Source organism: Caloenas nicobarica, chromosome 11, assembly GCF_036013445.1.
Source record: "Caloenas nicobarica isolate bCalNic1 chromosome 11, bCalNic1.hap1, whole genome shotgun sequence".
In the NCBI taxonomy this organism is placed as follows: Eukaryota; Metazoa; Chordata; class Aves; order Columbiformes; family Columbidae; genus Caloenas; species Caloenas nicobarica.
Window position 1 is genome coordinate 4,496,622 of NC_088255.1, and position 67,994 is coordinate 4,564,615.

The following is a 67,994-nucleotide window of genomic DNA, read 5'->3' on the forward strand; positions in this document are numbered from 1 at the left end:
TACTTTTACTTCCAGTCAGTTTGACACAGCGCACACTGAAAACCGCACACAGCTCTGTACAGACTATTCAGTTCTACTCAGACACAGCCAGCAAGATTTACTGAAACTGAGCTTTTTGTGGAGATCTGAAATAAAGATTAGTGTTCAGAGCTTCACTTTTCTAACTGTGAAGCTACCTATGATTATTAGAAATGGCTAGAGTAAACTTTGAGAGCAATGTAAAAAGCCCAAAGAAGAAAAAAAAAACAAAACACACACCAACAAGTCCAAAGCAGTTTGAGCAAGTCTTTATTGTTTTACACCCCTAACTAGAAATAAGACAAACTAATTCTCCAATTATTTTTGTTAAAATGTTGGGGCATGATGGAATCCAGCCCTCAAGTAAATGCATGCTTTGAAAAAGAAAAAATAAGAGTTATTTTTGTGATCTGTGCCTCACAGCCAAACTTGAATGACCCTGAGAGAAGTCTGTGCAGACAAATCACTGGCAAGATTGATGTGCAGCCTGTTAGATCTGGTTCTCACGCCCCTTTGTGTTATTGCTGTGCAAATTGAGGAATGTTTTCGCAAGTGTTAATCTTGACTAAAATCCATCATAAAGAGTGCTACAGTATTGCTTTTTATTACAAATTGCCAAAACTTCTTTGAAAATATATGTGTATAACAATCATCTGACTGTACAGTGCATTTACAGTACACAATCCACAGAGTAACGTGCAGTGTAAAGAACTCCTTTATACATTAGCCCTTGGTCACAAAAAACATGGCAGCACTACAACTTTAATGACTATACGGTGAAAAAAATAATTAAAATCAAAAAGTCTCAGTTACATCTACGTTCACCATGAGATTGAGATACACACATCACTGTACAAGGAATGGCGATTTTTAGCTAGAAACTGTCATCACGTTGTAATTCTTGGAAGGGCTGGATCTCCCAATTCCCCACTCCTCCTTACAGCTGCTTCTACTCTCCAGCGGTTTGCTCGTCTTCCCACCGGGCTGTGGACTTTCGTACAGGACACAGATAGACCCATCTTCACCTATGCGATAGGACACTTCGAAAGGGTCGACCCAGAGAGTTAATTCGCTGGGTAAGAGCTGGAAGAGTCTCTCGTGGCTCAGTCCAATCATCCCCGCTGCCTTTCCTATCAAGGGGTCCATCTTATGGTTGATCCTAATGCACCGGTACCCGGAGCCCTTGGAGGGCACCAGGGGGAACCAGTGGTGCTTGTAGTGCTCTGCGGGAGGGAACAAAGAGCAGCTTTACCGCAGCCCCCGAGCCCCACCGCCCGCCGGACCCCGCGCGGGGCAGAGGCGGCGGCAGCGGCGACCGGCCGAGCCGGGAGGCCCCCCCGCCCCGCTCACCGCGCAGCGCCTCCTGCAGGCACTCCCGGAAGCACCGCAGCTGCTCCTCGCCGATACCGCCGGCGGCCCGCAGGAGGCGGGCGACGAACGCCGCCGCCGTGGAGATCTCGGTCCTCATGGCCGCCCCGGCCGGCGCGCACCTCCCCGGCGCGCACCTCCCCGCCGCTGCCACCGCCGCCCCGGCCCCCGCGCCTCCGGCCAACGGCGGCGCCGCGCAACGGCCGCATCACACGGCGCGCCCCGCCTCGGCCCGCGCGTACACACACAGGCTGAGCTCCCATTGGCGGCGGCGGGCGCGGGGCGGGGCGAGCTCGGCGACTGCGGGTGGCCATTGGTCCGCCGCAGGGGCCGGGCCGTGTTTGTTTTGTTGGCGAAGGGGCGGGGCCTGCCCGCCGCGGTCCAGCTGCCACCTCCGCCCGCCCCGCGGAACCACCACCAGAGCCGCTCCGACCGGCGAGACGCGACTGTAGCATCAGAGCACCACGCGTGGGCTTCTCGCAGCCACGCCGCGAGTCTCCACCAGGCCGGCGGCCGACCCTGCTCCGCGTCCCGCCGCACCCGTTGAACACCGCCCGCACCCCAGAGTTATGCCCGCTCCCCTCGCCTCCAGTTCTTGTTCACAGCTCGACAGAAGGAGCAGGTTAAACACACGTTCGTGTGTTGAGCGCACTACACTCCGCCGAGAGGCACACCGGGCTCCTGCCGCCACTCCTCCCGTCACCGTCTCGACCGCCCCAGGCCGCCCGCTCCATCACTAACGGGCAGACATGCCTGTTCTCTTGCCCTGTGGCCTTTTCACTCTCATTTCTCAAGACCCACTATGAGAAAAACCTAAAAATACCCTGCCGTCTCTTTTTTGACATACAACTCCAAAGCCAAGATGCTCTCACATGACAAAACAATGTAGTTTTGAAGATATCCCCTCCTTATTTAGTTAAGCACAAAACCAGTTTTCATTAAGAGCGATGTAAGAACCTATAGGTTATTTTCAAAAAAACAGGTGGTCCAGAATGCATCAAGTTTTCTTTGGAAAGCCTGCCTGCCTGCAAATGGTTGGGAACTTGGCACACTTGAAAAATACATCCAAGAGTTAAGTAAACTGAGTTCTGTTTAGTGCGTGAACAACACAAATTTGTTGTCAAAGGTATTACAGCGGGAAGGTACATCTTTGGCCTGTATTTAGAGCACTGTATTGCACTGTTTGTGATACTTGCCAGTCTGGAAAGATTTAGATTGTTATAAATACAAGCCTAACACTTATTTGAGCATAAAAAGAGCTGTGCGTACCTTGCATGAGTATCAAGCTTCTCTCAGCTGGCCCTGCAGGTCACATCACAGATGCCACCAAGAGGAACACAAACAGCTGGACCCTGAGCAGCATTTTTGCAGGGCAAAAAGGAAAGAGCTGCAGAAACATTTGGTTGAACAGTTTGTGTTGGCACAAACTTTGTATTATTCTGGTGAATAAAGTACATGGCTTGTTTGAGACAAGGAACTTTGCTAATTTATCGTCATCACTGCTGAGCCTCTGAGTCTGAAGAATAACAACAATTCATCTCCTTATGATAAAAGTTTTCTCCTGACAACAGTTGTCCTTGCAAGTCAGTTTGGCCAAGAGCTCCAAACCAGCAATTCTGCCCATAACCCAACAGAGACTCTTCCTCCACACAACTGCCAAGTGTCAGCCAAGTTTCACAACAGTTTCGGTGATGTGGACGCTGCCTCAGCTGTGACCTTCCCACCCTCAGTGCAGTAAGAGCGACAATACTCTTCAGCTATTTTAAAGCTTTTAAAAGGTGGCTGCGTTAGGTATACTCAAGATTCCCTGAGTTTACAAAAAGCTTTCTCTGTAGTTCAAAGACTAAACACAAACTTTTTTTTTTGTCAACCCTGAAGTTCCGTTCACAAGCAATTCCTCTAATCGCTTTTTTCAAGAACAGTAACTGAGGTCAGGACTTTATCACCAGCACTGGCAGTCATATTTTTGAAAGTTCATGCAATGCTCCAACCTTTTTTTTTCCCCCCACCTCCTCCTCACTTTATTTAAATACAGCATCTGCCTTCACTGGTTTGCATCTTAAACCCACTTTAGGAAAGAAAAAATAAACCAAAACAAAAAAGTATGTTGCATTCTTTACAGCGTTGGCTCAGTTTTAAGACTTCATAGCTCTCTTTTAACAAAAGAGAATAACTGCTCCTTTATTCTTCTCCAAGGCCTGCCACATGCCACAGAGAGCCAGAGGAGCCCTTCTTCAGAGGGATCTCACCTTTGAGGAAACTAAATAATACCCTGTTTCTGAACATCTTAATCCTTTTCACCTTCCTTGCCTCTTGGCTCTAAGAACCTGACACCACCTCTAATTCACCAGCTGCAAAGGCCGTACCCAGGGAGTCAAGGGGAGAAAAGAGCCTTGTCCACAGACGTTTAAAAATTAGATCCAGTTTTACTGCTGTTTAGAGATTAGCAGATAAGTCCAGTTGCATTTCAGTACCTCGAACTTCAGAAATCAAGCTAAAAAAAACACTCTCTGCTGATACGTGGACATATCAGTCATCCAATCACTTCCATCTTATTTCATTCAGTGTTTTGAGAATCAGAACACAAAACACAATTCTTCAGCTTTGGAGGCTTCACTCGTAAAGCTACCCAGGTACACATGGAGCATATCGCCCTACCTTTGAGCAGATACAATCATCACTTGCTCTTTAAGGTATGTGAAAGAAATACAAAATAAAAAGAACAAGCACACATTATTTGTTACTCAGTCTAGACCATTATTCTCGCACAACAACATTTTACCACAAGCTTTGGGTTTATTCTGCATGTTCTGTCCAGCACTTATCTCCAACACTTTCCCACTTATTCACACTCATTCTCTTTCATTTGTGAAATACAGACTTCTCCTACCATATTTACGCTACACGCCTTCAAAGCTTCTAACAACCTGGCAGCACTATCACAGAAACAGAAAGACAGCTACTCGCTGCCAGATTCATTAAAACAATGGACAAAGAAACAATGCTTGCATTGAAGTTATTGAATTCTCACTAGCATTCAGAATAAGCATCACAATACTGTTAACAGCACTAAGAACAGTACAAATCCAGACATAAGTTATTAAACTTCATGTTTAATTATGCTAAAGATCTTCCCACTTCCAAGCTGCATGTGCCCATATTAATATACACACAAATTCCCAATTACATACAGTCTGATTTTACTATAAGTCAGTCATATAAAAAGGGATCTGGTTTTAACTCGCTTGTGAGAAACTTTAAGTAAAGATCAGAATAGAAAAGCTTTCTAAGCAAGCAAATGAAAGGTAGTTAAAAATACTGCTCTGCACATCAACCAAATAAACGACTTATTAATTGAGTGGATTAGCAACTCATCTTCTTTGAGCAGGAATCCAGGGCCAAGCCCTGTTGAGGTAGCATCTGCATAATTCCTAACATGAACTAGGTAGCAGCTGCATAATTCCCGCAACTACCACCATACATATAACCATCTTTCACAGAGGATTTTTTTAGCTCATTAACTCAGACTTACTTTGTTATTATTCCATTCATCTGCAAGTTGTTTCTCTTTAGCAGGAACACCTGGGGTAGAGGAAACAAGAGTCAGTGTCTTGGTTTATCTTGCTAAAAAGAAAGTGTGTGCACATATTCTATAATTCCATTTTTCCTCAACTTCAGCCAAAGGAAAAGAAGAAAGTAAAACTAAAGCTATATCACTTCTAAAGTATCTTGTTATTTAAAAGTAGTAATTATTATTACCATTTTTTAATTATGATAGCACAAGCCTATTCATTTAGCAAAAAAGGGCAGTATTAAGACCATATAAAGTCTAAATAAAGTTACTTTTAGATTACTTAATTTAAGCTCTCAATACATGTGTCTACAAACATGGACAGTTGAAACAGAGCACAAGAACCTGCAAGAGGTTTTAAAGCAAAAACACTGTTAAAAGCAGGAGCTACCTTTTCTTTATTGCTAGACTACAAAGACAAGCATTACATTACTACTCCCACTACAGAAAAAAAATATTTCCAAACACAAATGTTACCTTTAATGATTTAAGCATCAAACGCATCCATAACTTCCTCAATTTGGTACACTAAATAATAAAACACAACTCCTTCAAAAAACAAAAAGAAAATCTTAAGCCAACACCTCAAAACCAGAATAATAAGAGTTGTGTCCCTCTGAGACTGCCCCTTTTATGAGCCTCTGTGCTGACCAGCTGCAGCTGCCCTGTCTGCTGGAGTTCAGAGAGATCACCTGCACTCACCTTAGCAGAGAAGCTGGGATGGGACAGCACAGCTGACAGCAATAACCCTCAGGGTTTGCTTTTGGGTGCTGATTACAGGCTACTGCTGCTTATGTCAGAGCAGCGCATAGATAAACTACAGTCTAGTGATAATTGAAGTTAGAAAGAGAGAAACAGATACATAGAAGTAGAGAAACGAATGAGAGAAAACAGAATTCTCCATCAGAATTGGAAATATGTCATACTAACACCACAGTGTTTTCCACTTAAGGATGACTAAGGGATTTGCAAACTGATTTTTAGCACTGAAAATTGTTACTAACCCTGTCTTAAAAATGTGCTGCAAGGCTATTGCCTAGTCTACACTTCAAAAGTTTATCAACATAGCTATGACCTAAAGCCCACCACCTAAGTTATACAGAGCTTACATGTGCTGGAAAGTATATTTTTCAATCCACTTTATACAGCTTTTAAAAACCGAGTAAGATATGATTACAAAAGCACGTTAATGCCAGTAAATTAATAGCAGAGGTTTAGTACAGAATTTTTTCAAATATTGCACTTGCCTGACACTATTATCTCTTATTGGTCCTACTTCATTGGAAAAAAAACCCACTAAAATGACCTATTTAAGATCCCATTTTCTTTCCTAAAACAACTAAACATTTAACCAGTAAACAGCATGGTTGCTAGTGATTTCTCAGAGCAAGTGAAAAATCACTTTGATTACTGCCCTTGCAGCAGTACTAATGAGGGTGGTAGGAACAGCTGTCCCATGTCTTTGCAAAATGGAGAGCAACAGACTGACAATCAAAGGAGAGAAGCTGGCTTTAACCAAACAGCTAACAGGGACTGTTGGTTGGGAGACATACAGGGGGTGTTGCTGGAGAAATCAATAAAAAAGAAATTAAAAATTTTAAAAAAAAATATTTTTTTTTAAAGGGGGATCAGAAAGCTGGTACCCCCCGAGTACCTCAGCTAAAGTAGGTCGAGACAGGTTCTCCTTCCCCTCTACTCTGCCCTGGTGAGACCTCATCTGGAATATTGTGTCCAGTTCTGGGCCCCTCAGTTCAAGAAGGACAGGGAACTGCTGGAGAGAGTCCAGCGCAGGGCCACAAAGATGATTAAGGGAGTGGAGCATCTCCCTTATGAGGAAAGGCTGAGGGAGCTGGGTCTCTTTAGCTTGGAGGAGACTGAGGGGTGACCTCATCAATGTTTATAAATATATAAAGGGTGGGTGTCACGAGGATGGAGCCAGGCTCTTCTTGGTGACAACCAACAGTAAGACAAGGGGTAGTGGGTTCAAGCTGGAACACAAGAGGTTCCACTTAAATTTGAGAAGAAACTTCTTCTCAGTGAGGGTGACAGAACACTGGAACAGGCTGCCCAGGAAGGTTGTGGAGTCTCCTTCTCTGGAGACATTCAAAACCCGCCTGGACGCCTTCCTGTGTAACCTCACCTAGGTGTTCCTGCTCTGGCAGGGGGATTGGACTAGATGATCTTTCGAGGTCCCTTCCAATCCCTAACATTCTGTGATTCTGTGTAAAGGGGAAAGGAGGAGGGATCACCTGCAGCTGGGGAATTAGGATAAATAGGGGGCTGTGTCCTCCAGCACTTTTGGAACAGACACCACAGGGATATGTCTGGTGGACTCCTCCCCTTTATTCGAATAAAGCTTTTTTTGTTGTTTCTGTGTCCTTTCTTTCTCTGTCTCCTTTTCTGGACATTTACCTCCAGTGAAGCTAACTTCTGTACAAGGGTAAATATTACAGGGCAAGTTGTCCTTTTTGTAATGGGGTGCCCTATAGCCAAGTATTAGATTAGGACTGCAATTCTTAAAAAAAGAGGAAAAAAAAAAAAGAATTTGAGTCTGCAACAGAAAATCAGAGTAAGTGCTTTCTGGTCTTCACAAGCATTGTGAGCTGGTTGAGCAAAAGTAATTTCCTTTCCTTACAGTCTTGTGTCTTATGTTGCCGTGGGGTACAAGCAAAACCACCACGGCATATTTGCAGCGTCATGTTCTTCCACAACTACCACAGGCTGTCCTCACAAAGAATCAGGAATACAAACGGCCTGCAGGGACAGCAGCCAGGGCCCGTGTGTGCCCAGTACCTGTGTGGCTCCTCCATGACCCCGCGCTAGAGAGGGAAGAGCCCGGTCTCTGAGTCCCCCAGAGCGGTGCAGGCGGCCCAGCCGCCCGTGTGCCCGCCCCGCAGCCTGGGCCGGGCGTCAATGACGCAGGCCCTCGCCATGACGTAGTGTGACGTCACCTGTCAACGCTCTGACGTCAGCAGCCGGCCCCTCACACCGCTGACAGGACGAACCTTCCCGCCGCCTCCAACCGCCCCACTCACGCCCCGCCGCGCGCCACCCGGCCAATCAGCGAGGCGCTTGCAGCGCCTGTCGCCGCGCCAATGGCGGGGGCGCTTACAACCAGCTGCCGCGCGCGCCGGCGCCGGGTTTGACCCCCGGGGGCCGCCGTAGGTGCGGCGGCTGCCCCATTGGTCTGCGGGAAGCCCTGCCCGCCGGCGATTGGTGGGCGGCGCGGCGCGCGCAGTGCAGCGCGTGGGGGGGCGGGGCCGCGCCGGGGCCCGGTCAGCGGCCCGTGCCCCGGTCCCGGCGGCAGCAGCGCCCCGGCCATGGCGGCGCAGCCCCCGCTCTGGCCGCGGAAGCGGAGCGGCCCGGCGCTGTGCGGGGCGGGCTGGGCCGGGGCCGCCCCTCCGGCCGCGCGGGGCCGCGGCGGGGCCCTGGAGAACGGCTTCCCGCCCCACAAGCGCCCCAAGAGCGCGGGGCCCGGCGAGGGGCCGGGAGATCCCTTCGGGGACAGCGACGACTTCACGGCGGATGACCTGGAGGAGATCGACATCCTGGCCTCGCAGGCGCTGTCGCAGGAGCCCGCCGCGCCGCGGGCCGCCCCCCCGGCACACGCGTGGGGCGGCGGAGCCGAGCGGGCGGCGGGGCTGCCCCGGGGCGGAGCCCCCGCTGCGGCGGGGAGGGGGAAAGGTCGGTGCCGCGGGGCAGCGGGGCCCGGCGGTGGGGCCCGCCGCGGCGGGGGCTGCGGGCCGGACAGCCCGGCCCCGGGGCGGCCGCGCTGTCACCGGGGCTCCGGAACCCGCCCCGCTCGGGAGGAATGTTTGTTATCCCTGCGGGAATTGCTTTGCTTATCCCGTCTGGCTCGCAGAGCTTCGCGGTGGTTTGCCGGGTGTTGGAAGAGCCAGCTCGGATTCGGAGGGATAACCCCCAACCAGTCCCATAAATAAATAACCCCCAGGCAGCCACGTAGCGTTAAAATAACAGCACCAGGAAGCTCTAGCACTTGCCTGTAATGTTGATTCTGTATGCTAAATGTGTTAAATGAATCAAAAGAGTTTCATAAATTTATAATATGCTTTAAGTATCATTTATAGTGTCACGCATGTTGGCTAGCAGACTGTTACTTTAACTTGTAAATGCATAATATGTCTTACATTAACAGTTGATTTTCAAATTTACTTTGGCAAAGCATACAGGATACAGGGGTTTGCTCATAATTAAAGTACAGAGGGCTTAAATCCTCTGTTTTAGCAATGCTAACATTTGTAATCTCTCCAGGTCAGAAAGTTTTCTGTTAACCCTTATTTACACAATGTGTTAAATTATCTTGGAGGAAATACTTGCGCTTAGTGTGGCTCATCTTACTGTTTTAAGATATTATAATAGAAATGTTTGAGGGGACAGTTTTCTTCTCTGTTTTAAGGACTGATGCACAAGCTTTAGAAAAGTGACTGTGGAGACTAGATGTGTGTAATTTACCTCTTTGTAGCGACAGGATAAACATTAAGGTATTCAGATACATGTAATGGCAAATAACAAAATCTTGATGTTATTGGTGATGTACATACATAATCTGTGCTTCAGAACAGATCTTGTGTTTTTTCTGCAACAGGAGGCGGTACAGAAGACAGTCTGATGAGAGATGCGTTCCAGTTTGAAGTACTGCAAACACAGCATGAAGAAATTAAACAGAAGGTTAGTGATATCTTCCCCTCCCCTCTAAATACCAGGTTTTTTGATAGGGCTAACTGAAAGGTGGGATAAGTTCAGTTCCAAGTATTTCCTTCTAATCAAGTTGATTAGTAATCTGTGAAATCCATGGATCTATTAAAAGTGTCATGCTAGAAACAGCTGTAGTAATATTAAGAGTAAGAGCAATATTTTATTTCTTGGTCATTTCAGATTAGCAAATGCTAATTTGTTGGTTTTACTTGTTTCCTATCAAATCCATTCTTCTCTGTCCTGTCAGCTCGTCAGCAAGAGTGGGTTTGTGCAACTTAAAGATTTCAGAAAGTGACTTTTAAGTTGCGTTTTGTTATTTTACGTTCTGATGATCCCTTACAGAAAGATACTATGGGGAAGAAATAGATGCAGAACAATAAGAAGGTACAAACGCTTGTACCAAGTCCATCTTTTCTTTGGCAGATAGCTAAGGAGGAATACAGGACCTGAGCAAGTTTATGATAATATTTTAACAGAATAGTCTTTTAGCCTCTGGTAAAATTTTGTGTAGGTACTTCCTGATCCAGAAATACTATATGTGCATTTAATATTTTATAGTGTATTTTTTTAAATGCTTGTGTATTTGGTTTTGGATACCTTTTAGTGTGAAAGGCATCCGCAGCTTAACAACACATTGCGTCAGGAAGTTTCTTCTTTGATTTTATTTTGAACTTTGCACGTAGTGATGATTTTCAGTGGCCGTGTCTTGGCTGTTACGAGAGGCAGTAAAGGAATAATGTGCACAGCACTCACACCTCGACAGAACTTTGTTTCCTCACAGTTGTGCTTTTTCCCAGATGGGAGGGTCCAACCTGATTTACTTTTTGTCACCCTTCTGTTCTCTGAATCTTTTCCAGTTCAATTATATCCTTCTTTACTGGGGAAGCTCCTACCTATACACTGTGTTCAACATGGGGGTAAACTATAATTTTACATAGTGGTACAGAGGTGTCTTTCTGCTTTTTTCTCCATGTTTTTCTGAATAACTCATTCTATTATCTCTCAAAAGTCTTGTCTCTGGGGATGGTTGTTCAGAGAGTATTTGCAAAGACACTGAATAAATAATTGATATGTGACTATAATACTTTTCAAAGAGAGAACATGATTGCAGAGAAAGGGAAAGAGAAGACTGATCCCTGACAGACACCAGGATGCGATATGAAGATGTGTCTTTGCTGTCATTTTATAATTCTGTTAGAGAAAACAGATGAGCCTGATATAATCAGAAAAATATTAGAAGCAATATTGCAGAATTTCTGAACTGGGTTACAGAAGCGTTTTTCTCCCTAGAGAGTATAAATATACCTAATTTTCAACCACATAATGATATGAATACTTACTTCTGGTTATATACATCCCTTATGGAATTAATCTGTTTGCAGCTGAAAGAAATGCGGGATGAAATTCTTACTAAAAATGGAGAAATTAAAATTTTGCGTGACTCACTGCAGCAGATGGAGTGTGCTATGGAGGAACAGAAAAGATCATACATGCTGTTGGAGCAGGAAAAATCTCAGACCCTCAGTGAGAAAGAAAAAGAGTTCTCCAAAAAGGTTTGTAACTGTATCACAATTACCTGTGCATCACGTGCAGAAGCTGAATCTATGACTTAATGATGTCACGGTCCATCTAGTCAAAGAAAGAACATTTGTGTGAAATTTCCTAACTATGTATGCTTTTATTTTCTTATCCAGAAGAAAGCGTTTGTAAGCACTTGCTGAGGCTTTTATTCTGCCAAAATAAGAGAGTAAAATTCAAGTATCTTAACAAGTCACGTGCTTCTTGCCTGAACTTTTGGCACTTGGTTCTAAGACAGTATTAATTGGATGGGCATACATAAAAATGGAGATCTTATGCAGAGCTCACAGTAAGCAGGTGGTAATATTGAAATCTTATGGTAATTCTAGTCGTTCTGCAGTTATAACACCACTGAATTACTCAGTAAAACTGTCCTTGTAATTCCTCTTTCAGTTACTGTCATTACAGACAGAGTTGCAGTTCAAAGATGCAGAAATGAATGAATTAAGAACACGACTCCAGAACTGTGAAAGAAATAAACAAGTTGCTCAGACGGTTTTAACGCCAAGGTATGAGTTTTCCAAAATGAATTTGTGTTCCTTTTTTCAATATGCGTGCTTAAACTATCGAAGAGGTTGTCTTTCTACATATAACTTGTAGCTCTGTTTTCTCGAAGAATTACAACCAAAAAAGGTCTGTTGACCTCTGTGGAATTTGCTCAAAAAGAGCCTTGCTTGTATCTGTGACAGAAATGCAAAGAGTTTATAGTGAAGTACCTTTAAAACATCAATATTACATAAGCTATTAAATAGATCATTGTTTATTGTTTAATAAAATGACAAAAGAAATACTGATTCATCTAAATGTTTGATTTTTATTTTAGCCCTAAGAAGAATTTTGCAATACAAGTGAAATCAGAAGGATGTTCTCCACAGCGTGGAAAAAGATCTTTTCCTACAAAGGAATCCTTCAATGCGGAGATGTCTACGAGACGATCACGTTCTTCAGGAAATTTGATTCCCCCAACTACTTCGATCAAAGAAGGTAAACCCCTATACAACAAGGCACGTTTTCAGCTGCATACGTACATTCCGCCTTCGAGAAGGGTTTTTGTGCCATGTGGCTGAACAGTTTCAGTAAGTTCACTGTAGAGAAAAACAGGTATTTGTTTTATTTTGTTTTTGCTTAAAGTTCACTTTGTTTTATACCAATTGGCGTTAAACAGCTATGACAGAAATTTGCATCAATCTCATTTTAATTCACCCCTTGGTGCTGCCTGTCTGCCAGGTGCCCAGATGTCAACGATGAAGTGGCTGTTGGCCATAATGAAAAACTTCCATTTATGATGTGATGAACTAAAATATCCAAATTGTTATCTGCCTTTCTCATTGAAGAAAGAAGAACAGGAAATAATTTGCCTATTTCTTGAATCGCTCTGCTAGTCAGCTGGTGCATTTTTTGTATTCCTGTGGTTTTGGCTATAAAGCTGACCTTTTTTGAGATTTATTTTAGATGGTACATATTTAGCCATATTAAGTTTACCCATTTCCTCTTTTATGTGTAGGGCAGGAATTCTCACAAAATTGTGTCTTGAAATCCACTGAGTAAGGCTTAGGAGCTGAATATATGCATATATGTGGAGATTGCAATAATATGAAACAAAAATGGTGGGTTTTTTATAGCAGTTGAGTGCCATGTTTCCATAGGAAATAATAAATGGGAGAAATTTGGATATCATGAACTAATTTTTACAGGAAGAGTCATGAAATGCCTGAGATGTTACTGTCAGTTACAGTATTATATCTGAAACTATATGGGCAGTATGAACTCCATCAAAAAGAAAAATACAGTAGTCTTAAAGCATTAGTATTGCTATTTTTTCAGCTCCCTGAATGTTTGTTATAGTAACAACACTCAAGATGCCTATTTGTTTGAAAAACACATTTAATTATTTGTATTCTGAACCCTGCAAGGCTTTTGGCTTTGGTTCGGGTAGTAATTGTGACATATATAGCTGATTGAAAGCTCATGAATTGCTCAATTTTTTAAAATTTCTTTTTAATTTTATGTTGATTTTTAACTAACATAGTCATGTAAATCTCTGCTTAAGGTACAGGTTTGGGTTTTTTTAAAGAAAAGTTGAGAGCAATAGCACTGAACAATCTATGGAACATCTGACAATAAAGGTGAAATTTTATTCACTTCTCTATTTTGCAGAGCAAATTCCACTTGCATCACAGCTCTTAACTATTGTTTAACATATTTGAGTTAAACATGACAAATGCTTTTTCCTTGTCTACTGTCTGTTTAATTCCTGTATAACAGCTGTGGCTAACTGAACGTGTGTAAAGCGTAGGGACGGAGATATAAGCAATGTAGTTCTCATAGACTCATAATCACTGTTTGTTTTAGACAGTAAGAAAACCCATCCTGAAGTTTTATCTGTGAAGCCTGAAGCAATGGGAAGAAACGGTTCCTTCAAGTCTGTACATAAGCGAAACGCACAAGGTAACTTAATTCTGTTACTAGAGAAATAGTGAGCATTTTGAGGAGCAGGCCAGGTGCCTTTTCCAAGCAACGTCATGCTGAGGAGGCTGCTACACACAGTCCCCCTGCGCAGAACAGTCGTGTTCAGCCACTTGCTTTTTGCTTTGAATATTGCGATTTTTGCAGTAAAATATTTCAGATTGTATTATTATCTTGTATCCTAACAACATTCTCACATTGTCATTCTATTTAAGAAAAAAGTTTGCCTGAATTTTGCTTTGGGGAAGGGTATGGATCAAGAGGCATCTTATTACAAGGCTGGCTCTTTCAGTATTCATTTATGCTTTTTATTGTAAACAGATGTAAAAACAGGACAAATTTACTTTTTTTTAATGAGGGTAAAAACAACACAGCAACATTTACAACAGTTGACACTGGGAAGTCTTCAGGGTACTATTTTATTTCCAGTTCAGAATAGAATTGTACCACATAATTCTAATGTTTGGACTGGAGCATGGAGGGCAAGTCATCAGGACGGTTGGGATATATGATCATTTGGTTCAAGATACTTTGCTAACAGCAGATCGTAATTAAAATATCTCTGATTTTAATTTGGTTAATATTTAAGTTGTCTTAAATTCATGTTTCTGAAAATAATTTCTAGAGAATGATTCTCTACAAGAATTCTCTCTTGTGGAGCAAGAAGATTTGTTATGAAAAAAATATTTTGAGGTCGAGAGTGCTATGAATAAGGCTGACCTTTTGAAATATTATTTGGTGGTGGTGGTGGTGGAGTTGATGGTAAAGCTACTCCAAAGACAATTATATATCCTTCCAGGTTCTATCTTACTAAACGCCCTGATGAAGCAGCCCCTTGTCCCTGGGTCGTTACTGGGGCTCTGCCATCTCCTCAGCAGCAGCTCTGAGCCCCTACCTGGAGCTGTACTGCAGCCTAACTGTTTGGATACGTAAGTTTTACTATTTTGTTAAACTGTATCTGATATGGTCTTAGTATAGTGGCATTCCCTATGCTAAAAAATGCTTCCTTGTGTTAAATGCTGTTTTGCTTAGGCCGTTTAATGAAAAACTTGGAACATCATGCTGCATCTTTGATTATTAATCTTTGATTATCGTAGATACTAAACAATGGAACAACACTAAGAGCTAAACTAGGTTACCTATATATTAGGGGAAGGCACAGAAACATGTTTGTAAAACCTGGGATGAGTGTTAGCAGCCTCTGTTGTTACTCACTTAAGGACATAAAACTTTCATTGCAATGAGGGAAGTATATACACAATCCTGAGTTAAGTGGGAAGAAAATGTTGAAATATGATCAAAAGAACAGTCAGCTTTATGTCTTCAAATACTAAACTATGTCCAATTTGTAATGTACAATTTATGTGCAATTTTCCAAGTTACACTTATAGTGACCTACAAAGCATTTTAAATATGAATATTGGATATCACTTATAATTGGTATTCACTTTAAGGAATTAGACTGTACCTCCTGAAATACCTCTGCTTTTCTGATGGTGTTTTATTAATCATTCTTGTGGGTTCATTGCAAGGCTCATATCTCATTGTCCTTGTCATTTACGGAAGCAGAGGTGGTGTGTTTGGCTTTTGTAGCTGCAGGTTGACTAGTTAATAGCTGAAGTCTCTCATCTCTGGCCAAGAAAATAATTTTTTGTTGTTTTTGTAGTCCTTTAAAGGCTCCTACATATTACAGATCAGTAATGTACAGATATTCCTTCTTCCAGAAGCTATCAGATAACATCAGGGGAAGACAAGAATATATGAAAAGACATCAAAAGCATGAAACCGAGAACCAATGTTTGAAATGTAGTTTCAGACAATGGCTTGCAGTGAGCTGCTGAGTGACTCAGCTGTCAGCTCCAACTACTTTCACAAGGCCTAGGAAAGCTTGGAAATTGCTCTTCCATGCGGGTATCAAGGAGTAGGATTTTTTTTCCAATTTACATTTTATTTTGGGAACAGACATCTTTATTACTCTAGACTTTCGATTATTTGATTCAGAATATGGATCACTCAAATTTCAACTATGTTCGCTGCCTTTTCTTTTGAAATATTTCCCTTCTTTTAATTTTATTTGGATAGGAAGCCCACAGAACTAGCCAGCAGCAGGACAACTCAGGAAGAAATTGCTCCTCCTCTTGTATCCCTGCAAGAAGCTCAAAAACTTGCAATAACAGGCTTGAACTTGATTGCCATGGACGAAGGATTATCCGAAGGAAGCCCAATGGAAAGCCGGAGGGAATTCTTGCACTTCACACACTGCAAGATCCGAGGCGCCGTGCACCTCTTGCCCTTGGTAGAACACCATATCAGTGCTTACTGTCAAGCGGTACAGTCGGCGGACAAGTCAGTAAATGGTTCATGTGGAAACCATTCAGCTGTTTCTTCCAGAACCAACACAGATATGGTGTCGAGTAAGGACGACTTCAGGTTGTCTCTTGAAGAAACTACAGTTATATCTCTGGGTATTCTTTATTATTTGGCATTTTATAGCTGGGATGTTGTCCACACGTTGCTGTCTCCTGACGTGGAAGAAAGTTCTGCTGTTGGGGATGAACAGGTTTCAAAGATGGACAAAAATGTGTTGTGTGACAGTCAGTGTGGTAACCAAGAAGATACCAGGATGCAGGGAGGGCTGCCTGTAGCTCCACAGGATGCTCCCAATCAGGATCAAGCTCAACATTCTTTGTTTAAAAAGCTGCTCCAGGTTTTAGCTTTTTCTGCTGCAAGAGGCTCCCAGACTGACAGTATACTGAACCAAAGCCTAAAAGTTTTGGTGAAATTAGCTGAAAACTCAACAATGGACTTGCTAATAAAGTAAGTCATTAGTAGCTTTTGAATTATTTGAGACTCTGTTGTTTAGCAATTTTCATTCTCTGTTGAAACTAATTTGTGCAGATGACAGTAGAAGTTTCAACATGTATGGGAGAGTACCGCATTTTTCGAGTCACCTTTGAGAAGCAGTTGAAGATCTTTCTACTGCCTTTGCTGCTAATGAATGTGATAATTACCCCCTGTCAGTGACCAGATTTGTGTGTGATGTTCAAATGAAGCAGATGGCTGTTGGCTCATTGCGTAGCTGTCACTTGAAAGTGAGAAAACTTCTTAAGGTCATATGCAGTTGATCAGAATATCTGTAACATTCATTTGGGGTTTTTTTATGGTTGCTGGGAGATGCATAAGGAATGAGAGCACAGGATTTCATTGTGGTAGGTAAAATGCCACTCAAAAGTGAGACGTTTCACCTGCTAATGGTCTAACACACACAACCGTAGTATGAATTGCAGACCAACTGCCAAATGTAACAGAATATGTTTTTCAGTATACTTTTTGACACGTAAGTTGAGATCAGGTATGTTCTGAATGCCTAAAAAGGCACAAATTATGACGTTGTGTACAAGAAATAGTGTCTTTTCAACTTGTCAGTGCATTTCCCATTTCTAACTCAGATTTTTCTTTTGAAGTTTTCAGCACTTACTGAGTAGCCAGGTTCTGCTCCGTTGTCTGTGTCCAGAGACCCCTTCACCTGCCGTCCTTCTGACCGTGAGACTCTTGTCTGTTCTTGCTCAACACCACACCTTGCTCGCTCAGCTTTGTTCTCATTCAGGTAAAAGAACGCGTAACACAGATAACCGTTATCAACCAAATATTAGTTAGCATGACTAAAAGTAATGCAAATGGGCCTTGCTCCAAGGTGGTAAAACCCCTAAAGGCAAAAAGCCTGCTATGTTACCTGAAAACTTGTTTCCTAGTGCAGTGATTCAGTTATTGTTTGAAGAGTATTTTTGTCTTCTGGTATCTGTCCACATACTGTGCTTTAATACCCATGTAGATTTTTAAAACTGCTTTCCAGATTGATGTTTATTATCGTTAAGGTTGCTAAGGACAAAAAGGGCTTTTGAGGAGTTGAAATCTAATTTATCTGCGCTCATGACACTGCTGAGTTTAGGGATTCCAGTACTCTGCATGACAAATATTCTTTATCCAGTTCCTTGTGAATTAAGTAGAACAGTATTACCACAAACACATATATAAAGTTTAGGGATATTAGTTTCTTCAGTTTAAGATGTCTCAAGTAAAGCAAGAACCTGAACCTGTATCATGGTTGCCAGGATAGCGCTCTATTTTCTGAAATGTTTTCTCATGTGACAAAATTAACTTTCGTCATAAGCAATTGACTAGTTGGGAAAGGAACAAGTTATCTGTTTTTCAGACACCTGCCTTCTTCTTGCACTGTACATGTATATTACATCAAGACCAGATAAATCCGCACCTGAAATGCTCTGGCTTCAGCTGGAACAAGAGGTAACCACAGCTGTTTGTTCACATGCTTTTTCCTAGTATTTCCAGTTGGGGGAGCAGGAGGAGCAAGGCAATGCACAAATTGTCCGAAAACAAGTTCTTTCCCCAGTTGAAATAGAAACTGAAAGTATTTGCTTTCAGTAAGGGGTTACATTGATTTTTTTTTTTTTTTTAAAAGAGTAGCTGCTTGGAAATGAATCAGTAACTATTCTTGAAGAGAACATCAATCATAGTAGTCATAGTTAAGTCACTGAAAAAGAAAGAAAGATCCTAGGATGGCTGTAAATATTCAACCCTAATCTTTATTTTGCTTTTAGATCAATAGAGGAATGATTAAAAGGAAGCAAGATCTATGATTAATTTTGATTGTATTAATTATTTCTGAACTGTATCTTAAGAGTTACTACATATAAAAGGCAGTCTGTAGCAACTCAGGATTGTATTCATTGTATTCTATGGAAAAATGCTAACTTGCTGTATAATAGTCATGATTATATATAGGAAGAATAGCTTTTGAATTTAATTTGTATTGTTTGTACCGACAGTGGTGACTTGTTCGAGGTTCTACCATTTGCTGCACTTGTGCTCTCATTTCAAAGAATTTTGAGCCATTTTCAATATCCCCTCCACCTACATTGTTAGATTAAGTGTAAACATACTATTTGTATGCAGGGAATTAAGGCCCACTGCGCCGCACTAGCCTTTCTCATCAGAAAGTTGAAAAGGTTTCTGTGCAAGGCAAATCCTATGTCTGCAAAATTTTACAGGGGAAAAAAACGATTTTTTTAAACGATTTTTTTGCAGTAAAAAAATCAACTGTTAAGAAAAAAAAAGTTTGAAACTAGTAATGAAATATAATTTCTACTTCATTTGCAGCTTAATTGCTTGCTGATTCTGCAGAACCCTAGTGCTCATTCTAATGCAATCTGCGTGTTTTTGTAATAGACAGTCAGACTCCTGATGAGGTGCCTGCGGTGCTCTGGTCCGGCATTCTCTGGGACAGGCTGCCAGTGTAACCTCGAGGTACGTCACTGCAGGGGCTGCTTAACCTACTGAGAACCTAAAAGTACGCCTAGCAAAGCTGAGGTAGCTTTTGGCCCTTTTTTTAGAAGCGTACTGTACTTTAAAGGATGCCACCTTCTAGGAAGCTTGCTTTTGCTTGCTAGAAAATATTTGAAATTTGGAAGTTTGAAGAGATTAATCAGTGAAGTTCTGCTGCTATAACTTAGTGTACTGAGGCACTTTTTTTCATCTTGCAGGTGGTTAAGGCGCTAATTATAATGTTACATAGACAGTGGATGAAGATCAGAAGATCTGAGAACAGTTTGTGTGCATATAAGGAACAAATTATTCAGTTTTTACGGGATGCTGTTTTACTCTTACACAGCTTATCTCAGAAAGATAAACTTTTTCATGAACACTGTTTGGAAGTTATTCATCACTATGACCAAGCCATACCAGGCATAAGAGCCATTCTCAAAAAGACTCAAAAATTGAGCACCTGTGAAGGTAAAATGAGTCAAATGATAATGTTAGCTTTTTTCCATGCTGTAGAAATAGAAATGCCATTACTGTCCCTTTCCTTATTGAACAAGTGCCATGTGCCAACCACCATGGATGTTTGGTGCTCAGACCTCTGAAGCCAGTCCATAGTCTGGTGCTTCTCAATGTTCATTATACTGAACCACTACTATTCTTTAATAGTTATATCTTGTTCTTCTCTCCATAGAAATATCTCCCTACTATCTGATCAAACAAAGTCCTATACCCTACCTCTGTTTGTAGAACAAGCTGCACTATACGTTACCTTATTTAAAAAAAACAAAAAACAAAACCCACACATTATTCCAAGTCTCCAACTAGCATTACCCCTTTTCTCTGCATTTTTTTTCCTGCATCCTCAACATCTTTTTCTTCCTCTTCCCTCTTCTATTGCCAACCTTCCTCTGTTACCCCAAAGCTTCTCTAGCTGCTGTCCATCAGGACTTGCCCCTTGCTTTGCACACTTCTGGTGTCCGTTTCCCAGAGAGCTAATCATGTGAAATTTCCTCTGCTCCTTGTACCATGAGGCTGTTTCTTTGCTCACTTGTGGCGTTATTTACGTGCACATTGTAGATCTGATGTGACGATGGTGCTCTTTTGTCAGCATGTGGTTTGCTACAAGATACCAGGCAAGGCATCTGGTGTTATTCAGAGCCGGAGCAGTAAATCCTTTGTTGTTGGTGTCCATATTGCATCAGCAAGGCAGGTCCTGCAAGCATGCTGCTGCAAATTACAGTGACTTTTTGGGAGATGCTAAACAGTGTGGCGTGTATTTGTTGTACTCAGATGGCTTGGAGTCTCCTGAGCTTTCCTAGACTTTCGCCTAACACCTTGTCTAGTTCTACTTAGGAACAGACCAAACCAGTGGAACAGCTTGTGATTCTGGGGATGGTGGTGCACACATGTGCTTGCAAACCTGTAGTTAGTTTCAGGTTCTTCCCTTAAAACACAAATTCTATGCTTTTGTTCTAGTGGCTTTTTAAACATTAGTTGAGGTCTTAATAAATAGTCAGAACTAGTTGTAAAATAACAGAAGTACCCTTTACTGTTTTCCCACTAATAGCTAAATTTAATTGACTGTCCAAGATAAGTTCCCTTCTTTAATGCCTAAAAAGGCATTAAAAAAAGTGGGGGAGAAATTTGTATGACAAAGCACCTATTTAAAGACCTGTTTGCACTGAACTTTGAAAAGGATATTTGCTGTATACTTCTACAGTCAGAATGCTTAAAATTGCAGAGAGATACCAACTATAATTATGCTATATCAAGTAGAAAAACTATTCTCTGAAACATGATTTTTTTGTTGTTGCAGAGCTGATCTTGGATGAATTGTATCCTCATGAGCCAGAAGCAGAAGACCAAGGAATGGACTCCAGCTAGCTAAACCTAGCAAAGATCTCTGTCCTTCCTCATCTAATAATCACTGCCAGTGTAAATCTGAAATTTAAATCATCTATTTTATTAAGCGACAATCTAAAAGTTGCACTAGAGCACAGCAGAACTAAAACATGTTTCTTTGTTCTGATTATTGAAGTGCCACCTAAGTGTAGCTGAAAGTAAAGAAATTCTGATGTAAGAATTATACTGCAATGTACTGTTTTGCTGTGCAAAACCGTTCAGTGTCTTATGACTGGGTCTGTTTATGAATTTCATCCTCTATGAAATTGCTGTGAATGGAATGCAAATTTCATTATTGTGTTCTCCATTTTACTGTGACTACAGCTGATTTTATGATGCTGAATGTGCTGAGATGTTTGGGGTCACTTGAGTTCCCCTGAAAGTCTTTTGAACAGATTTGTTTCATTTGCAGCTGTAACACTGTCTTGCTTGACTTCCACAATTTTCATGTTGATATTAGTAAACAGTTCACTGTGATTTTAAAAACCTTTCTAGAAATAACTCAGTTGGCATTTCAGTTCTGAGAGAGAAATTCAAAACCCTGTAGTGATCATCTGAGTTCATTCATTTTTTCCTCAATGTATTGAATCTGCTGAAAGTGTCAACTATTGAGATGCCCAAGCAAAAAATACTGGAATTTATTTTTTTAAAAAGTTACTTTAGAAGAGCAAGATGGTAATGCTGAGGAGAGCATTCTGTCTTCATAGGTGTAATAAGGATATTTAAATGCATGTGGAATGACCGTTTTTTGGTTGTAGTATCTGGATAGGCAAGGCAGTGAAGATGAATGAGCATCTCATTCCTAGGATAGAGCACTGATGACTGGAGGAAGAACTGTGCTACACCCTTTCAAGCATATATGATTATCAGCTGTCATACTCAGCTGCGGGTATCAGCTGAACCTTAGACCCTGAAAAGGGAAGTGGGAGCACTACTAAAATGAGCCTGCAGGTTTGTATTTCTAAATAATTGGGAAAGCTTTTTCCATTTTTCATAGATACTTGATTCAGAACAAGCCTGGCTCCAGGGACCAGGAGGAGAGACAGTACCAGAGTGGGAAGTAGGCCCTTGGAAAACTGGGAAAGATCCAGTTCTCTGGTCATAACCCCAAGAGGCTGTGTCCTGCCTGGTGTGCCTGGGCAAAGAGCCCCGCTCCAGTGTGCTGAACAAGCTCTTGGCATTCACTTTTGAAGAGAACTTTCCAAGAAACAGCTACACAGGAATCACCAGTGTCATAATCCAGGATCTCCCTGGGGCCAAAGCTTCATTCCTTCCTCTCACAACTCAGCCCAGGGATCAACCTTCTGTTCCTCTTGGAGCAGCAACTGCCAGAGCCTGGTCACCTCCATAAAACACCAGCTGCCAACCACTCTGCTCAGTGGCAGCTTTTAAGTTGTAGCATCTGGAGAGCTGTCATTTTCCTGCTTAAATGCAGCAAGGAAGGACACACAGACACCGAACAGCAAAACCTTCCAAGTCCATGTATGCCTGCGTGGTAACTACCCTCAAACCACCTGCTACCAGGCCACTGGACAAGACATGCTACAGAAGTCTCAGCATCACAAAACCATTTGACTTGTCCACTTAAAACCAACACCACAACACACAAACAAACAACAAAAACCCAACAGTGCACTACCTGACTTTTAGGATTAGAGAGAAGAGCTGGACAATGTCAGTTAAAAGCCCCTTCCTTACTCAAAAGCTCTTACTCTTTAAAAATAGCCCTACAAGCAGGAGCAATGGTAAAGCAGTATCTGGCAGCCTGCTGTGAGTGGCAAACTAGGAAATATCTTAACAAAGATATGTTAGTCACAATATTCCAAGATGCAGTGACCTGCCATTGCTTTTCAACTGGTCTATGCTGTTCTCACCACCTCATTTCTCTAAACATAATTTGAGTTTATAGAGGTAAGATGCATTTAGACCCTTTCTTTGGGTGAATAGAACAAATGAACTATTAAGAGGAGTTTGGATGAAAACCAGCTAAGGAAATCCAAGTTGTTAAAGCCAATCCAGTTATAAAAACTTGTTTAAAAAATTCCTGGCCTCATCTAAAGGGCGTGTGTATGGCAACTTGGTAAAAGGGAGAAGTGTATCACCGCTAAACTTTATATAAATAGAAGTGTTATCTGTGGGAAAAAATGCTGGGAAAATACCCCTAGTTGTTCCCTTCTGGCACTGCATCCCCTCCCATCCACCCACTCTAAGAAACAACGCCCTAATGCGTCCATCTACATTCTGTTTTCTTCCCCCTTTTAAGTGGTATAGCCCAGGCTGTATACAAACAAACAAACCAAAACCCCTACACTTTCGCCAGTAAAAATTATACTAACATCATAGTATTATGAAATTAAACTGTAGCTTTTGAAAATGAAGGTATTTTCTGTGAACTGAAATGAGGCTGCACTCCTAAAGAGAAAAAATAATGATTTCTGTCTGCCTTTTAAGTCATTTATAGTGACCAAGCTTTTGTCAGGATTATTACATGATTGTACTGACCTTCTTCTTCCTTTTTACGTTCTCTTGGGACTTTTTCTTGGGATTAATGAGATCCAATCATGTATCTACAGCTGATCATCTCCTGAAAAGAACTGAAGCATTTTTACAGATTATGGGGCTACTGGTTTACTATCTCCATGAACAAAAAAATAACACAACTCAGACTGTTCTTATCAGACACTCCCTGAAGAATGCACAGCATAGCAGCTGTGAACCACACAATACAGATGCCTGCGCTCTTGAAAGGATAAAATAACTTATTTTCTTCAGCTTTCTCTCACCTCTAATAGGTTTTACTCAGGTACTTTTTTCCCCTCCTATACAGCTTACTTAAAAGCTGTAAATCTGACCAGGTTTCTGTGATGCAGGCTGTACTAACGGGGAGATGAAGTCAAATAGTAAGCAGAGGAAAAACAAAATAAGGCCACAAAGCACTGGCTAAAACAAACTCGGCAAGTTATCATACATGCCTAGATTAGATATTCATTTTCCATACTTGGGGGGGGGCGGGGGGGGGGGAGATAGAATTGCTTGTTTGGCAGTAATTGCTAAAGTTTTTCCCTCCTGTGTGTCCAGCTCCTCCACGCATCCCTGCTGTGGGTTTTAAGATGCATGCCAAGTTTTGTCCTGGAAAAATGCACACTACCATAAACAATTGCTGATTAAATGTTACAAAAACCTAACGAGCAGTATTCCTCACCTAACCCTGGCCTCTCAACTTTTTCCTTCAGCTGTTTGTTCTCCAATAAATACAACATTGTGCTGCGCTTTTAGAGGGTGAAGGTACCTTTGGAATGCTATATGCTCGTTACAGGAAATCTGAAGGTTTTGAACACCACACTGGCTCCTGCTCTCAGACCTGTGTGCAGAGAAGGGAAGGCTCTCAGCTTTGCCCTGAACAGGAGGAGGCTCCTCTGCTTGTCGCTTCTCAAATTCAGTCATGCTGCACAGATGCACCTGCTAAAAACTCATGGGAAAAGAAAAACAGATGAACTAAAAAGCAGTGGCGACAAAAACATCAGAAACAACTCTGCATTTTTCTGGTGTAATTTCTAGCCCAAACATTATTTATATTTGTTCTCTAGATTAAGGTTTTCAGGAGCACACATTTTTGTCTGCTCTTTCCAGTTAACTAACAGAAATTCTGTTGAGAAAATATGAAATAAAATTGGAAGTGAGATGATCTACATTTCACCTGCGATACATTATCAGCTTGCAGCTGAAACTCCAACAAATTCAAGAAATTATTACAAAACTACCTAATTATTCCATGATAAACAACTCTTTCAGAACAAGTTTGGGGTTTTGTTGCTTCTTATTTCCCTTCCCCTTTTTCTTTTAAATCCCACACTGGAAACTTAGCTGGCAATTCAATTATTATATAATTATATAATGAACACCCTCAACTAATTCAGTACAACTTTGTGTCTTATAAAAAGCATTCTTGACCTGCTGAAAGAAAATATTTTCAAGTGAAGGACTAATAAGTCACGGGCATGAATATAAGATTTTGATGATAAAGGAGGCATGGTATTCAACACAAGTCAAAATATGTGTTGAGAAGATATTAAACTTTAATCAAATTATGGACTTCTTTGAAGTCTACCATCTTGTCAACACTATAACTTTTCAAATGTCTAGCATAAAGAGTAAATTAAATGCATGAAGTTCAAATGCAGTAGCCAACAAATCCCAAGACAAGGGCTTGGAAGCAATCCTTTTAGCTTAGCTCTGAAGCACTGCCAGAAAATCATTCAGGAGCTTACACTGTCCTTGCTTTATGGTGTGACCTGTAATTTTCATTAGGCTCCAGTCTCTACTACCAAAAACAATATTAATGATACGAGATGACTTAAAAGTACAATTGGTAACATTAGCTGTCAAACACAATGAAGTAAAATGTACTTTTGCAGATACACTCATAGATAATACTGAAATTGCAGCTAAGAAAACAAAATTGATAGAATATACTTAAAACACTGCATTTATTACAAAGGTGTGGAGAGCTTATGCCATTTCTTTTGAATACTTATATTTAAACTACAAAACAAAATACAAAGCTAGGTTACAGTGTGTAATAAAATCAACAATGATTATCTAGTAAATTCAGTACAGAGTATTCTACTGTACTTAATTTCACAAAACATTTCTGAAACAAAGGCACTTACAGAATTTTTAAAAAATGAACATAACTCTTTCGACATTTAAAATTTTAATTCCATTCCCCCTCCCCTGTGGAGAATCGACTCAACGCGAAGGCAATGGCCACTTGGAGTGACACATCAGCAGTGCTTCAACTCAAAGTTTATGGATCAACTTCTCCATCTTTCCCATAATCATTCCATTCTCAACCACATAAAACAAGTTTCAATGGGTTGCATGGCAACAACTGAATAAAATTTGGTCCTATGCCTCATTGTTAATGATGATTCATACACTAACAATAAGAGATCTGTCTGGTCAGGTGCTCCAATTATGAAGTGAGGAAAGTGAACCATTTTCTTTCAGAGAGTTTTGTAACTGAATTAGTAATACTACAACTAAAGTAGCTCCTCATATAGTAATGATTCACCTCTTCACTTGTATATAGTTATTAGCATATGTTCACTGAAGGATAGGTATAAATTTTCAGGATCTTTAAGCCTATCCCTCATCTCCTCCCACCACTTCACATACAGTGGGGTTCAGGGCAATTTATTTGGTACATCTACACGAAAACTTCAGATTTGGGGACCTCTGTTATTGTTGACACTTTGCTTTCCTACTACCTGTTCCTTTGGGATGACGGCAGATGATTGAGCCAACTTCTTGTGAAATTGCAGATTTTCCTTTCATAACCAAAACACAACCCTACTAACAGTGTCACAAACTCTGCACTTTGTCACAACGGACCGAGGAAAGGAGGAGAGGTGCAGCGTGACCACCTCACACAGCCCAACACGGGAACACTGTCCCTGTGCTCTGCTCGCTCGCTGCACCTCACCGGCTGGACTCCATCCACGCAGGAGGCTGGAAGTCTCAGCCCTCTTATACAAATAAACACACAGGGTACAATCTGTAGCAAGAGAATTATTTCTGCAGTTATTCAGCACCCTCCCGTGCATAAAAATTCCAGATTTCTAGGGAAACAATCCCCCATACAGAAGACACTGTCCATTTTCGGTTGTACTCTAGCCATTAACTTTAAGACTCTTAGAAAAGTGTAACACAATGGCACAGGTTGTCATGAATCCCAACACTAAAAAACTTTCTACGAGTTTCTTCTGAAATGCCTTGAAGACTTTATTGAAAAAAACAATCGGAATAACCCAGAAATAAACATTAAAAAAAATCAGGAAGAGAAATAAGGCTGCCTTTGACAGCAGCAGCTTCCATCCATCATGAGGTAAAACAATGCCACTGTCTATGTTTTTCAAACAGTAACACATCCCAAATGTAGAATTGCAGGACAAATGGCTTAATGGCCTCTCTAAGAAAGTAAAACCAGTATGAGATATGTCAAAATTATTTCACCAATTACGTCACAGTGATACATACACACTAGATAGCTCTATTGAGGAATAACACATTATATTTCAATGTTAGGAAAGATAGAATTGTAAAGTACACTAAAAAAAAAATCATGACTTGTTTGATCAATACCAGGTGTACAGAGCCAAAAGCCTTGCAAACAGCAATAATAGTCGTGGGGATGTCTCAGGACGGTTCATGACTGCAAGCACTACCTTGTTGAACATACCTTACCTTGCTGTAACCAGATCCTACCACTCTTCCTTTCCCTGACTTCTCGTTCTCTGCTCAGCTTTATGGGAATGTTGAAGAAAAGGGTGGTTTAATCTCTCCTGTGTGTTGAGCTGGGATTTCTGATCCCCCCTGCATACCAGTATTCAAATGAAGACTGAGTTTATAAAGATCTGTCATCCCCAGGTTCCTGCCATCTGCGGTTCTCACTACAGGCAGTGACAAACTCTAAGCATTTAAAAACCCCAATCTACTTCTGACATCTCTCCTGGAAATTAAATTCCTTCCCTGTGATGAGGCAGGACTGAACACTGACAGGAGCTTCTGCTTAACGTATGATTAAGGTGCTAATTTTTCTTCCAAACTCATCAACAACATACAACTTAAGTAAATTGTCCAATAATACTTGGACAACAAATACTCATCCAACAATTTTTATGAAGAATCATCTGGTTTTCAGCTTTTGGTTTGTTTGTCCTACTAAGTGGCAGAGAGTTTGGTTTTGTTGTTCATTTCTAGCTATAAATTAAAACGGCCTGAGAAAACACCCAATAAAGGCACAGTTTTTAAGCCTTAAAATTAGGAAAGAAAATAAGGAAATCATCAACTTACACTACTTACCATAGAAAAACACAACTAGTCCAAAGACAATTAAATGTGGTTTGCTACCCCTTACTGAAGGCAAATGTGTTTCAAAAACAGGAAAATTCCCTTCTGAGTGGTAAATGAAATGTATTACACTGTAGCTTACCTAACAATAGTAGCTTCAAAACAGGCAGAACATACATAACATGTATCAAGTAGTTTCTTAGAGATTAAGTCTTTACGTTTTAATACTGTGCAAAAGATTGCTACAGCTTTGGGTGTCTGACAATGCTCTTCTCATTGTATACAGAACAAAATACCTTTTTGTATTTGCTTGAGGTATAAATTAAAAACCTTTGCAAGAAAAATACTCCTTCCTCGTACTCACATTTAAACAAAAATACTGAATTAACTTTCACTTTACTGAGAAAAAAGATTGCTGTCTTCCAGAAAAATATACTACAGGTGCACAGTGTAAACAGCACAAATTATACTTTAAAAAGTTTTGTATGCAGAAGCATAGTAGAAGATCTTTTCAATAGACGGGCTTCTGAGGATCCATGTAAGCAGGGTTGTAGGGGGGCTGGCTGACTGGGTACGGTGCTCCAGCACCAGCTGCAAAAACAAAACACAAGAAAAAGCAGATTTGTACAATCTACATTCCGAATTCTACATCTATAATGGCAATTTCTGTTTCGAGCACACAGACGTTCAATCTAGTATCTTAACTGGATTTAAGAACAATTTGTGCAAACTCATAAAGCATGCACATTTCAAAAGAAAGATCACAAACCCCTTTGTTCTTGTGGGTTTTTTTTAAATGGTTGAGTGTACATGTGTATTACGGTAGCCATAAGAACATGGTTAGCCTCTGGGGAGAACATAGTCTACAACAAAAGGAACGGATTTGGTCAAAAAAAACAGCCAGTGGAAGTCAGAGATCCACAGACAACAGAATATACCTATACTACGTCAAGAAGTGAAAATAAACCACTGGGCAAAGGGCTAGAGAAAGCATCTCAGGATTCCTCCAGAGAGAATGCTTTCCTGGGAAGTGTCACAGAGTTAATTAAAAAAGTAAAATAACAGCAAAAAAAAGTGTCCCACCACTAACTGAGTACACATTAAAGAGTTTAACATAAATACTGTATCACTCAGAAGATATCCTTATTTTCTAGTATTCTGAGACAAGCTGCTCTCTTCATTTTCAGGTGTCTTAAATAACACAAGTTAGTTCAAATAACACAGCACCTGATCAGATCCCTGGAATGTACAGATGTGCTTATCTTTCGCTGACCTTGTAAAGTGAGTGGGTTTGGCTCCTGTGTGACAGAGCAGGTATTCTCTCCCTTGCCTCTGACCTAATTAAGAGACTACCTTTTGGTTAACAGACAAGAGAAATAAAGGAAAGCACTCATTTTGAGGCATTCTCAGCTGGCAACATGGAAAGTGCTTCAAGATTTTCCCGGAGTAGGGGGGGGGGGGGGAAACACGAACTAAGAAACCAACGACAGTTTGAGAAACCAGAGAGCAGGAGAAGCAAAGCCGATTGGTTCCCTCACATGATAGAGATGAAGCCAAAATGCTTAGGGGTAATCCCATAAAACCCACTGCTTCTTTAGAGTTTACAACAGAAAAATAAAGTCAACAGGCTTGCCAAGTCAGTGTTTTACATGGGGGGGTGGTTTGCACATTGTTATTGTGCAATTTCTACCTTAAGACCATGAACAACCATTTTACATTTGAGGTGTCATGAGAGTTACTTCCTAAGGGCAGTGTCTACTATTCAGGACCATGCTTTGCTTGTTACTTAGAAGGATGAACGATGTGTTTTGTGAGAGGGTGAAGATCCTGGGACAGACAACAGCCCAGTTTGGGCCCCTCTGAACAGCCAGGAAAACAGCTATTCCCAGCGGAAGTGGGAATTAGTCAGAGCAACAATAAAGCTGCATGAAAACAATGCTGTGAAAGAAGGAAAGCAGAAGAAAAAAGATTCCGATAATTCTAACTGCTTGTCATCGGCAAACTTGTCTGAAGTTGATCAGAGATTCTGTATTCTATAAACATAGTGATGAACTACTGGAAAATGCCATTTGTGTATAGACTGAAGCATCTAGCAAATATTAGATTAGAAAGGGTATGTAGAAACACTCAACTACTATACATATGTTAACTGGACTTTGATCTTAGTATGAAATTTCGGCTGAATTAGTAAAACATTCTACTGGATCCATTGACAGTCTGATACGCCACCAAGCTTTGCCAATACATCTCCAGGTACATTTCCTCTTGCCATGCTTAACACAGAAATGGTGATGGGGAAGTTTCAGCAAGGATGAATCACAGCATCCACCATAACCCCAGGTTTACATAATTTGTTTACATTTACATTAATATAGTCACAGAAAATAATAAATGTAAGTAATACAAGATGGACTCCATAGCGACTGCCTCTTCAGCTCTTTCAGAGATGAAGGAATACCCAGCATTGCCTTACCTGCCATCGTCTCATGATAAGCTGGGGGTCCTGATGGCTGCATGGGGTAAGGGGGGGGATACTGTGCGGGGTAGGGTGCTGCCGGCATGCCCGGTTGTGGCTGGATGGCCACCGGCTGGTATCCTTGGTACGGGGCGACCGGGTAGCTGGGTGGCACTCCCTGTTGTTGGGGGTAGGGAGCGTGAACCACTGTTGTGGCCGTCGTGGTGGTGACAACAGCTACAAACAAGCAGAAGGAACATTGTTAGTGCTGGTGGTTGTAGGAGATCACCCAGGACAGCCAACAGCAGTCGTGTACAAAATGTTCTCTCTTCAGATCAATTTCTCTCTTCAAAATCTGAGTAATTTCATTTCTGAAGTTCCATGAAAGATTTAGAAATGTGTGCCTCTGACTATCCCACCAGTGGTCTCGCTGGTAATGAGAGCCCTTGCATGCCGGGACAGCAGCCAACTTACCTCCTTGTTTCATAACCACAAAGAGCAAAGAATTTTTTTCTCGGACTATTCAAAAACCAGGAGGTCAATCCTGCAGCCAACCGATCTATCATTTGGTATGAGACTGGAAAAACTGCTCATTTTTAAATGTGATCGGCTTTCAAGGATTAAGGTGACAAAGATCTCCTTTATTAGGTAAGGAGCTTCCTACCAGGATTGCCCAAATGAGTTTCCTTTTGTGTGTTGTCTATGCACTAATGCATCCACATGTTAGTACGTCTTTCTTTAAATAAGAGTCAGAAAGGCAAATACACATTAGCTCATCAGTTCTGGTAGGAGCTGATGTTGCATCGTTGGTTCATTTCTTTTACCAGAAGAAGACAGTATTAACACTTTCTAATAAATTGCAATCATTTGTTTTCAAGATCTCCTTCCTGTTTACGCTACAATTATAGACTTTGCTCAAGATTGCACTGTTGCAGTCCTAGGCCTGTGGTGTATTTTTCAGGTATATTTTTAAGAGATTTGGAACCAATTTGAATTTAATTCTATCCCCCACTTACTTAAAAACAAAACAAAACCACACACACAAAAATCTGAAAATCCACACATTAAGGGGGTGGGGAAAGAGACCTTCTAAATGCTTCAAAAATATTCCAAAACATTGCTGTGCAACTTCACATTCTGAAGCAGCTAAACTGCTGATTTTTAATGTTTAGATATTGCAAGTTTTGTAGCAGAGATGTAATGCAAAATTATTTTCACCTTTTATAGGAACACAATTTTCCAGAAAAAAAAAAAAGAGTCTTGTTCAAATATATGAAAAAGAAAAAAAAAATACATAGGTACTTACGCTGTGGTCTTCGACATGCTTTATACAAACAGCAACATGAGCAGGTGAGGCACAGAATAAGAGTAACTGCAATCACCGCAAAAATACCAATTCCAATCGCAACGAAGGTTCCAAAACTGCAAAAAAGATACCACCAGAAGTAGTTAGAGTCTTTCACACAGATTTATTACTCTTTAACGTAACCTAACATTCTGCAGCAAACACATTGCTGCTCCTCCAATGTGTTACTCTTCCTACTTCATGCATTCAAACAAGAATCAATTGTTAAATGCAGCACCAGGTGAGGTCAGGTCTGCAAGGGAGTTGACCTGCCCCTGACAGAGAACACACTCACCCATACGGGAAAAGGATCCAACGGGAGTCTCTGATCCCTCTTGTTTTAGTGTGACTGCAACTCTTGTCATTTTAGTGTAATTGTGTCCCTTTATGCATTCCAAAAGGCTACAGCGATAAAGTTTCAAGACCACTAGTTTGATGACTTGATTTTCCAGGCATTACTGGACTGCTCTGAACACCCAGGCATGTCTGAAATGAAGCGCCCCAGACCTTGGGGTGACAGCGAGTTCTTGGCACATTCGTAAGAGCTCCCAGCCCAACCTTGAGATGATCTCAGTACTGAGCAAACCCCTCCACACTGCAGATTCTTGGTGGGTTCCTTGTGTTCTATTCCCTGACACGTGGCATCTTTAGAAGCCACATTTCACAAGGTTTGTAAGATCTGAAATTCTGCCAACTTTACTGCAAAAGCAAGTACGTTACATTACATTATGGGAGACAGAAACACTGCTAAACCACAAAAACCTCGTATGGAAGGGCCAAAGATCACACCAAGGGCCAAAAATCACACCAGCTTTAACCTTTATAGTGAGTATCAAATGATGGAGGCAGATGCAAAGCTTCTGTAAAGCATTAAATGCCCAGTGACAATTCCTTTAAGTGTTAATTCACATGATTTGTTTCCTGCTGGCTGAAATTAATAAAACCCTTCTTCCATAGATGGCAAAGTCCCCAGCATTTTTATTTCTTAAAAAATGAACCGGGCATCAGTTTTGGGAACAATTGCAGGAAGTCAGGTTTAACGAATAAGCAGTTCTAAAATAATGAGTAGAGCACCAGTTTTATATCCATCCTGTTTTTGCTTCTTCATAGAGATTTTGGCTACAGAACTCTTTAGGTTTTTTTCCCACTCAGTTTCCTGTTAACAGCTTTAAATAATATTACACATCTCAGGAACCTCCAGCAATTTTGACTTGGCTATGAAACAGCCATCAAATGTGAAAATTGGTTTTGAGCATCAACGACACTGGAAGGCAAAGCGCTTTATTATCCTTAGCCCAAATTTGGAAGATTTCACCTGAGTCTTCTAGAGCAACTTAACCCTCAGTAAGCTGGACACTGAACATAAGCATTGACATATAAAACACATTCAATTTAAAATGCATTTTTTCCCCCTAAGAGAGGTTCCATCAATTTTACTCTCTTTCTGCAACAGCTAGAAGAAAAAGCTTGGTTCAAATCTCTTTCAAGAATCTGAGCAACAATTTTATCTAACTGTAACTAACTTGTGCACTGATTTTGTGATGTGCTAAATATAACACTATGGAATTTTTCCTTGAGTACTCAATCTGATGCTGTGGATTGCCTACAGTCACAGCACCCAAGCATTTACATGTGAAACAGGAACTGCTGCAGCCTCCTGAAGTCACACAAGGCAGGTCAGAAACACTGCCAGGAAAGCAAACAGATGATTGCAACACAGCTGAAAAACGTAAAGATGTGTGCATGCTTTGTCACGTTTATTTGCACCTTTACAGTAGCCTCAGTTGCACATGCAAATGCATTCCTAACCACACTGTGTTTAAGTGCTCCCCCCTTCCTCATGAGCATTAGTTTCACTTCAGCCCAGTAAATTCAGAGCCAGCTCATCTCCATCCAAAAATATCTTTTCTTTCAAGCCCGGTATAGAAAGGAAGATACAAATGTAATTTCAAGGGGAGGGGAGGGAAGGGGGGAGATAAACATGCACAATAATATCGCATCCTGAAACACAGGCTGCCTGCTGTCCATGAGGCCAACAAACATCCATCAACTTGGTTTGAAAACACAAGCTGAATACTTGCTTATGCAGAAATTGATTAGATTTAAGAGTGACCTGTGGAATTCAGATCAATTATATGGGGTCCATATTAGATACTAATTATAGGAATACATATACGCACTGAAGAAGAAAGAGAGAGAGAGAAGTGTGCACAATGGATTAATCCATTACACGTAACCATCTTGATTGCAATGTTTGCAAGCAATAGCATGAACACCTGTAACAATCTACAGACACCTCTAAAAACTGCATGACAATCAATGTTAACTACAATTACTGCTGCTTTCAGAGTGCCAATAGCATTTTCCTTGCTCTTGTTGCCTTCTGTATCAACCTGAGAAAGCTCTCTCACTAGGGAAGTTAATATTTCCATTACACACAATTATTACCAAGCAACATTAGCAGAGATAACCAAAGGTTCTTCCTTGGGCTTTTTCCCCAGTAAAGAAGGAAAACACTTTTTTTGCTAGTGAACTATGCCAAGGAAAGAAATTATTGTGTGAAGGAAAGAGATTAGGCCTGACAAGGACAGTTAGAATTCTCCATTTCTACAGACAATGAACTGCTTTGAACTTTAGCAGAGGCTGGCAACAAACCTGAGAAATGGAGAAAACAGATAAAGTGGAGCAATGTCTACTCACCCTAAATAAACTAGCACAGCAGCAAACTGGCAGAGCGCCCTTCTCATATCACAACTGAATTGGGTAAAGATGAGAGAAAACAGCAGGAGCCCACCCACAGCCAAGCCGGCCACCAGCAGATAAACACTGGTCAGTTTGAAGCATAGGCTCCATTTGCTTGTTTGTAATAAAGTTTTCTGCTTACTGAAGCACATCTCTCATTGCCTATTTACTATCTCTAATAAGGAAAGCAACAAAAGCAAAGCTCAGGGGAAAAAAAAGCTCACCATATAGTTATTTTCATCAAGTTGTTAGAGATACCCTGTGCATTTTCATCATTTGTCTGTGTCTTTGCTAAAATGACATGACCACAGCAAGATGACATTTTGCATACGTGTTTTAAAGAGCTAAATGGAGACACATATTTAAAGTACAGGTGTGTCAAGTGTATACACTTCAGAGTGCGGTTTTGTGTGTGTAAACACCATGATTCAGTCCTACCCACTGAAACACACTGATTACTGCTGACCAAATTATAAGCCTTCAGAAACAGCCCAGTGAGTGAAACAACAGATGGGAGTTAGTTCTTCCCAGAGTTTTCTAAGGAGTGTACACAACTGGATTACTGCAGGCATTTTATCAGCTGCTTTAGAGCAGAAGCATAATTCTCCTGCCAGTGCTTGGGCTCATGCAGACTAATATATTGAAACAGCAGAAGGCAGCGTGACACGGAAAACAAAATAGTGTGTGCTATCAACTTGCTGCATCACTCTTTCAACAGTGGAGCTCTGCAATATTTTTTTTAACCATTCCTACTGATAATCAAAACTAGCAATACTCTTTTGGAGTATCTGAATGGTCAGGCACTACCTTACTGTAATAATGTCTGTCTTTTTACTGCCCCAGCAGTACTGAGCACCCCTTCCTGAATATTCAGTAATATCCCATTAGTGAAACTGCTGAGGAAAGTGCAGGAAGGCTCACAGTAATAGAAGATGTTACTGAAGTGAGGCCAGAATGGTGCTCAGTATATTTTACTCAGTGAACCATCTAAGCTTCAGGTCGTAAGATACTCCAGATATTGTATTAAGACACTTTCGCAGTGTGCTAACTCTAGAAAGCCTATACTCCTTTCTTAAATAAAACTGTTACTTCACTTAATTGCTTTCATTTGATGAATCTGTCTAAAAAGACTCTTAAAATACCTGGAAAAAAATATATTCACATATATAGCATTATACATAAATGAAAAGACATGAGAGATTGTAGCTTAAAGATTCTTCCACTGAATGGTTAACCAAAAGAAAAAGAAAAAAGAAAAAAAAAAAAACAAAAACCCCCCACACTTTACACTCTGCATTCTGCAAACAAACATCAGAAGTCAGGGTGGCCACAGCACCAGATCAGAATGCTCTTCTGGCATCACAGTTTGAATGGGTTTCCAGACTCCCACATGATATATACCATAGGCTCTAAATAAAGCACACACTGTTATAAACAGCTTGAGCTCGTTCACTGCCATTTCCTGCTTCCTTCTCTTCACAGAACAGCTAACTTTTGCCAATAATTTAATAGAAAACAAAACTGAGAACAAAACCAAATGTAACAGCAGTTTTACTGCAGCAACGATAAACTGCAGCTTCTCATAAAATCCATGAGAAAGTGAATATGAAGAGAGGACCCCCTGCCCCTTCCTACCACCGCCTCTCTCTTTCCTGGGTCTGCTCCACTTCTACCTCTCTTCTCTCACCTTTGGAAAGCACTAAATTGTAAGCGTAAGGAGCACTCCTCACAGGCTCACCTTACCTTTACAGCCTTCTAATTATTCAAAACCTGTAGGAATTCACAAAAAGGGAGTTCTGTGGTTGGTGCCTGTTTTACTCCTTTTCGGTACTTAATGAGATGCAATGGACATATTAAAAGGAGAGAATCGAACTCATTTGTAGAAGTTAATTCTCAAGGCAGTTGTTCATATGAGAGTTCTCAATCTTAAACATTGTCAAGTGGAAAAAAAATTTAAAATCCTGTGAGTGTATTTAAGGCCTTTTAAAATATCCAAGTTTCAATTTCAGTAACATATTTCAAAACCTCATCAATATTTTGAGTCACTTAAGTTGGAGACATTTTGTAAGCCCTGCTGTAAAGAAAGTTTTTGCCTATCTATGCATTCATTACAATAGTGTACACTGCAACTCTAGTCTCTAAAAAGAAAAAAAAAATAGCTAAATGAACAACAACAGGACCACTTAGTTCTGAAAAAAATAGTTTAAGCAGCCTATTTATTTTGCAAGTTTCAATCTATTCCAAGATTTGTTCCATGCTACAAAAAACATGTTGGCAGGGTCCTTTTCCAAAGCATGGCTGGTTTTTAAGAACAAACATTTACAAATACTGAGTTATGGCTGTAACACAGGGTGGGGTCTGGAAAGACTTCAGAAGATAATTTAGACCACTCCTGAAAGTCTAAAAAAATTGAGTATAGGCGTATCATTCTTTACTGCTCCAGAAGAGGATGCAGTTCCCAGAAATGCGTCAGAATGGTAAGTGTCCAGACTTGCCCTGACCCAGGTATAGGGCATGACCAAACAAGTCCCCAGACTACGGTGATCTCATAAATCCAATATTTTAGTCACAGCCATGCAATGCCACATACTGCTTCTAAAGCTTAGCAGGAAAATAAACTTTTTTGTTGTTGTTTTGTTTTAAAGAAAAAGCAACATGACTTCCTAAGAGTCTTTCAGAGGGATTAGTTTTTATAACTTTACAAACACCACACTTCCTCAGTTTAATATTTTAGCATGAAGATTCAAAACCTAAGAACCACTTTGCTGGAGACTCAAAACCAACATTTACTATTACACAAAAAGTAAACTCCTGTGAGGTTAACACTCACAGGAAAACACGAGCATGACTAGCACTCGATAGACTGACCAGCCTATTTTAGCACAGCTGGATTTTGGCCCGCAGGAGCTTCAGCACATGTGGACAACTAAAATATACACCAAAGAGTTAAGCCTCACAGTATGGGTGCAATCACACTACTTGCTGGTGCCAGCTATGGCCTGCTCCAGCCACTTAACCCAGGGCTACCCTTCCCAAAATGAGAACTCTGCATGATCAAGTGTCTAAGAAACAAGGGTCCAGTGATTCCTGTGGTGGGCAACAGGCAGCTTAAGACTCAGATTGAACAGCACGGTTTCAAAGTTATGAAATCTTCAGTAGTTTCATCAGACTGGCAGGTTTGAGTAACTAAGTCATTTCAGAAGCCATGCAAAGCAGTGAAGCGTGGACTGGAACGGCGATATCTGCGTTGGTCTTTCAGACAAATGTTAACTCCAGTTAGCACTTGTGAGTGTCCCTCCGAGGGTCCTGCCCACAGACAGCTCCTTAACATAAAGAAAATGGTTTCATTTAATTTTGGTTAACCCACCGGTGTGGTACCAGCTCAAGTCACCACTAATTGTAAACTGCTAAACTGCTCCAGCATGGACACCGATTAAGTGCCACTGAAAAACAGTAAAACTTGTTGCAACTTTCCATAGTACTTTCTGGGTACCCTCAAAAAGAAGGGAAGTTCACAGTAGGAGCCCCCCCAATACAATCCCTGAGCCACCTCTGCTCACCTGCAGCCTGAACAACCCTGAGCCACATCCCCCGTGAGCAGCAGAGCACAGCCCAGTGATCCTGAGCATCGGACAAGGGGCTCTGCCGTGACCAGCAACGCCACGGTAAGCCAAGAAGCCCTGCGACTGCAAAAGTGTTACAGAAAAAGAGAATGCAAGAGTCTTTTGAGAAAAAGTTTGCTAAATATGTACTGAATGGGTCCTTTTCATATTCATTCAAATGGAAAGCTGATGTGGGTTACTTTAAGCCCAAAATAATAAACTTCAATTTAATACACAAAGACCTACTGGAAGTAAAGCTAATTACTACTTTTTTTTAAGGATGCTAACATCTCGATTTCTTTAAGTAACATGTAACAGGTTCTTAAACAGCCTGTATGAGAAAGTGGCAGGGAGGGAACTTCCTGGAGTCTGTGGTTTTACTCAAACACCCCGATCTAGCAGGTTATTACGGAGGATGTATACAAGCATCTCTTCTTGGTCTATGAACACTTCGCTTGTACTAAATATGTCTATTTACATAAATTCCTTTGTAATGCAAACTAAAAATACAACTTTCCAAGGAAGTTTACCAGGAAATATGCTATTGTACACTTTGTAGACAGATAATTGCTATAGGTAACTGGTACATTAAAAATATGCACATAACAAGGAGAAAAAACTCAGAGCTGCATTCAGCGGGACTAAAATATTTCATCAATGGTGCAAGAATTAACACTGCAGCTTCATGCAGGTCACAAGACAATTTCAGGCAAGTCCATTGGACGCTCAGCATAAAAACTGGCCTTCAACAAAACACAAAGCTCTTGCTTCTACAGATAATAAATAAATTCAAAATATTCCTTCAGTGGCAAAAAGAGAATGTAGACTGATTATAGGCATGGACATTTAAGGCAAACACAGTGAGTCAGTTCCCCTCCTACTGTTATTATCCCACTTAAACGATACAGCATGTTACCTCTCACTCTAATTGAAATTTTCGACTAAAATAAAGGCAATGGGAGGGATTTCTCTGAAGTGGTCTATGGAATTAATAGAACAAGTTTAACAGAAAAAAAAATAGTTAAGTACTGCAGAAAATTTCCCCACCTCAACAACATCTGCAATACTATGAATTTGCTACTGTTAAAACTACACTAATTCTAGAAAGCAGATTTAAGCAACTAATTAGGAACTAGCTTGGCTAAAGAGTTAAAGTTTTAAATAATTTCTTAAAAAGGATTTTTTCTAGCAAATTGCAACCTGGTGTATGACTTGCCAAACACACTGAAACTGCAAGCAAAGGAAGTTTAGAGTAGGTTACACCCACCAGCTTTGCTTACCATATAACCCAGCTCTTACACAAAACACACCTTCTTCTTTACTCACATTGCTCACATGTCATCACATACATGAAAGTTAGAAAGACGAAGTTTAAATCAGGTAAATCAATTATCCCATACTGCTATGAACTGACATGCTGCCTCACTCTCCCTCTCTTCAGGAGAAGTTATTACTCATCCAGCACAATGAGGATCGTCAAGGGAAAAAAAAAAAAAAAAATCTATCATTGCACAAATAAGAACAGACCTCTGCAGCGGAAGGTCACATCTGGCCGACCACTACTTCTCCTTTTAAATGGTATTCATCATTAACAAGGCCTTCATAAAAAAGTCAAAGTGACTTTGATGACTGGTTCCTTCCATAACTTTAAAAAAATAGAAGTTTAAGTTTACCTCTCAGTGGAACTGAGAGCCAGAGATCACGCTAGTAAACACAGAGAGAAATACCACATTAAAAATGAATGGTATTAAATGTTTTTTAATAAAAATAGACTTTGTCAAGAGACCAATGTGTGCACAATCGCTAATTTCCTGAAATGAAACTCATTTGTTTCACAGAAGACACTGTAACTGCAGTTTTAAAAGGCTAAGCATTTTAAGGACATCTTCCTCCTTCCCTAACAGGACATCTGTTCTCCTCCCACTATACATCTACAACACACACTATCACAAACACATCCGGCTACACCTCAGGTCATGGCTGCTTTATGGAAGTATGCAAACCAGCGGAGTTGGAGCTTGCTCTGGAAACCACACGCTCAAACTTTCATAGATCCTACTAAATAACAATCATGGTCTTTTAACCATGGTTTCCAGGAAGGGTTCTCCTTTTTCTTGGGCTACAGACCCTCTTCTGAGGGTCACCCTGCCTGCAGCTGCTTTGACAAGCTCTCTCCAGAGTCAACCCGTACGTTAAAAGTTTGCTATTTTCAGAGTGGTGCAGTCATCTTTTGCTTCCCAAGGTTAAAAGGGAGTGCAGTTTTGATGAGCATTAAAGCACACTGTGGGTTACCATTCCTCAATTATCTTACAGTTGCAATAGGATGTCTATCACTCATATGTGTTTCAAGGGAGTATACTCCAGTTAATATAGACGTAATTACAAGATGCTTAATACAACTTATTACAACACAACCTATAATAACTACAACTATAATCACTGGGAAAACTAGTTAACCACTCCAAGAGAGAAAACCCAAACATACTGAAAACCTTTCCTAACCTGCTTGGTCTCAATGCAGCAGCAATTTAATTTGTTTCTTCAGCCAGCTTGTCAAGTTTGTCAAGATGATCCTGGATCTTTAATGACATGTTCAGAATACAACACAGACCTCCAAGCCTTTGTAGTCTGTATCTGTCACTACTCCTGTCACCAGTAAGAGCACTAGTGTGACCTACATCTCCATGTCCTGCCCTGTAAGAAAACATAAAGCTAGGCCTCAGACCTTTGAAACTGGACTTTAGGGTTAGAAGTTGGGGATTATCCATCGGGCACTCATGTGGTGGGTCTTCCCGCTCCCATCCAGGCCTTCCCAGGCACATGGGCCTCTAGGCTTTGCCAACCTTATGGGTACAATGCCAGTGGAAGGCAGCTTTACCGTAACATGTTGGCCTACATATGTTCTTAATGGGAACTGGCCCTTCTGGTCATTGGGTGTTGTGGTTTAGCTGCAGCTGGCAACCAGACCCATGGCAACTGTTCACTCTCCTTTCCCCATACCCAGTGGGATGGCAAGGAGGATGAGGAAACGAAGTGTACTGGACGCCCTTGAAGTGAAAGCAAACTGTGGCCTGCACTCTGCTGCCAAAGGAATTGAGAATAACGCATTAGCAGTATCAGCTGTGGCAGACCACTTGGCTGCCTTTGACTCCAGTTCTAGCACACACAGCACAGCAGCAGCGTGACTTCATTCAGGCCACAATAGTCTACTGTTATCCTCCACTCTCCACTGGACTTCCACACTGCCCACATGGGACTGTTGAAGGGTGAGCACGTCTTACTGATCACCTCTTGGCTCTCCAGTTCACAAATCAACTTACAGATGGGAATCAGAGTGTCCTAGTTAGTGTGACGTTGCCTCTGGTGCACTGTCGTCTCAGCAACTGGCACCTGCTGTTCTTTCACCCTCTGCAACACCACAACAAAAGGGTCCTCTGAGAGACCAGGCAAGGCAGACAGCTGTTTAAAGTCCTCGGTCTCCACACTTGCTATGCCAAAAGCCCAGCAGTACACTTTTGCGTCCTTAAAAATATCCTCTCCTGAGGTAGTCTATGCCAAGGGTGCACAGAACACCTGGGCCAGTCACAGTGGGGTGATTTTGCCACTCTTTCTAAGTTAGACTCACTTCAGCATTTAATAGTCAGCTCCTGGGATCCCCCAGTCACTCCAGCAATGCTGATGGGTTCTGCCCCTTCACAGTTTGATGGCATTAGGGTACATTGTGCACCGGTGCCCACTAAAGCCTTGTACTCTTGTGTGCCTGACATACCAGGCCATCGAATCCACACAGTCCAATAAACCCATTGTCCCTCTCCTTCACCTGGCTGGAGGCAGGGGCCCTCTAGTCCTGGTCATGGTATTAACTACTCACTTTTAGTAAAAATGAATCTGAAGTCCCTTCAAGAGGATCAGAGGTAAGATCAGCTCTTCTACTCTGTCTGGAGAACTGCCCACTGGAAACTGGAGCAGTGTTTTTCCTGGCAGAACCCCCTGTTTTTCCTTACAACTCATGCACCCGTGCCTCTAGGACTGAGGTAGGTTTTGCATCCCATGTCCTCATGTCCCCTCCAATGGTCATGCATATAAAACCATATTTTGCCCCATTGTGTGTACCCTTTATAGCCTCTCTCTTGAGCCAAGGAACACCTGTTCCTAATATCTGAGATACTGGTATGTACAGGTGGGGAGTAGAACTTATCCTCAAATCACTGGAGCTCCTGGGACAGTTTCTCAGCATGCCTGGCCGTTCCTCCACAGCTGAGATGCAAGCCTGTATGGAAGAACACAGGCTTCCTTCATATTGCTGGAGTTGGCCAGCCAATTCATCCACCATTTGTCCCTCACCTTCTTTCCAGGACATTACTGCCAATAAGTTGGCATACGACAATGGTGCACTCTGTAGAAACTTCTGACACATGGGTTGCATGCACTGGACTTCATCTGGATCCGTGGGTGACAGCTCATTATTAATATCACTATAAATCACTTCCAGCATGGCTAATTCCCTAAGATACTGGATACCTCTCCCCACGGTGGTCCATTTGCCGGGGTGACAGAGAACATCTTCCTTAAAGGGGCACCTTCATGTCTGACAGAAGGTGCCTCCAGAGGCTGAGGGCTTGTGTCTTTTTCCCAACTGCCTTGTCAATGTCCCCTTCCCTAGACAGGGAGCCCAGCTGCTTGGCTTCCTTAGCCTCTCATTCCAAGCTACCGGCCCCGTTATCTCAGCATCGGAGCAGCCAGGTAACAATGTGCTTGCCTGGACAGCAGCTGAAATCTTTTCATATATCTCACACCTCACTCAGGGATGGGGATTCAGTGATTATCTCCTGTTCTGCTTCTTCCTCCTGTTCTCATGATGACCCTGCTTCATCATCATTCCTCACCAAGCAAACTGATTTTTTTCTGTATTTCTTTTTCTGTATAGGGGCAACTGATACAGACACGGGCTGGTTCTCTGGCTCAGCTGCAGTACCTGTCACCTGGGTTTGAGTAGCCACAGTGCCTGTCACCTGGGTATGAGTAGCTGCAACATTTGGCAAGAGGATGGGAGTAGCCGCAGGGCCTGTCGGTCTGTTCTCCCTCCCTTCCCCTGGGGGTGCTACACAGTAGTAGAGAGTGTTGGGTAGATACTGGCCAGGGCCCAGCACAGTGTGGTAAGTCGTGCCTCTTAGGAACAGCCACAGCTTTTCCTTCTAAATAGTCTATCACTTCATCAGGGTCCTGTAGCTCCAAACCACTGCAGGTGAGAAGTCCGCTATATACCTGCTTATATTCTCCCAGATGCCATGCCACCCATGACCATCCAGTCTCAGGACAAACCTCTGAGCGATATTCTTAAAACAAAAAAAAATCTTTTGTAACTCTAAACATAACTTGACACACATTCGGGAGACATAGCAATGAGAGCATGTTGGCTTAAACATGCCCAGGGTGTTAAAAATTCTCAAACACTGTTGTACATAACCCGAAGAAGGAGGAGGTGAAAGAGTGGGGGGAAGTATCCCCAGCCCCATCTTCCCCATGGATTGGGTGCGATTACTAATCAATGCCAAGAGGTGGTACCCGAGGGATGGAAATGACAACAATCCCATACACAAATCCCAGCTTCACCATTTGGTCAGAGATGTTGTCATATCATAAGTCAATATTACAGAGGACAGTAATATGATAACACTAATTCTTCTCCCAGAGGTGATAAACAGCACCACCAGGAATTTATAGAGCATGTAAGAATTTAGATAGCACAGCCACGTGGGCAAGCAAAACAATATTGTGAACAGGGACTACTTAACTAATTCATAAATGCATACAACGAATTTTGGTTTAACACACTCTGGTCAGATCTGTGATTATCCCAACCCTTCATACCCCACGTTGGGCACCAAAAAGGACTGTCCTGGCTTAGCTGCAGCTGGCATCTAGATGCATGGCAACTGTTTGCTCACTCCTCCCCTGCCAGGATGGAGAGGAGAATCAGGAAACAAAAGGCAAAACCCATGCGTTGGGGTAAAAACAGTTTAAAGGAACAGCAAAAGTGAAAAGATAAACCATAGCAATAATAACAATGAAAAAATATACAAAGCAAGGTATATACAATGCAATCTCTTCACTATCTGGCAACACCATTTCAGAGTAGCAAACCCTTGAGCGCTGATGGCAAACTCCAGACCTCAGCTTGCGCTGAACCCCCTCCATCCCAGACAACATCTTGCACTCAAAACACAATTGCACTGGACTCTTATTTCTTGGGCTACAGAATCCTTCTTTGAGGGTCACCCTGCCTGTGGCTGTTTGACAAGCTATCTCCAGAGCCAACATGTTAAAAATTTACTGTTTTCAGAGTTACACTGCGGAGAGGCACAGCAAAGCCCACAGCGTTAGAAAAGGGAACACTCTACTCCAGTAAGTATGTACAGTCAATGAAGTACACACCCACAGAAAAATGAACTCCTGAACATAATCCAAGTGATTAATCTTACTGTGTCTTTGCACATTTAGGCCAGGTTGTCTTGTTTTTTGCCATGAAACAGCCTTCTGTAGTTAGAAGGACACACTAACCCAACTGTGCACATCTGTCTCTCGAGCTGTGACAGCATTTTTCAATCTCTCCTTCCATCTCAGTTTCAAAGGAAATGAACCTACACAAGCATTAAAGCAGGCAGCTGAGAATTCACTAATGGCAACTCACAACTGCTTTGTCAGCTCTAAGTAGCTTCTTCACTGAGAAGACAGTGAACACAAAACCAAATGCTCTACAATGCATGTTACCATTACAAATGGTACAAGCTTATATTTACTTGTCAGGCTACCAAAAACATAGAACAATTTTTTTTTTTCAATAGCTTCAATCCAAATCTCAGTTGTTTCTAGACAAGAAGCTTACATTCCTTAGTGAGATTAGACTGTGTCTGAATGCAAGCCTTATAGAATAGGCTCTGTATGGAGTTTAACTCACTTATTACAGAAAATATTATGGACCAAAACTGTAAAACAAATCCTCTGCTCATTAAATAGAGACTGCTTACATTTCTAGAAGTTCTTTTCCAAGGAATAATCTTCCTAATTCTTTTTTTATCATTGACAACCTATTAAAGATGCCAAAGCACCCAAACACACCATGAAGTGTAAACTGAAGTCTGTAACGGTGATAGGGGATGAGGAGGAGAAATGGATTTTAGTTCAATATCAGAGTGTTTTTTACTTTGTCTACAGAGAAAACATGCTTAAAAACATCTAAATTGATAGGCAGCAAATTCGGATTATCACATCTTTCCCAGTTAGACATTTACCAGTTCAGTAGACTATTATAGATGCTGCATTTCAAACAAAGGTGGGCAGAATGACATGGATTGTGTCCACGTCACAAAAGGAGAACCAAGACAAGACAACACATTGACCAGCCCAAGACAAAAATCAGAATGATTTCTGCTTAGCAAAACTGTTATCAGTTGCCTCAGCTACATTATTTCCTTCTGTAACTTTGATACAGATGTTCTGAATTGCTCCACCTCTTTAAACACCCAAAACTTCACAATTAGTTGAACTGTGGATATGAGTCATCTAATCTCCTTTTCCAGTAAGAGTCACTATCGTAAAATTGGCACACCAAGGCTAAACAACAATGTTACCAATGCCAAGTTATGTCAATTGTGGTTCCAGTAAATCAGTGCTCTGCTTTTTGTAGTTTCCTAAAGCAATAATACTATATACTGCAGAATGAAAGGGGAAGAACAACTAAATTAACTCTACTACTCACAACCCATCTTTGAAACCAGAGCAAAGCAGGGGAGAATTCGGTAATCCAATTAAAATGGAAAAAAAGAGTGAAACACCTTCCAATAGTAAATCCTTGCCACAATGCATTCACTACCAGTGGAAATTGAAAAAATTGTGTATGGTCATCTTACATGCAAGGAAAAAAGGTGGCAAATTTAACAAGTTTAGTGGTATGAAATCTATGCCTACACTCTGGCCTAAAAGTTCTGAATGATCTTTAAGAATTAAGCAACAATGGAAAAAGCCCAAATCTGAGTTAATGCTGACTTTTATACTTTTCCTAAAATACTTATATTTGCTTCCAAATGCAGTGTCTGGGAAGTACAATGTTTCCAAGAACTTGAAAGTACATTATTAAGATGCTCTGAAGAATGTCATTTATTGTCTTTAAAACACCCAAAAAAAGATTATAGGACATGAACTGCTTGCACTGTGAACAACACTTAATGGGGTTACCCAAAGCACCTCAACAGCACTCGATACTCAATATTAAATACTGAAAGATATTAACATTAAAGGATACTAATGAAAAGAAACCTACTAAAAAAACCTGGTGCTTTCTCCACTTGGACTTCTGCAGAAGACCCCAGGATAAACATGGCAAACAAAATATCAAAAGCACAAGCAAACTAAAAACTCCTCAGCTAGACAAGACAAGGAAGAGGATCCATACCGCCATGAACCCTTCCCTAACACTGCCGCACAGAATGAAAGCATAATTGTGGCAGGTTTTGCAAGCAGGGAGAACAGACACCCCAGCTTACTCAGCCCAGTGGCAAATCCTCATGCAGTCTGTGACAAGCCCTCAGAGAGGTGAAATTCTCTTTAAAAGCCAGGATTTATGAGCAATGTGCCAGAGCGGTAGCAATGTAGGAAGAAGCAAGATGCAAGAATGAGGAACTAAATGCCTTCCGACCCTTAATGCCAGGAAACCATCAGCTCCCCCCTGTGAAGGGCAGATTTGCAACTCATGAGAAAGAACAGGGCACAAAAGGAAGTTGCTTTGTCTTGCCTCTCCTCCTGTTATAAACTCTTTAAAGACTAAGCTCATCTTGCTGGAGATACAAAGAAATATCTCAACTGACACAAGCCCTCCTCTCCAGACAGTAAAGTATTAAACATAATTATCAAGAAGCAATGTAAAACCTGTCTTTTGAAAAAACTGGCATGGAGCGAGAGGGTGGAATATACCTTGCAGGCAGAAACTAGGGACAACTCTTCCAGAAGGAATACAGCTTACTGCATGCTTAAAAAAACCCAAACAAACACACAAAAAACCCAACAAAAGCAAACAAAAAAGTCCCACAAAACAAAAAAAAACCCCAACAACAACAAAACACCACCACCACACAAAAATCTGGGCAAAGTCTGTAATGAAACAGAAATCTACTTGACATTCCACTGATCACAGTCACAGAAAGTCCTACTCACTTCAGTTCCCACAGTTGAAACATTCTAAATTGAACACCTAATGTCATTAGTCACTTTGGAAAGTTCTGGGATGCGGTTTTTCCCCTGTAGTCACAACCAGTTAGTTTTTCAAGGTTGATATTTCATGAATAATTACCATCTTTCTATTAAAATTGCCTAACCAGAAAGCAAGGCTGATGTTAAGTCTAGGCTTTTGCACAACACATTATTTTTTCAAAGCTGTGATGTAACTGAAAGGAAAAAAGATAAATCATTAATGACCCGTTTTCTCAAGGACATCAGTGATTCTCTCTTTATTTAGACATTCCACAGCTGAAAACAAAGATAACGAACGCAACTTAGCTGCTACTTCCTAAGTGACTTTTGTCATTTACAAATGCACCCTTATGGACTGTGGGCCTTGGTGACAATTCCTTTAACAATTGTGCAGATTTATTTGGTTTTGTTTCTTTAATTTTCTGTGTTTTTTAATAACTATGCTTGCTAGCATGGAAAAATACTTATTACATTCTTTATACTTAACCTTTATTACTCCCACAGATTCAATAACTATATAGCCACGAAGATGGGAAATGGAAGTTTTTTTCGTATCTTTCTACTAAAAAATGCATCAAGAAGTGAACGCTGATTGCAAGATGAGGCTCACGCCTGCTGTACTTGAACCATTTGAAGATATATAAGACAGGCCCATCAGCCGAGCAGAGACCAGCCATCCCTCCTCCAAAATATTCCTTACATCAACCTTGTGGAAGGCTATTGGGCCAAAAGAGGATCCACCCCATTCATGTGCCCTCCTCACACCGATGCCCTGGCCCTGCCACGGCAGCGCTGCCGTCAGGAGCCCGCGGCGAGGCTCCTTCCCACCGCGGGCAGCTCCCGGGGCGGGTGGGTGCTCCCGCCCGCTGTGCCACGGAACGGGCACGGCCCCCCGAGCACCCGCCGCCCCAGCCCAGGAGGCGGGGGGGGATGTCGCTGCCGCGGCCCCGCTGGCTGAAGGCTCCGGATGCCGCAGGGTCCGCCGAGCCCCCCCGCCCGCCGCGCTCGCTCACCCCATGCTCGCCGCCTCCGCCGCCGCTCGCCCCGCGCCCGCCGCCCGGCCCCGCCCCCGCGCACGTCACGCCGCTCGCCCCGCCCCCTTTTAAAGGCGCGGCGGCTACGGCCGGGGGCTCCCGCGCACCTTCCGCGGGTCCCCTTTTCCGTGACCCCCGGAGTTATTCAAATATACGCAGATATCTCAAATACTCATAGCTCAGAATTAACCTTTGTCCGCGCTCTGCGGTCTTCCACGCTGTGAAAAATAGGAACGTTCTACAGCGGGAGCCTTGTAATCACCAGTGTAACGCACAAGCTTAAAAGAACTTACTTTGAAATAGAACAAGAAATATTGACAAAAACTAAGCACAAAAGATGCTAAAAAGCAAGGAGATGCTTCAAACAAAAGCAGCTTCTCTTACTGAGCTACTCTGGACATAACCTGTCAGTATCTATGACTACAGAGCACACGTGCTAATGCTTTAGAGGACAACCTCCCCTCCAGTAATAACACTGACTATTACACACAGCGATCATTGTGATCTAAACAGCATGATGTAACCTTTTCCTCATGTCTGCTGCTTCAGGTATCCCTACATGTACACAGAGTTCGAGTGCTTCACATTCTTAACACACAAATCAGTTTTTCCATTTTCATTTTCTATGAGCATGTATTAGTTGCACAGTGAAGAACCTGCAAATAAATATCATTTTAAAAGCCGAGACTTTGCATGCCTTACCTGGGGCCAGGAATGTCATCATCAGGGTCCGAAAAAACCCGCATGTAATTTCCATTGCTCAAGTCAGTGGTCCTGTAGTAAGAGAATTCATCTCAAAAATGGAATTTACAACTTATTGAAGTATCTGGCTAACTTCCAAACACTTATGAAAGGTAATGCACATTAAAAAGAGAATGAGTAATTTTTGTCATTCTCAAAGATTAATTAAATAGGCCAAAAGTATCTGAAAATGCTAAAGAAAACACACACCAGTTCACGCATCGATTTGCCCACCTCATTCCATTTTACAGGTTAGTTACATGCATTAATATAGATCCCTGATACAGCCAGATACAGAGCTGAAGAGTCCCTTTGTGAGTTTTTAACCATTAAAACGTATATTTTTGTCATTTGAGAATAGAATTATAACCTGCTGCATACATTCAGTTTGCCTCATACCTTCCACCAAGCAGATTACACTGAAATTGTTGTTCTTCACCAAATTTCAAGAACACATCCGAGCAACAGTACTGATGCCTGCAATCTCCGCAGCAGAAGTCAGGACAGGGTTTTGCAGGTTGTGTCTTGCCATGACGATCAATATATTGCAGACAACCCTCACCCAAAACTGCAAGAAAGATAAAATCCAATAGTTAGTAACTAAAGAAATAATAATATAAAGTCTCTTTCTCATACTGACCAGTCAGGTTAACATTTAACTATGTTTCAAGTATGTTAGTTAGGTCTTACAAATCAATTATTTCTTTAGAGTATGGCAAAGGCAAATTACTTACTCCCTGCACACAAAGTGTCTCATCTTCATCAAGTAGCTCTTCCCAACTGTTCACACAGACATAAAGGACTAAACTGCATGCAAATATACTGAGATGAGATACTGGTGATATTCCCTTCACTTCATCTGCTGGTGGCTACCAAATTACTGTAAAGACTCAAAGCACAACGTGACCAGCCAGACCTGTCAGAAATCCCACACAAGCCCTAAGATCAGTTAGAAGAAAATGATACATTTTCCTGGCTATTTGACTCAATGCAGAAGATGCAACACAACCGCATTCACTGTAGATTTGGATTTCCACGTGACTTGGTTGTTTCTATCTGCTGCTTTGTTTACTTCACAGAAAATCCTGATCCTGTTAATCCATGGCATAAACCAGAGATGTCATAAAACACAGATTCCAAAGATTAAAATTGGTCAAGCAGCATCCTCCCACTGCAAGCTTCAACCAGTGCAGCTACAGTGGTAAGGAAATGGAGATGTTCACGTACTAGGATGGGTTTATTGGGGCACACTTTTCAGCACTGCATTGGTCTGATATATTCTGGATAGTACTGGCTGTTTTCTCTCTCTCTTTGCCCTCTCAAGCCTAAATGACTGCAATGTAAGAACGGCACACTAAAAGCTTCCAACTGTCACCAAAAAAAAAAATTCCCAAAGCTTAAGCAAAAAGCATTTCCCAAGAAGAATCCTTAGCAAGAGTATCATTACAGTTTTCAGTCATAAATGCTGCTAGCAGCTGGTTTCTATTCCTCATTTTCCTTCCTATCACATTATCAAAACATGCTGTGATGTTTTGCTACTAAACCACATTCCATCCGAGAAGCTCAAATTACTTCAGGTGTAGTTGTTCAGAGAAAGCAAATGAGAAGTGGCAAAGACAACAAATTATGTCCCTTCAGAAGAAAAGTAAGGGGTATTTCCTGGAACATTTAAACTGGTTTTGCCACTTGAAAACTCAGTCTTGACTCTCTGGCACCAAGACATACCTGAATATTTCAGCCAACATTAAAAAGGAAAAAAAAGTTCTAAGGGGGTAAATGTGGAGGTTCATTAAACACAAGCAAGGAGGAACAACTTCTGTACCAATACCCCACGACTTCTGCTAATGTGTTTATGCACGGTTTTGTCTGATTCACTAAATTTTCCCTCTGCAGACACATAACATCACCTGACAACATTCTCCTTCCCGTATGGCCAACAAGGAAATGAGATGTAGCTAAACCAATTCCAAAATACCTTCTGAAATTACAAACAAGACAAGGCAGCCAACAAAATTACTCCCTCCAGCACAATAAAATAACTTTGTTCCTCTCTTTTCCATCAGCTGTGGCACCTATGACACTCTTCCTTAACTGATTCAATTCATCAACTAGGGGCTTGTGGGACTTTTTTCCCAATTGGTTTTCTGACACATTAATGATTTCAACCTCCTCAGAAGAGGTACAGTGTACACCCAACACAGCATGACATGAAGGCTAAAGCTGAGGGAGGCAGAAATGACCTCCTTTTCGGTATACCTGCTACTGAGGGGTTCATCCTGTCCTGCAGAACAGCAAACTGATGATTTCACACAATCAATATCACAAAAACCCTTTACCAAACTGATCGAGTTCCACCTCAAGAGCAGAGCTGCTAGACTATTTCCACTGAAGGTCTCCAACCATTCCAATACGAAAACTTCTAACTTACGGCTGCATCAGCACCATCACTGTAAACCAGCTTAAAGAACCATTTTTCTGATGCTTGCCCTTTGAAGTACTTACAGATAAAATTCTGACCATTTCAGCCATGCTCTAGCTCAGCTCGCAGACAAACTGTGATCCTTTACTACTCTGACCAAGTTAAACATCCTCTTGCATATCCATAAAAGATCACATTCACCTTTCCTGCACACGTCTGTGCAGCAATTGATCCATCAGATAAAGCAATGCCACTGACACATACAATATCAAGAGTGCTTCTCCTTTTCTGATAAGTTCTATGATCACATCTACTTTTTCTCATCACATGACAAAATTGAGGAAGACCACACGCTCTCTCCTTTAAGCACAATAACAATACAGTCGCAGATAGGGCTGCTGAAAAAAAACAACTATTATCAACGTCAGCATCTGATAGCTCTGAACAAACTCAAATATCAAATACATTTAAATAAGCAATGCTGTTTACGCAATATCTTCACTTAACACCAAAGTAGTTATATTATCTTGCCCTAAAGGGCTAAAATTTACTGTCTTGGGGGCAAAAAGGTGAAGGGTTTTAATGGGATGCATTAAAAGCGACCAGCAGCCGCTCTGTGGTCCGGCGTTTCCCCGTCCTCACCTCAGGTTTACCAGTAGACAGTTCTCATTAGATGGGTCCACGCAGTCATTATTGGGGCACTGATTGCTGCTAACGACACACTGGTACGAACACAAACCTGCCTCACTTCCAGCGTAACCTTCTCTCAGTGAACCCAATTCGCACCAGGACCCGTTGTTCGGGTGTGAAGATCACCTGCCCACCCCGGGGCCTGTGACAAACCAGAGGCGCCGGCCCGGCCACTCACCTCGGCTGGGCCGGTGGCGTCCACCGCCGGGATGGCTGAGCTGAGGGGTCTCCGCTCGAAGCCTGGGGCTCCCCCATGCCCGGGGCTTCGGCAGGGCCACCCCGGAGGCGCCCGGAAAGAGCCCCCAAAAGCCGCCTCAGCAGGAGACGCCGGAACGCGCCAGCGCTCCATGAGGGCCGGATCCCCCCACTCGCAGCACCCGGCGCCCCCCGCCCCGCACTCACCGGCCGCCGGCAGCAGGCAGAGGAGACCGAGGCCGAGCGCGCCCTGCCACGTTGCCATAAGCACCGGCGCTTCTCCCCGGGCCGGGCGGTCAGTGCCGGAGCTCCGCTCCCCGGGGCGCCCACACGCGGCCGCGGGAGGAGCCGCAGGAGGGGCGGGGCTGCCTCGCGCACGGAAAGCGCGGGAAACCGCTCGGCTCCTCCCGGCGGGGCGGCGCCCGCGGGGAGCGGTTCCGGGGCCACCCCCAGCGGAGCGGAGCGGAGCGCGGCTGGGCCCGGTTTGGATGCACCTCCCGTTGCACCCCGTCCTCCATTCTCACCCAGCTCTCCTCGGCCTGGCCGGCTCCTCAGCTGGAGCCCCTGTGCTCTGTACAGGAGCCAAGCGAATTCCCCATGCCCTGCTCTCTGTCATGATTGCTGCTGTACCAGCTGAAGGCTTCCTTCTTGCAGCATAAGCCAAGAAATACTTTCTAATAGAGAATGCAAACACCTGGCAAGGAATTTACTCTGAAACAGAGAAATAAACTTAACAGCAGAGTCAATTATACTGTTGAAATGGAGAAACAACAGCAGAGTCAATTATACTGTTAAGCGGCATTCTTTATTTTATCAGCGCTGGGGAGCACTGGGGATCATCCTCCAAGAGTGCTCCCAAGACCGGATGCTCTTGCATTGCTTATATTCGCATAATTATTACATATGCATTACAATTCTTGAAAATTTTGACATATATCTACACTTAAGAAATAATCGATTTGGTTAGTTATAATTGTTTAGTTTCTTACTTACAATACATCTATTAATTATTAGTTAAATATAAACTAAGCACTCTACTTCTAAACAATGTATTACTTAATCTTCTGTCTCCCTCTTGTCATGCAGAAGGATCTAAAACTTGAAAAATACCCCCTCGTTTTGCAGGTGGTCAGAAAGCATTTATCTTGTGTCAATTGGTTAATGGTGGGGATGTATTTTGTAACTTAATCACAGTATACATTAATTTAGCAGCTTCTCTCTAACTCCATGGAGTTCAGGAGAGTCAGAGCAGCACCTGGGACTGGGGGTTTGTGTCTCCATCATAGGTCCTGCAGAGCAGAAAGATCCCATGTGCTCTGCAGGAGGGTAACGAGGTGTGAGGAGCCACTGAAGGAGGAATGTTGTTTCTTTCTTTGTTTCATCCTGACAGGCCTCACTGCAGCCTGAACGTTGGTTTATTGAAGTGGGGAGCAGCCATCCTCTCTGAGGGAGGCAGGGGAACCTGGGAGACCTGATGGGCTTTTCTGCGGGTGAAGAGGCCATGAGGAAGGAAAGGAACTCTATCTTTTCGTGGTCACTGTACCCAACACAGCCTCCAACCACCACATCACTCAGAAGTCCTAAACAGTGGTTTGACAATGGTTTAAATAGCAATTTAGATTATAATTTAGGTAACGGTTACACGCTCTATTTAATACACTTCTAATAATTATGCTATAGCTAGATATATGTGATGCTAGTGTACAATACACTTTTAGGCCTAATGTAAAATGTCACTGTGGCAGCTGCACCTTCCCTGGTGAGGGCGAGATCTGGAGCTTTCAGTAGGGCAGTTGATGGCTCTTTAGCACCTTTTGTTCCCCACTGTGCCTGTCCTCACACACTCAGGTTGGTGCCAAGGTGCTGACAGTCCCGTCCCCCACCACTCCCAGGCACAGTGACTCCTCATGTTTTCCTCCCCCCTGGCTGGAAAATAGGTGGTTGTTATATTTGCAGACAAAAGTAAACAGAGGCAGAAGTTGAGAAATTCAGTTGCTTTCCAGATGTGAATTAGCCGGTGAGTCTGCAGCTTGTTAAGGCTGAGTCCCAATGTCTGCTGCTAAGGTGGAAAGAGTTCCTGAATTGTTTGGTGCCATGATTTCATCGAACCTTGGTGTCCTGGTCTTGGCTGGCATACAGTTAATTTTCTTCATAATAACTGGTATAGTGCTGTGTTTTGTTTTAGTATAGGAAGAATGATGATAATACACTGATGTTTTGGTGGTTTCCAAGCAATATTTATACCGAGTCAAGGACTTTTCAGCCATGAGGCTGCAGGTACACAAGAAGCTGGGAGCGGGGCACAGTCAGGGCAGCTGACCCAGACTGGCCAAAGGGATATCTGCTACCATATGATGTCATGCTCAGTATATATTTTGGGGGAAGAGAAGGGACGGTTGGGGACGTTTGGAGTTATGGCATTTGTCTTCCCAAGTAACCATCACGTGTGATGGAGCCCTGCATTCCTGGGGATGGCTGAACACCTGCCTGCCCATGGGAAGTGGTGAATGAATCCTTTGGTTTGCTTTGCTTGTGTGTGTAGCTCTTGCTTTACCGATTAAACTGCCTTTATGTCAACCCAGGAGTTTTCTCACTTTCACTCTTCTGATTCTCTCCCCTATCGCACGGTGCAGGGGGGTGGGTGAGCAAACGGCCGCATGTGGCGTTTAGCTCCCTGATGGGTTAAACTACCACAATGGGAAGACAGCAAGACTGTGAAGTTGTTTTTTCCCAGGTAGAAAGCTTTGTATTTCTGTGGGTCTGCTGTTAAGCTACCTGGGTTTAAATAGCAAGGTAGAGAGGAATAAAGCACCGTATAGTCTCCAGATATGTCTTGCTGGTGCTTGGGTGGCTGCACAGAACCTGAGGCTCCCAGGAAGGGCATCATGAAGACAAGCCTCAGGCCAGAGAGCATTCTGACCTGAATGGCCAAGCACACTGTGGCCAGATCCTGCTGCCAGCCGTGAGAGAGATGCACGGAGAGCTACCCCTGCTCTGAACCCAGAGCCGAAAGGCCAGGGCCCTGTGAAGCTGTGTGGCAAAGCCATGGAAACAGCTCTTGCCATCCAAAGAAAGCTTCAGAGTTCTCTGAACTCCTCGGCTATTACCAAATGCCTGTGAGGCTGTATAAGAACAGAAGTCTCCTGGGCCAGCGAGGCCTGAAGCACTCGGCCATGGCGCTGGGCAGCCGGCCAAGGCCAGCCCGCAAGGAAGGGGTGCGGGGAAGGTGCTGCCAACCCCCCGGGAGAGGACAAACCTCTGGGCCCGGCCCCTAACGCTGCCCCTCGAGAGAGGGAGAGGAGGAGGAGGAAGCCGACAAACGAGCGTGGAATCTCCCAGTGCAGAAATTATTTTGTTGTGCAATTTTATTGTGCCAATGCAGGGGGATCAGGGCCAGCATTTCAGGACGGTGCACGGCTGGTCCCACGGCGTTGTCCAGGCCGGCTGTAGGGATTTCGGGCCCGACCTTGCAAGTGGGAGCGCCCTCGTGTTCACACAGGCCCAGGGGGGCGTTGGCCACTCTCCTGCTCTGCGGAGCTACTGGAAGACCCCGAAGTCTCCTGGCTGGCGGTGCTGGGGCTGCCGGTTTCCAGTTCCACAGAGCTGTGGGACAGCCCCGATGCCTCCTGGCTGGCAGAGCTGGGGCTGCTGGTCTCAGGTACTGGGGAGGCGGCTGGCCCCAGCACCTCCTGTCTGGGGGTGCTGCTCTCAGCACTCGGGGACAGCCCACCGCTGGTCCCACGGCGACGTCTGGGCCGGCTATAGGGATTTTGTGCCCGACGTTGCAAGCGGAAGCGGCCTCGTGTTCGCACAGGCCCAGGGGAGCTGGAACGTCCTCTGTTCTCAGGCTCTGGGGAACCGTGGGAAGACCCTGGTGGCAGCTGGCTGGTGGTGCTGGGGCTGCTGGTTTCCACTTCCACAGAGCTGTGGGACGGCCCCAGCACCACCCGGCTGGCCACGGTGGGGCTGCTGGTGTCTGGTCCCAGGGAGCCATCAGATGGCTCTGATGCTGCCTGGCTGTTCAGGCTGGGGCTGCTGGTCTCCAGTGGTAGGGAGCTGTGGCATGGCCCCGATCCTGCCTGGCTGCCTGTGCTGGGGCTGCTGGTCTCTGGTGCTGCAGATCCAAGAGACGGCCCTGACGCTGCCTGGCTGGCAGTGCTGGGGCTGCTGCTTTCGGGTGCCGGGGAGCTCTGGGAAGGCCCTGATGCTGCCTGGCTGGTGGTGCTGGGGCCAGCGAGCTCCGAGCTGGCACTGGAGGCTGCAAAGGGAAGCAGGATGGTCAAGGGCACGGCCTCCAGGCCTGGGGCAGAATCGGCCAGAGCGGGGCCCCAGCCCTCCTGGAGCAGAGAGGCTCTGCCGAGCCCAGCGGGGGCACTCGCTGCCAGGCCCTGCCCGGCCCCTGGCCCCAGCCCCGGGGCACCCGTGTGCTTTGCCTCTCACCAGTGCCCAGGCCAGCACAGCTGTCACACTCCCAGATGGCCCCGCTGGTCCCCAAGCCGAAGCAGCCTCTGTGGGTGCCCTCGGCAGCGCAGGAGCGGCACAGGAGCAGTTGCCAGGGCCTGGGGAAGCAAGGGGGTTCATGGCTCTGAGGACAAAGTGCCCACAGCACAGGGTTGTCCGACAGAGCTCTCGTTCGCAGTCCTTCTGCTTTGAGCCCTTGGCGAGACAGAGATCCCGCGCAGAGCCCCAGGGTGCAGCTTGGGCAACTTACCCCCATTCCCCTCTGTGCTCCCTGCCTTGGGGACAAAGGCACTCCCTGGCATCGCAGCGGCTGTGCCTGTCACCGAGGTGTGCATATGCATTGTTGTTCTCCCACAGTGGCATTCTGACGGAGAAAGGCAAATGGATGAGCCCCTGCTGCCCCGGCATAAGGCAGGTGCAGGGCGTCCCTGCTCTTCTTTCCCCCTGCCCTGTTTCCAGTTCCTCCATGAGGCTGAAGCCCAGACTCACAGGACAGCGGAGGGCCAGGACTGCTGGGGCAGTCCCTCTGTGGCACAGCTTGCATCCTCCTGTCCTGTGAGCCAGGCAGAAGGGCACCAACCTGAGGGGGACTCGGATCCCCAGGATGAACATTTCTGGGACAAACCGATCCCTATCTCGACAGAGCGGGCACTGGAAACAAGAAATGCCAGCGCCCATAGCCTGTCCCTGCAGGAGAAACACAAGGGGCATGAGTGAGGCCCTGGTGCTGCTGAGCCCTGCGGTGTCCCGGGTTCAAGGGAACGGCTCCCACCTGGATGCAGCCTCTGTGGAACCAGGCGTGTTTGCACGCTGGGCACACCATGGTGCTGTAGGACGTTCTGTCCTCCACAGGCTCCAGGCAGATGAGGCAGGTGGTGTTCTCCTCTGGAGCTGCCTGCAGTGCCTGCTGGGGACGGTGCTCCCAGCAGAAGGATCTGGGGGCAGGAGGAAAGGGATGGGTGAGGTGAGAAGTGCTGGGTCCTCCCCCAGGGCTGGTGAGGAGGGCAGAGGAGGTACCTGTAGTGAGGAAGGAACTGGGTAACGCATCCACCCTCCAAGGCGCAGGGGAAATGGAAGCTGCGGTTGCAACCTGTCTCCCAACAGGTGATGGTGGCCCCGCTCTCGCTGCAGACGAAGCAGTCCTGGAAAGGGCAGAGCAGCCCCCGTCAGCGGCAGCCTCAGGGCCGCCACCGCCAGCCCCGCAGCTCCCGACAGGGCGCAGGACGTGGCCGCTGCTTGTCACACCCCGCAGATCTGCCTGGCACACGTGGCTCCTGTGCTGGAACCTCTCTCTGTGGAGCTGCTGGGACTGTTGTCCCAGAGTGGGTGGGAAGGTGTGGCAGATGCCCCCCCACCACACCAGAAAAGCACCGGGAACTTCTAGACCGATGGATGACTATGGTCATGCACACACCCCTTGGTCGACAGACGGTGGCCTTGGCCAAGGAAAAATGCTTTGGTTGAGAGAAGTTTCTGGACCACTGCTGTAAACGACCACAACTTAGATTCAGCTTAGGGAACCCCCTGGCTACTCCCTCTAAGTTGGCGTTCTCAGAGCAGCAGGTCTGCAGTTGAAGACTCTCCTCCTTAGACTGGGATGCCATCTAAGGAAGATTCCTTGAGGACTGAGACCCCTCATTGGCAAGCATTCTTCTGGGCTGCCCTGAGAGTCCGCTCACATCAGTGGGAAGATTCTCATTTTGAATCATCATTCTAGAGTTCTGGGGTCCCTTGAGGCTGAATCAGCTGTGCAGTAATTGAACTTCTAACCAGTATCAGAACCTGTGCTTTATAACCCTGTCAGAGTGCTGAATATTTTTGGATAAACTCTGTTTCTCATTGGTTTCTGCTAAACAGTTCTGGTTAGAATAAAGATTGTTTGGAGCCTATCACCTGTCTAAAGTGATTTTTGGGGTGCCTCTGTAACAGAAGGGCTGGGATTTATTTCTCAGGGTCTGGGGCAGGCTCCTGCAAACCTCTCCTGGCACAAATCTCCCTGTTCCTGTCAGGTCCTCACCTTCTGCGCTGCCTGCACCACTGTATGACGAATGTCCTCAGGGAGAAATCCCATGAGTCCATTATCGTGGGCCGGACGCTGAAAAAGCTCATTGGCAAAAAACTGCGGAAGAGAAAAGACGAGGAGCTGATGAGGACAGTGTGTCTGGGACTGCCTGCAGGGAGCAGCTGGAGGGAGCCCCAGAATAACTCACCAGGCAATACTGATGGGCACAGAGCCCTTGTGCCTCCAGTTTGAGCCCATAGAGCTCCGGGTCAGCCTCTGCCCGGCGACACAGCAGGCAGGCTGCAGGGGAGAGAGCAAATGCCACAGGAATGGGCACCTCTGCGGGGTGCGGGAAGCGTCCCTGAGGGGTTGTCCCCAAGGGGCTGCTCTGTCCCTGCCTGGCTGATGGGCAGGGCTGGAGGCCATGGGGACCAAGGAGTCATTGTGGGCACTGAGGTCCCAGCAGGTGCTCACAGCCCAACCTGGGCCCCACTTGCTGAGGAGAGGAGGGGCCCTGGCCCGGAGAGGTTCAGAGCCCCTGCCTCCCCTGCCACCGCTCTCGGCCCCGCACCGACCGCCCCGACAGCCCCTGTGCCAGGCTGCGGGAGGGATGCTTTGTCCTCACCCCGCTCCATGGAGTCAGGGAAGTTTCTTCTTCCTTGCTGATAAGCCACTGTGGCAACAGTGAGTGTTTGGAGAATGTCTGTCCCAGCAACGCTGAGGTGTCTCCTCCAAATGCTCCTCTGCTGACTCTGAGGGAGAAGCCAGGCGCGGGTGGGCTTGCAGCACAGCCCAGAGCCCCGAGGTGTGGGGCCCCCTCCTGCCTCGGCAGCCCCGTCCCTGCCCAGCCCTCTCCTCACCTTGCCAGTTCGCACTGACACACGGCCTGAGCCCAGCGCTCCTGTTTATGGGCTTGGGCCCGTGGGTCACAGTGGCCACTGTGACACCAGCACCGCTGCCCTGCCTGCACACGAATACAGGCAGGGTCGCCCTTGGCCACATGTCACCCACTCTGAGACGGCCACCGCCTCACAGAGGTGGGTGTGAAGGGCCGAGACGGGGCCCGAGCCCTTGGCACCCACGTAGCCGGGGTGGCTGCTCCTGCAGCAAGCGCAGAGTCAAGTGGCAGGTGCCCGGGGGTACCATCGAGGGCGGCACTTTGGCTGACAGGTGCTGCTCAGGCCGTGCAACAGGACTGACTCCGGTTCGGGGCTCCCTGGTCCAGGGGTCACAAGCGAAACTTGGGCCTGGCCTGGGCTCACGCATCCCATCCACTCAGATATGGGGGTGGCCGGGGCACAGCACAGGACCTCAATGTCGCAGGTGGCCCAACATCTTTCTCCTGACCACCTTAGTGCTTTGGTGATGCGCTGCCTCCAGAAGAAAAAGCAGTGGGACCACCAGCTGGGGAGCCCCAGGGGAAATGGGGTTTTTCGATGGCAATAAACTACCTTTCAGAGTCAGTGGGAGCCTGTCCTTGGTGGGGTAGGAGACTGCAAGCGGCTGCGGGGCAGCTTTGTAGGTGCCAGAAAGGGGCACTTGTGAGGAAAGAGAGCAGGAGAGCCTCCCTCCTGGGCAGCCCCAGCCCTGGCCTGACTCTCGAGAAAGGGAAAGGAGGAGGAGGAAGCCAACAAACGAGCATGGAATCTCCCAGTGCAGAAATTAATGGCAACTTTATTGTGCCGGTTCTGGGGGTTCGGGTCCAGCATTTCGGGACTGTGCACGACTGGTCCCACGGCGACGTCTGGGCCGGCTGTAGGGATTTTGGGCCCGACGTTGCAAGCGGGAGCGGCCTCGTGTTCGCACAGGCCCAGGGGAGCTGGAGTGTTGGCCACTCTCCTGCTCTGTGGAGCTACTGGAAGACCCCGAAGTCTCCTGGCTGTCAGTGCTGGGGCTGCTGGACTCGGGTACTGGGGAGAGGTGAGATGGCCCCAGCACCTCCTGGCCGTGGGTGCTGCTCTCAGCCCTTGGTGCTGGTGTGCGGCTCCTCTCATGGTGTCTTCTGGGCCGGCTATAGGGATTTTGTGCCCGACGCTGCAAGCGGGAGTGTCCTCTTGTTCGCACAGGCCCAGGGGAGCTGGAACGTCCTCCGTTCTGAGGCTCTGGGGAACCGTGGGAAGACCCTGGTGGCAGCTGGCTGGCGGTGCTGGGGCTGCCGGTTTCCAGTTCCACAGAGCTGTGGGAGGGCCCTGATGCCTCCTGGCTGGCAGAGCTGGGGCTGCTGGTCTCAGGTACTGAGCAGACAGATGGCCCCAGCACCTCCTGCCTGGGGGTGCTGCTCTCAGCACTCGGGGATGGCCCACGGCTGGTCCCACGGCGACGTCTGGGCCGGCTGTAGGGATTTTGTGCCCGACGCTGCAAGCGGGAGCAGTCTCTTGTTTGCACAGGCCCAAGGGAGCTGGAACGTCCTCTGTTCTCAAGGTCTGGGGAACCACTGGAAGACCCCAAAGGCTCCTCGCTGGCAGTGCTGGGGCTGCCAGTTTCCAGTTCCACAGAGCTGTGGGAGGGCCCCGATGCCTCTTGGCTGGTGGTGCTGGGGCTGCTGGTCTCAGGTACTGAGCAGACAGATGGCCCCAGCACCTCCTGCCTGGGGGTGCTGCTCTCAGCACTCGGGGATGGCCCACGGCTGGTCCCCCGGTGACGTCTGGGCCGGCTGTAGGGATTTTGTGCCCGACGTTGCAAGCGGGAGCGGCCTCGTGTTCGCACAGGCCCAGGGGGGCTGGAGCGTCCGCTGCTCTGAAGTTCTGGGGAGGTGCTGGAAGACCCCGATGGCAGCTGGCTGGTGGTGCTGGGGCTGCTGGTTTCCGCTGCCAGGGACCTGTGGGACAGCCCTGATGCCTCCTGGCTGGCGATGCTGGGGCTGCTGGGCTCTGGTACTGGGGAGAGGTGAGATGGCCCCAGCACCTCCTGGCCGTGGGTGCTGCTCTCAGCACTTGGTGCTGGTGTGCGGCTCCTCTCATGGTGTCTTCTGGGCCGGCTATAGGGATTTTGTGCCCGACGCTGCAAGCGGGAGCAGTCTCTTGTTCGCACAGGCCCAGGGGAGCTGGAACGTCCTCCGTTCTGAAGCTCTGGGGAACCGTGGGAAGACCCTGGTGGCAGCTGGCTGGCGGTGCTGGGGCTGCCGGTTTCCAGTTCCACAGAGCTGTGGGAGGGCCCTGATGCCTCCTGGCTGGCAGAGCTGGGGCTGCTGGTCTCAGGTACTGGGGAGATGGCTGGCCCCAGCACCTCCTGTCTGGGGGTGCTGCTCTCAGCACTCGGGGATGGCCCACGGCTGGTCCCCCGGCGACGTCTGGGCCGGCTGTAGGGATTTTGAGCCCGACGTTGCAAGCGGGAGCGGCCTCGTGTTCGCACAGGCCCAGGGGAGCTGGAGCGTCCGCTGCTCTGAAGTTCTGGGGAGGTGCTGGAAGACCCCGATGGCAGCTGGCTGGTGGTGCTGGGGCTGCTGGTTTCCCCTGCCAGGGAGCCGTGGGACGGCCCTGGTGCCTCCAGGCTGGTAGGGCTGGGTCTGCTGGACTCGGGTATTGGGGAGATATTGCTCAGCCCCAGTGCCTCCTGGCTGGCTGTGCTGGGGCTGCTGGTGTTTGGTTCCAGAGATGTGAGAGACTGCCCCAGTGCCGCCTGGCTGGCCATGGTGGGGCTGCCGGTGTCTGGTCCCAGGGAGCCATCAGATGGCCCCGATCCTGCCTGGCTGCCTGTGCTGGGGCTGCTGGTCTCTGGTGCTGCAGATCCAAGAGACGGCCCTGACGCTGCCTGGCTGGCAGTGCTGGGGCTGCTGCTTTCGGGTGCCCGGGAGCTCTGGGAAGGCCCTGATGCTGCCTGGCTGGTGGTGCTGGGGCCAGCGAGCTCCAAGCTGGCACTGGAGGCTGCAAGGGGAAGCAGGATGGTCAAGGGCACGGCCCCCCAGGCCTGGGGCAGGATCGGCCAGAGCGGGGCCCCAGCCCTCCTGGAGCAGAGAGGCTATGCCAAGCCCAGCCGGGGCACTCGCTGCCAGGCCCTGCCCGGCCCCTGGCCCCAGCCCCGGGGCACCCGTGTGCTTTGCCTCTCACCAGTGCCCAGGCCAGCACAGCTGTCACACTCCCAGATGGCCCCGCTGGTCCCCAAGCCGAAGCAGCCTCTGTGGGTGCCCTCGGCAGCGCAGGAGCGGCACAGGAGCAGTTGCCAGGGCCTGGGGAAGCAAGGGGGTTCATGGCTCTGAGGACAAAGTGCCCACAGCACAGGGTTGTCCGACAGAGCTCTCGTTCGCAGTCCTTCTGCTTTGAGCCCTTGGCGAGACAGAGATCCCGCGCAGAGCCCCAGGGTGCAGCTTGGGCAACTTACCCCCGTTCCCCTCTGTGCTCCCTGCCTTGGGGACAAAGGCACTCCCTGGCATCGCAGCGGCTGTGCCTGTCACCGAGGTGTGCATATGCATTGTTGTTCTCCCACAGTGGCATTCTGATGGAGAAAGGCAAATGGATGAGCCCCTGCTGCCCCGGCATAAGGCAGGTGCAGGGCGTCCCTGCTCTTCTTTCCCCCTGTCCTGTTTCCAGTTCCTCCATGAGGCTGAAGCCCAGACTCACAGGACAGCGGAGGGCCAGGACTGCTGGGGCAGTCCCTCTGTGGCACAGCTTGCATCCTCCTGTCCTGTGAGCCAGGCAGAAGGGCACCAACCTGAGGGGGACTCGGATCCCCAGGATGAGCATTACCGAGACAAACCGATCCCTATCTCGACAGAGCGGGCACTGGAAACAAGAAATGCCAGCGCCCATAGCCTGTCCCTGCAGGAGAAACACAAGGGGCACGAGTGAGGCCCTGGTGCTGCTGAGCCCTGCGGTGTCCCGGGTTCAAGGGAACGGCTCCCACCTGGATGCAGCCCCTGTGGAACCAGGCGTGTTTGCACGCTGGGCACACCATGGTGCTGTAGGACGTTCTGTCCTCCACAGGCTCCAGGCAGATGAGGCAGGTGGTGTTCTCCTCTGGAGCTGCCTGCAGTGCCTGCTGGGGACGGTGCTCCCAGCAGAAGGATCTGGGGGCAGGAGGAAAGGGATGGGTGAGGTGAGAAGTGCTGGGTCCTCCCCCAGGGCTGGTGAGGAGGGCAGAGGAGGTACCTGTAGTGAGGAAGGAACTGGGTAACGCATCCACCCTCCAAGGCGCAGGGGAAATGGAAGCTGCGGTTGCAACCTGTCTCCCAACAGGTGATGGTGGCCCCGCTCTCGCTGCAGACGAAGCAGTCCTGGAAAGGGCAGAGCAGCCCCCGTCAGCGGCAGCCTCAGGGCCGCCACCGCCAGCCCCGCAGCTCCCGACAGGGCGCAGGACGTGGCCGCTGCTTGTCACACCCCGCAGATCTGCCTGGCACACGTGGCTCCTGTGCTGGAACCTCTCTCTGTGGAGCTGCTGGGACTGTTGTCCCAGAGCGGGTGGGAAGGTGTGGCAGATGCCCCCCCACCACACCAGAAAAGCACCGGGAACTTCTAGACCGATGGATGACTATGGTCATGCACACACCCCTTGGTCGACAGACGGTGGTCTTGGCCAAGGAAAAATGCTTTGGTTGAGAGAAGTTTCTGGACCACTGCTGTAAACGACCACAACTTAGATTCAGCTTAGGGAACCCCCTGGTTACTCCCTCTAAGTTGGCGTTCTCAGAGCAGCAGGTCTGCAGTTGAAGACTCTCCTCCTTAGACTGGGATGCCATCTAAGGAAGATTCCTTGAGGACTGAGACCCCTCATTGGCAAGCAATCTTCTGGGCTGCCCTGAGAGTCCGCTCACATCAGTGGGAAGATTTGCATAACTCTGTCGGAGTACTGAATATTTTTGGATAAACTCTGTTTCTCATTGGTTTCTGCTAAACAGTTCTGGTTAGAATAAAGATTGTTTGGAGCCTATCACCTGTCTAAAGTGATTTTTGGGGTGCCTCTGTTACAGAAGGGCTGGGATTTATTTCTCAGGGTCTGGGGCAGGCTCCTGCAAACCTCTCCTGGCACGAATCTCCCTGTTCCTGTCAGGTCCTCACCTTCTGCGCTGCCTGCACCACTGTATGACGAATGTCCTCAGGGAGAAATCCCATGAGTCCATTATCGTGGGCCGGACGCTGAAAAAGCTCATTGGCAAAAAACTGCGGAAGAGAAAAGACGAGGAGCTGATGAGGACAGTGTGTCTGGGACTGCCTGCAGGGAGCAGCTGGAGGGAGCCCCAGAATAACTCACCAGGCAATACTGATGGGCACAGAGCCCTTGTGCCTCCAGTTTGAGCCCATAGAGCTCCGGGTCAGCCTCTGCCCGGCGACACAGCAGGCAGGCTGCAGGGGAGAGAGCAAATGCCACAGGAATGGGCACCTCTGCGGGGTGCGGGAAGCGTCCCTGAGGGGTTGTCCCCAAGGGGCTGCTCTGTCCCTGCCTGGCTGATGGGCAGGGCTGGAGGCCATGGGGACCAAGGAGTCATTGTGGGCACTGAGGTCCCAGCAGGTGCTCACAGCCCAACCTGGGCCCCACTTGCTGAGGAGAGGAGGGGCCCTGGCCCGGAGAGGTTCAGAGCCCCTGCCTCCCCTGCCACCGCTCTCGGCCCCGCACCGACCGCCCCGACAGCCCCTGTGCCAGGCTGCGGGAGGGATGCTTTGTCCTCACCCCGCTCCATGGAGTCAGGGAAGTTTCTTCTTCCTTGCTGATAAGCCACTGTGGCAACAGTGAGTGTTTGGAGAATGTCTGTCCCAGCAACGCTGAGGTGTCTCCTCCAAATGCTCCTCTGCTGACTCTGAGGGAGAAGCCAGGCGCGGGTGGGCTTGCAGCACAGCCCAGAGCCCCGAGGTGTGGGGCCCCCTCCTGCCTCGGCAGCCCCGTCCCTGCCCAGCCCTCTCCTCACCTTGCCAGTTCGCACTGACACACGGCCTGAGCCCAGCGCTCCTGTTTATGGGCTTGGGCCCGTGGGTCACAGTGGCCACTGTGACACCAGCACCGCTGCCCTGCCTGCACACGAATACGGGCAGGGTCGCCCTTGGCCACATGTCACCCACTCTGAGACGGCCACCGCCTCACAGAGGTGGGTGTGAAGGGCCGAGACGGGGCCCGAGCCCTTGGCACCCACGTAGCCGGGGTGGCTGCTCCTGCAGCAAGTGCACCTGCCACCCACTCTGCCTTGGAGAAAGGAAAAATCCAATCAGCAACATAATCCAGGGCAACCTTCTTAAGCAGGCACTTGGAATACATGGTCCCAAAAGGTGCCTTCCTCCATGACATTAGACGTTGTTTGCCTTTGCTTGTGTTTCTTGCTCAGGGATGCTGAATATAGCAGTATGAGTCTTGTTTGACAGACTTTTGCTTTGCACACCATGGGACCAGCCGTGCACGGTCCCCTGATCCCCCTGCATCGGCACAATAAAGTTGCCATTAATTTCTGCACTGGGAGATTCCACGCTCGTTTGTCAGCTTCCTCCTCCTCCTCTCCCTCTCTGGAGGGGCAGCGTTAGGGGACGGGCCCAGAGGTTTGTCCTCTCCTGGGGGGTTGGCAGCACCTTCCCCGCACCCCCTCCCTGCGGGCTGGCCTTGGCCGGCTGCCCAGCACCATGGCCGTGTGCTTCGGGCCTCGCTGGCCCCGCAGGCTGGTCAGTGTTCCAGGGGAAGTTCACAACGACGCCAGGGCCGGGGGTCTCTGCCCCTGCCCCGGGAGGGCAGCCCAGCCACCCGCCATCCACTCTGCCTTGCAAACAGGAAAAAATCCAACTCAGCAACGTAATCCAGGGGACCCTGCTTGAGCAGGCACTTGGAATAAATGGTCCCAAAAGGTGCCCTCTTCCATGACATTCAGAGCTGTTTGCCTCTGCCTGTGTTTTCTGCTCGGGGGTGCAGAATATAGCAATAGGGGAGTTGGCTGCCAGACTTGTCCTTTGCTTTTACCAAGGAATGTTAGATGGCAAAATCCCAGCTCTTGTGCAAAACAGGAGTCCAAAGAGTCAGACATCAGGCCAAGGAAGCACAGAAGCTGGCAAGGCAGAAATAAAAGACATTGAGGGAAGGTGGAAAGAAGAATGTGATAAGGGGAACAAAAGTCTTTTAGAAACCCTTAGGCCTAATGTAACAAGACTAAGCCTAATGTAACAAGATGAAGCCTAATGTGACAAGACTAGGCATAATGAAAGAAGACTATGCATAATGTAACAGGAACTTAATAGAGAAACAATAGCTATGTAGAGTCTGGAAATGAGGCAAAGCAGGATGTCCTTGGTTTGTAAACTGGGAAAGTCAAATGTTCCACTAATTGAAGAAAGAGCTACGAGACTTTGCTGTGTAGTAGCACAAAACGACAATACATGCACACTCAAGAAATGAGATAAAAAAATTGACACAGGGTGGGGGGCACCAGGCTGCAAAGACTACTGGGGGCAAGTAGAGACTCCCAGTAAAGACTCACAAATACCAAAGATGGACTTAAGGGAGGGATTATGTAAATAGTTTATGCTTAATGTATGAACTAAGCAGTAGAAACAAATGAATATGCAATTGTTATGTGCAATAAATACCAAGACGTGTCAGGCATGTGCACGTTCGATTACAAGAACGATCCTCCGAGCATCCGGCACACTGCAATAAAAACGCCTGCTTTTTAGCACTTTCAAAACAGTGTTCAGGAGTCTCTTTGCCGACTTTTTGGTATCCAAGGGGAAAGAGGCAGACTGGACAAAACTCGCCATTTCCAACAGACAGTGTTGGTGAGAGCTCTCCCACTTGATGGGCCATCCCTGGAGGTCCAGACCCTGGGGTCCAGCCTCAGGGCAGCTCAGCCTTTGCCCTGGGAGAGCTTCCTGGGGGCTCTGGCCCATGTCAGCGAGTGGCCACCACCCCAGGGTCTGCCCAGAGGTGAGAGCTGGTACCTAAGATTAAAAGTTAGAAAAAAGTTTGCACAGATGTTAGGTCACAAGAATGGTATTTATTGTTAGGACAAGCAGTGAATAACTGAAGAGCAACACACTTACTCTGAGTAGATAAGAAAGACCAGCTAGTGTAGGAACTGGTTCAGGCTGACCAGGAGGTTCCAAGTGGAGTAACAAAAGAACTGTGCATGCCCAGGACTTGAGTTCATTGAAAGGACAAGTGATGAAGACTTCTTACTTCCTCCCATGACCCTCGAAAGACCACCAACTCACCGCTCTGTGCGTGTGCTAGAGACATACCACAATGCATATGGTAAGTGGTTCCAAGAAATGTAATACATATGTGAAGGACTTCCCAGAAATGTAATGAATATATTTGATCTGTGAGAATGTAACCTTTGTCTGGAAACT

At 45.4% G+C, this 67,994-nt stretch overlaps 3 protein-coding genes across 4 annotated transcripts; 1 reads left to right on the forward strand and 2 right to left on the reverse strand.

Moving 5' to 3' along the window:
- Nucleotides 1–290: 290 nt before the first annotated feature.
- On the reverse strand, nt 291–1,522 carry LOC135993121 (protein BTG1-like). The gene is made up of 2 exons (XM_065642743.1): nt 1,369–1,522; nt 291–1,241 (listed from the first exon to the last, which is right to left on the reverse strand). Exons 1-2 carry the CDS (start codon nt 1,484–1,486, stop codon nt 889–891), a joined length of 471 nt encoding a protein of 156 aa, XP_065498815.1. The 5' UTR covers nt 1,487–1,522; the 3' UTR covers nt 291–888.
- A 6,692-nt stretch (nt 1,523–8,214) lies between these two features.
- ATRIP (ATR interacting protein) lies at nt 8,215–21,143 on the forward strand. The gene is made up of 13 exons (XM_065642650.1): nt 8,215–8,641; nt 9,564–9,646; nt 11,056–11,226; nt 11,645–11,760; nt 12,075–12,235; nt 13,604–13,699; nt 14,517–14,646; nt 15,800–16,534; nt 17,182–17,324; nt 17,931–18,022; nt 18,965–19,042; nt 19,279–19,528; nt 20,874–21,143. The coding sequence occupies exons 1-13, from the start codon at nt 8,278–8,280 to the stop codon at nt 20,939–20,941; spliced, it is 2,487 nt and encodes an 828-aa protein (XP_065498722.1). The 5' UTR covers nt 8,215–8,277; the 3' UTR covers nt 20,942–21,143.
- Nucleotides 21,144–25,465: 4,322 nt separating this feature from the next.
- Nucleotides 25,466–52,588, reverse strand: SHISA5 (shisa family member 5). Of its 2 annotated transcripts, XM_065642630.1 has the most exons (6): nt 52,488–52,588; nt 49,376–49,544; nt 48,938–49,009; nt 31,573–31,688; nt 30,285–30,503; nt 25,466–28,402 (listed from the first exon to the last, which is right to left on the reverse strand). In XM_065642630.1, the coding sequence occupies exons 1-6, from the start codon at nt 52,543–52,545 to the stop codon at nt 28,323–28,325; spliced, it is 714 nt and encodes a 237-aa protein (XP_065498702.1). In that variant the 5' UTR covers nt 52,546–52,588; the 3' UTR covers nt 25,466–28,322. The 2 variants fall into 2 exon arrangements, with proteins under 2 accessions (XP_065498702.1, XP_065498703.1); XM_065642631.1 differs by lacking the exons at nt 48,938–49,009; nt 49,376–49,544; nt 52,488–52,588 and adding an exon at nt 48,215–48,249.
- Nucleotides 52,589–67,994: the final 15,406 nt, after the last annotated feature.

Coding starts and splice junctions, on each gene's coding strand:
- LOC135993121 (XM_065642743.1), bottom strand. CDS start 1,486: ATGAGGACCGAGATCTCCACGGCGGCGGCGTTCGTCGCCCGCCTCCTG. Junction 1,242..1,368: donor CCTGCAGGAGGCGCTGCGCG/GTGAGCGGGGCG, acceptor TCCCTCCCGCAG/AGCACTACAAGCACCACTGG.
- SHISA5 (XM_065642630.1), bottom strand. CDS start 52,545: ATGGCAACGTGGCAGGGCGCGCTCGGCCTCGGTCTCCTCTGCCTGCTG. Junction 49,545..52,487: donor CTGCCTGCTGCCGGCGGCCG/GTGAGTGCGGGG, acceptor TCTTTCTTGCAG/TTTTGGGTGAGGGTTGTCTG. Junction 30,504..31,572: donor AGCATGTCGAAGACCACAGC/GTAAGTACCTAT, acceptor GCTTGTTTGTAG/CTGTTGTCACCACCACGACG.
- ATRIP (XM_065642650.1), top strand. CDS start 8,278: ATGGCGGCGCAGCCCCCGCTCTGGCCGCGGAAGCGGAGCGGCCCGGCG. Junction 14,647..15,799: donor CAGCCTAACTGTTTGGATAC/GTAAGTTTTACT, acceptor TTATTTGGATAG/GAAGCCCACAGAACTAGCCA. Junction 17,325..17,930: donor TCAGCTTTGTTCTCATTCAG/GTAAAAGAACGC, acceptor TCTGTTTTTCAG/ACACCTGCCTTCTTCTTGCA.